The sequence below is a fragment of the Lampris incognitus genome, chromosome 6 (genome assembly GCF_029633865.1).
Source record: "Lampris incognitus isolate fLamInc1 chromosome 6, fLamInc1.hap2, whole genome shotgun sequence".
NCBI lineage: Eukaryota > Metazoa > Chordata > Actinopteri > Lampriformes > Lampridae > Lampris > Lampris incognitus.
The window spans coordinates 65,159,544-65,231,632 of NC_079216.1; the positions used below are offsets into that span (position 1 = coordinate 65,159,544).

Genomic DNA, 72,089 nt, shown 5'->3' on the forward strand with positions numbered 1-72,089 from the left:
GAAGCAAACAGCCTGGGGGTATTAACCAGAATCTGCTCCATCCCTCCTTCCTCGTGTTGCCAGGGAAGGGGAGGCGGCGGGCTCGGCAGAGCAACTCGGTGTTATGACGGGCCCGAGGTGCCGAGGTGGCGTTTCAGCGGACTATCACCGGGACTGAGCAGAATTTCTAAGTGTGCCATTAACTTCCACTCCTCCCAGTTTTAGTGCTGACCTCCTACCCCGCGGAGTGTAAAGGGGAGCAGTAAAACCAACACGGGCGGACGCTGAGTGCTCACTGGCGAGCTGCAAGCGATGAAATCACTTGGCTTTCAGACGTGCATTTTGGAAAGACACAGTTTGCTGTTCTCAGAAGACATTAACGTCGAAGCTGCTGCAGGTCCAATGGACGGTTCCAATCGAAGCTTTTCTGGTCACCTCGCTTTTAACTTGTCACCTATAGATACCATCACCCCGTTAGTCACCTATAGATACCATAACCCCGTTAGTCACCTATAGATACCACAACCCTGTTAGTCACCTATATATACCATAACCCTGTTAGTCACTTATAGATACCATCACCCCGGTAGTCACTTATAAATACCATAACCTCAGTAGTCACTTATAGATACCATCACCCTGTTAGTCACCTATATATACCATAACCCTGTTAGTCACTTATAGATACCATAACCCTGTTAGTCACCTATAGATACCATAACCCTGTTAGTCACCTATATATACCATCACCCCGTTAGTCACCTATAGATACCATCACCCCGTTAGTCACCCATAGATACCATAACCCTGTTAGTCACCTATAGATACCATAACCCTGTTAGTCACCTATATATACCATCACCCCGTTAGTCACCTATAGATACCATAACCCCGTTAGTCACTTATATATACCATAACCCCATTAGTCACCTATAGATACCACAACCCCGTTAGTCACCTATAGATACCGTCACCTATAGATACCATCACCCTGTTAGTCACTTATAGATACCATCACCCTGTTAGTCACCTATAGATACCATAACCCCGGTAGTCACCTATAGATACTATCACCCCGTTAGTCACCTATAGATACCATAACTCTGGTAGTCACCTATAGATACCATCACCCTGTTAGTCACCTATAGATACCATAACCCCATTAGTCACCTATATATACCTTCACCCCGTTAGTCACTTATATATACCATAACCCCGGTAGTCACCTATATATACCATAACCCCGGTAGTCACCTATATATACCATAACCCCATTAGTCACCTATAGATACCATCACCCCGTTAGTCACTTATATATACCATAACCCCGGTAGTCACCTATAGATACAATAACCCCGGTAGTCACTTATATATACCATAACCCCGGTAGTCACCTATATATACCATAACCCGGTAGTCACCTATAGATACCATCACCCCATTAGTCACCTATAGATACCATCACCCCATTAGTCGCCTATAGATACCATCACCCCGTTAGTCGCCTATAGATACCGTAACCCCATTAGTCACCTATAGATACCATCACCCCATTAGTCACCTATAGATACCATCACCCCGTTAGTCACTTATATATACCATAACCCCGGTAGTCACCTATAGATACAATAACCCCGGTAGTCACCTATATATACCATAACCCCATTAGTCACCTATAGATACCATCACCCCGTTAGTCACTTATATATACCATAACCCCGGTAGTCACCTATAGATACAATAACCCCGGTAGTCACTTATATATACCATAACCCCGGTAGTCACCTATATATACCATAACCCGGTAGTCACCTATAGATACCATCACCCCCGTTAGTTACCTATAGATACCATCACCCCGTTAGTCACCTATAGATACCATCACCCCATTAGTCGCCTATAGATACCATCACCCCGTTAGTCGCCTATAGATACCGTAACCCCATTAGTCACCTATAGATACCATCACCCCGTTAGTCACCTATAGATACCATAACCCCGTTAGTCCAGATGTGAGCACAACAGCAGTGAAGTGTTCAGTTGTTTCCTCTAAATTTCCTTTACACCACAAGGTAGTTCGCTAAAAGTTAACAGGAAAGACACTTTGAAAGTAAGTTCTGTGTGTGTGTGTGTGTGTGCGCATGTGTGTGTGGTATTATTGTGTGTGTGTCTCTCCGTGGGTGCGTGTGCACGTGCATGCATGTGTGTGTAGTATTATTTGTGTGTCTCCGTGTGTGCGTGCATGTGTGTGTTATATTATTGTGTGTGTCTCCGTGTGCACAAGCGTGCATGTATGTGTGGTATGGTGTTTGTGTCTCCATGTGTGCGTGTGCACGTGCATGCATGTGTGTGTGGTATTATTGTGTGTGTATGTGTGTGTGTGTGTGTCTCTCAGTGTGTGCATGTGCACGTGTGTGTACATGCATGGATGTGTGTGTGTGGTATTATTGTGTGTGTGCATGTGCACGTGCACATGCGTGCATGGGTGTGTGATATTATTGTGTGTGCGTTTCCATGCGTGCATGTGTGTGATATTATTGTATGTGTGTGGGTGCACGTGCATGTCTGTGTTAGCATTGTGTGTTGTGGTGTGGTCTTGTGCTTGTTAGGCAGAATTAAGTTGAGTGAAGTTGACGTTTTTTTTCTTCTTCTTCGTTTCCCTTTTCGCTCAGTTTGGTTGTACACAACACGTTAGACATTTAAACAGCACCCAGAACCCCTGTGTGTCCGAGACAGCACCAGCTATAGAGAGGGAAGCTGAAACACTAATCCGGAACAGAAAGCCTTCATTAACGATCATTTAAGCTCATGTCTGCATCTCTGTTGTCACGGTAATCAAGCTGAATGGAATTTCCATGATGAAAGCGACAGGGTGCAACTGGACATTGTTCCCCGATAGGGCGACGACGTGAAAAGCGGCAGAACGCTTTGCTTCCCACTATACGGTCTGATTTGGATTGGCAGATCGGGCAACCTGTCCCACTGTGATGGAGGGCAGAGGGCACGGAGCGTAGAGGCCGGACAGAGATGGGCGGGCTGGAGAGGCTGCGATGGTTAGCTGGGTTCTTTTGTTTGTGTTTGTATGCCGTCGGCGGCGTTATCAGATTGTGTCCACGGACAATGGCGAGCGGTCGCCTTAATCTTCACTTACCCGTGATTAACCTCTAACTATATACATCAGTGGGGGCGATGATGCGGCACCCAGACTGAACAACATAGGGCTTGGATGAGAGGGGGAGAAGAGGATGGCGGGATGGTGGTGGTGATGGTGGGGGGGTTGAGGGTGCAAATGGGAGTTGAGGCTTGGTGAGCTGTAACTGTGCAGCGTTTGATGCTGTGCAGCATTTGATGCCTTGGCAGAGACCACTGCCTGACTAATGTGGCGTGACATACTGGGCACCGAGAGCAAGGCAAAGGCTTTCCTGGGCACGGGTTTCTGGGCCGCAACCTCTGCTTAATTAGACAACAGTGCCCCCCCCCCCCCAAATATTCTCACCACAGAGGACGCCATATGCTTCTCGCTCCTCTCCCAAGATTTGTTTGTCTAAGTCCTGCAGAAAACTGCTCCAGTGGAGAGTACTTGTTCTTTTACCCGCACCGCTTCCGTTGTGGGAAGATGGCGGCGCAGACTTGCGTTTGCGGCGGCCTCACCCAGTGCCGATTATGCAGTGTCTTTGTCTACATCTAAGGTCTTGACATGAAGTTTTTATTTTGATCGTCGATTTCGCTTGGCTAGGAGAGCTGGCGCTGGATCGGCTGAGAGAGCTGGGTCTGCTGCGTCCTGGGCTTGAGGAGGAGGCAGGCGGGGAAGGCTAAGCTAACTACTAGCCCATGCGGACCGGCAGTTCTGACAGTCATCCTGGCTGGCGTTGGTTCTCTGGACGGTGGAGTTTTTGGACTGTGTTGTACTGGGTGGACTGCGTTGTTGGCTGTTTTTGATCTGTTCTCTCTGTTTTTGTATGTTTTTGGTGCCGGTGTTTTTGGATATTTCTCTGGTTTTTGGATATGTGTTTTTGTCTTTTGTGATGCACTGCTGTGGGCTGGAGGAAACCAAATGTTGTTTCTTTTGTGTACGTACTAGTACGTAAGATGAAATGACAAATACATTGTTCCTGATTCCTGGCCACGGTTTTGTCTCTACTTCCCTCCGGGTAACGGCTTTCCCTGCTCAGTTACAAAACCAACCAAGGAGTCATTGATACTTTTGCTATGGGGGTGATACAATAATACCCCCCTTCCTGCAGGTCGTAGGGGCTCTCTCTCTCCGCCTAATTTGGAGCTGAAAGTCTCAGTAGTCAGCGAGCGCCCTGTATTAACTTACAGAAACGTCAACTTTCTACCGAGAAGTGAACCTAAACACGAAGTGCTCTCTTTTTACTTTTATTTATTTACGTTTATCATGTGCAGTTATACGGTGCAGTCGCATGTTCAAATATAGATGTCTTACGAAGCAGTCTATGGATTTCAGCATCCTCTCAATGTCCATATATACTGGCTCCCATTCTCGAAAAAGGAAACAGGAATGAGTAGTGATCTTTGTCCATGAACACAGATAACAGGTAAATATATCTTATCCATCCATCCATCCATTTTCTGAACCACTTGGCGGGGATGCTGGAGCCTATCCCAGCAGTCATTGGGCGGCAGGCGGGGAGACACCCTGGACAGGCCGAAAAGACATATAGTGTTCACATTTAAATGAGAAGAATTCTGTCATTATCTCTTATTTCACATCAATTGAGGAAATATGCAGATGATCTTGCCCTTCTCGCTGACAACATTGAGCATGCTACCTCGCTGTTGCACAGTCTTGAAAATGCAGCAAAACAAGTAGACCTCCACATCAACTCTAGGAAAACTGAATTCATCAGCTGCAACCAGGAAGGAATCGTCTTCTCATCAGATGGTCATAACGTCAGATCTGTCTCGGAAATCATTTACTTGGGAAGCAACATCGAATCCATCGAAAGAGATGTGCAGCTTCAAATTGGAAAGGCTTGGGATGCCATTGAGGGATCTGGAAGCCCACTTTACCAGACAAACTGAAGCAGGAATTTTTTTTAGAGCAACAGTTGAGTCTGTTCTCTTTTATGGATCATCCTCTTGGACCCTCACTAAACAGCTTGAATCCAAACTTGACAGGGCTTTCACCAGAATGCTGCATGTTCCACTAAATGTACCTGGAAGAAGCACCCTACAAAGAAGTGTCTCTATGGCAACATAACCACCATTTCAAAAACTATCCGAGAACGAAGGGCCCGATTTGCTGGTCATTGCTGGAGGAGCAAGGAAAAACTTACAAGCGACACTCTGCTCTGGTCACCCAAACGTGGAAGGACACGTGTGGGAAGACCTGCAGGAAATCACATCAATCAACTGGTCGATGACACAGGATGTCCATCTGAGGACCTTCCAGCTGCTATGCAGGATAGAGACGGGTGGCGTGAGAGGGTCAGAGCCATCCGAGGACACTCGACCTGATGATTATGATGAGGACATATGAAATAATTGGGGATCACTTATGTTTTTAACTGTAATGTTGCAGTTATGTTTTCCATGTCATAAACATCCTTAACCTTCTCCCTCCGTTGTGTTACCGTGGGGGCTGTGGCCTCAGCCAGGAGACTGTGATCATCTTCTTAGTAATTAGCAGAAGGACTCTCGGTAGTGATGTCTGATTATTGTCTCAGTAGTCGGCGAGTGCCCTGTATTAACTTCCAGAAACATCAACTTTCTACCGGGAAGTGAAACTAAACAGAGTTCTTTCAAGTAAGCTTGTGTTCATCCGTACACCCGCTCATATTGTTAGATATTACGAGGCATATAATGTGATATCTTTGGGGGGGGGGATTGCGTTGATGAAGTATCACAATACATAAACATTGTAAATGGAAAAAAAAACATGAAATATTTTTTTTATTTCACTGATTGAGGCAATTTATGTGCAGGATGTTGTCAATCCAATAAATTTGGTTTTTACTGCTGCACCTGGCAGAACGCAGCAGTCTGGCAGTTGATGTTTTAATAACCGAGCAGGGAGACGGGGTTAGCACATGTGTGCAGAACGGGGACACACAACGCACTGGATAAGGGGCCTTACGTCTAGCTGTTGGCGAGGCTGATCATTTTTTAAATCATACGAAGCTGACAGGGCTAAAAATATTTTTCTTAGTTCTCATATATGACTTATTTTTGTATTTATTTTTTAATCTCAAACACTTAAGAGGGGGGGGGGGAAATGCCACGGTCAATTTAGAGTCAACACCTGGCCTGGCCCAGGCAAGCATGTCATGGTACAGTTCAGCAACGTGTCGAGTAGTAAATTAAAATGAGGTGTAATTTCCTGCAAGCTAATTAGTGTGGGAATGGTGCTGTCTGTTACATCAGCTTCCCCGAGGCCATGGGAGGTGAGCCTCGTAGATGGCAACGCAAAGCGCTGAAAGATGTCTCGATTCAAAGTGGGCGGACGACTAGACGGATCCAGAAAACTTTGCGAGCACTGAGGGGAAAACCCAAACTCGTTTCCTCGGTTTCGGAAGGATGCCGCTCGGCTTAACTAATGACGAAAGGGAAGAGCATGGATGGACCCCCCCCCCCCAAAGCCATGGGGTTTGCCCAGTTGACCTCTCCCTCCCTGAGAGGCTGTTTGCACGACAGCAGCTTGGACTTGGAACAAGCCTGAGTGATGGTCTGCTCCAGACTCGGATAACGTGACACAACGCAAACATCGAGTAAAAATCCTGTCGTCTGGTGTACCCCCCTGACCGACTGAACTAGATGAGCTTCTAACTCACTCACAAACTGACGTTTCACTGCACCATCTGCATAGATTTGGGGGTTGGGGGGGGGGGGTTGCTACCCTTTCAAAAGATTTTTTGAGAGTGCTGTGTGTTTGTGAACATTACAACTGCCTTTTAAGGAGTGTGGTGTTGTAAGATATTAAATATTTTGCACCTTTTAATCAACACTAATCCTCATTGGTAAGGAAACTGGCGAAATATACATTCTTTTTTGCAACGCCAGTATTCCCCCCCCCCCCTTCCATCCATCATCTAAACCACTTATCCTGCTCTCAGGGTCGCGGGGATGCTGGAGCCGATCCCAGCAGTCATTGGGCGGCAGGTGGGGAGACACCCTGGACAGGCCGCCAGGCCATCACAGGGCCCCCTCCCCTTTTTTTTCTCCCAATTGTACTTGGCCAATTACCCCACTCTTCCAAGCCGTCCCGGTCTCTGCTCCACCCCCTCTGCCAATCCGGGGAGGGCTGCAGACTACCACATGCCTCCTCCCATACATGTGGAGTCACCAGCCGCTGCTTTTCACCTGACAGTGAGGAGTTTCACCAGGGGGGCATAGTGCATGAGAGGATCACACTACCCCCCCCCCCCAGTCCCCCCCCCTCCTGAACAGGCACCCCAACCGACCAGAGGAGGCGCTAGTGCAGCGACCAGGACACATACCCACATCCGGCTTCCCACCCGCAGTCACGGTCAATTGTGTCTGTAGGGACGCTCGACCAAGCCGGAGGTAACACGGGGATTCGAACTGGCGATCCCCGTGTTGGTAGGCAAAGGAATAGACCGCTACACCACCCGGATGCCCCAGCAACACCAGTATTCTGGCTTAGCCTCTCCCTTGTACTCTACTTGGTCTTGCTTATGTGGTTTCATTCGAGGTAGGATTTAACAGAAATGCATTCGATGAAGATACGAGGAAGACGTGTTCTTCATCGTCACCGCGCTCAAACAAAAGTTTCTTAGGGTTTCTGATGCGTCGGCTCGCTTTTCTGGGTTGTTGCTTAGTTAAAAACACCATTCAGAAGATCTTAAGCTCTGCAGAACTGCTGCAAATGCACCCGTTTTACAATGTCGGTGTTAGTCCTCCAATCGGTTTGTGTAAATAATATGCAACACCAGCCATTCAGTTACGTGCAGGGAATACTCGGTTTACACAATTACAAACGCGAGACGACGATCCCTTACCTTTGTGTTCATAACAAAGTCACACAACAGTCGTGTTTGTCCTTGTTTTTTGTTTTCCTCATTTCACGTCCTCTACCTATGTGAGCTCTTTCCTTGGTGGAGCTTTTGGCATTTTTTTTGCAAATTCTTCATCTGCTGTGAACTTCAGTCCATATGGTGATTTTATCCGAGTCAAGGTTCCGATTGAAGGTATAAATCTGGGTCGAGGTTTGCAGGCCCATAGATCCCTTCCATTTGACCTCGTCTTAACACCAGAATCCCTGTTAAAGAGGCAGCCTGGAGCAATCAATCAAACCCTCCCCTCCTCCACAGTCCCCTTTAACCAACAAGGTCACTTAATCTTGAGCGAAAATGTTGGAGCACGTGATTTATGGGTGCAACTGACGGTGCTGATATGCGCGGTGAATGGGTCAATATGGTTATTGGCGAGCACCGTTTTAACAGTAGGATTAAGTTGGTGAGAGATAAATCAACTCCAGACAAAGCATCATCTGCTGTAATTCCCGTCTGATTCCACCCAATGCTTTGCTGACACATTCATGAAAACCTCGTCTGGCCTGCACTGCAGCCCTGCTCATTTCTGCCTCAACTTTTCCAAGTTTCCCCGATATTAATCTCCGTGATATCGATTGACCTACGCTTTAGAGAGCCAGCGGACTTCAGTTACTAATCAGCGCTACGGTGAATAATCAAACGTGACCGGACGGGTGAAGGAGGTGAAGGGCGCTCCTTTGGAGATTTAGGCAGCTTGTGTTGCTCAGTGCGGTGATGACATGGATGACGGGAGAGGGAGCCGGGCAAATACCTGGATATAATATCAACACCATGATGTGAGACGAGATATCGTCTGGGATTCTGAATATCATAATGTTGGGATAGAACTTGTATGAAGTCATTCCCTTGTCTTTTTTTGATGGGGGGCAGGCTTTCTCCCCAGTTGTACTTGGCCAATTGCCCCACTCTTCCGAGCATCGAATAAACGATAAAACAACTTGCCGTATATTAGACTGTTGTAGCTGAGTGACAAGAACAATGACTTCTTCCTTCTTCTCCACATTCCTGATGACCATTTCTCAAACATTTCCCAAGAATAAATACCCTATGAAAGCACCAATAGGCGTTCCCAAATTATTGTTGCATTATCGATACTGATGGATTCGCTCAAGAATATGGTGATAGGCGCCCGGGTAGTGTAGCGGTCTATTCCGTTGCCTACCAACACGGGGATCGCCGGATCAAATCCCGGTGTTACCTCCAGCTTTCTGTGGGCGGGAAGCCAGATGTGGGTATGTGTCCTGGTTGCTGCACTAGCGCCTCCTCTGGTTGGCCCCTGTTCAGGGGGGCGAGGGAATTGTGGGGAATAGCGTGATCCTCCCATGCGCTACGTCCCCCTGGTGAAACTCCTCACTGTCAGGTGAAAAGAAGCGGCTGGCGACTCCACATGTATCGGAGGAGGCATGTGGTAGTCTGCATGCAGCCCTCCCTGGATCGGCAGAGGGGGTGGAGCAGCGACCGGGACGGTTTGGAAGAGTGGGGTAAGCGGCCAAGTACAGCTGGTGAGAAAAAAAGAATATTGTGATAGGCCGGCCCTGATGGTCGGCATTGTTTTCAGAGTAGCAGAGCATGACTTAAGCTGGACAGACACGAGCTCTTAGCTGCAAGACCTCCTTAATACTCATCAAAGACTCAGCGGGGATAACCTCGTCTGTGGCTATTGATTTTTAACGACGTCTAACCTTTGACCTCTGCTAGAAGGCCCCGGCAAACCATGACAATGGTCATTCTGTGTTAATTTCATATGATTGAAAACAAGTTTCAGGCGGCACGGTGGCGCAGTGGTTAGCGCGGTCGCCTCATGGCAAGAAGGTCCTGGGTTCGAGCCCCGGGGTAGTCCAACCTTGGGGGTCGTCCCGGGTCGTCCTCTGTGTGGAGTTTGCATGTTCTGGGTTTCCTCCCACAGTCCAAAGACATGTAGGTCAGGTGACTCGGCCATACTGAATTTTCCCTAGGTGTGTGTGTGGTGGTGGTGGTGGTGGTGGTAGGGGGGGGGGCTGTGATGGTCATTGACAGGTAGAGCATGGGCGTACAGCTGGTTGCATGTTGGTTATTATTTGTGTGTATGAGTTGGAAGGAGACTACAAGGGAACACAGCAGGATATCCCTGTATGGAAAGCAATAAGGAATCGGTAGATGTTTCGGAATACTGTGTTCATGAGGGGGGAGAAACAGTAGGTTCATGAGGGGGGAGAAACAGTCGGCTCATGAGGGGGGAGAAACAGTCGGCTCTGTGTCTCCCCGACTACTTTGCCGTGGGCACTACCCGCAGAACGGGGGGAAATACATTTGACAAAGCCGCATGTTTGTATAGGAGAAGTTATTGTTATGTCTACCTCCAGCAGGTATACCGTTACACACTGCACCCCGGTGGTGTGCTCCATACACCCCCCCCCCACCCTGAACATCCCTCTCTCTCTCTCTCTTACTCGCTCTCTCTCTCTCGAAGTTGTTTAAAATTCAAAATTCTCTCACTCTCACTCGCTGTTTCACTCTCTCTGTTTCACTTTCTCTGTCTGTCTGTTTCACACTATCTATGCCTCTCTCTCTCTCAGTTCAATTCAATTCAGTCCAGTGATGCTTTATTGGCATGACTGCGTTAATTACAATGTTGCCAAAGCAAAACAGGTCAACAGAACTAAACTGTGAAGCCGAGAGAGTGAAAGATAGATAGAGTGAAACCGAGAGCGAGCGACAGATAGATAGAGTGAAACCTGAGAACAAGAGAGACAGAGTGAGAGCGACATAGAGAGAGAGAGAGACAGAGAGTGAAACCGAGAGAGAGAGAGAGAGAGTGAGTGAAACCGAGAGAGAGAGATGGACAAGGTGAAACCGAGAGCGAGCGACAGATGGATAGAGTGAAACCGAGAGCGAGCGACAGATAGAGTGAAACCTGAGAGCAAGAGAGACAGAGTGAGAGCGACATAGAGAGAGAGAGAGAGACAGAGTGAGAGCGACATAGAGAGAGAGAGAGAGACAGAGTGAAACCGAGAGAGAGAGAGAGACAGAGTGAAACCGAGAGAGAGAGAGAGAGAGAGAGAGACAGAGTGAAACCGAGAGAGAGACAGAGACAGAAACCGAGAGCAAGCCACAGATAGATAGAATGAAACCTGAGAGCAAGAGAAACAGAGTGAGAGCGACAGAGAGAGAAAGAGAGAGATTTCAATATTTGCTGGGATAAGCCATTGGCAGCAGACAGGACTCCATGGTGGGTGAATGGCTTCCGGTCGCTTGACACCTGGAATGTAAATGTGTCGCTCTTAAGCTCCCAGGTGACTCTCTCTCTATCTGTCTCTCTCTCTCTCTACGCCCCCCCCCTCTCTCTGTCTGTCTCTCTGTGTTTCACTCTCTTTCTGTCTCTCTTTCTCTGTCTAGTCTCTCTCATGCCCATCCTCTCGTCACAGGTCTGTCTGTAGTGGACATGGTGAGTGAGACGGACAGCCAGAGCGTCAGGTCAGTCGGTTTGTTTTAGCGTGAAGGAAGTGAGGTGTGTGATGTCTAGAGGGCCTGAAGCTGGCGGAGGCCCTGCCCCCTGAGTCAATAAACAGCCCCGGTGATGAGTTTCAGCTTGCCTGTCACCCCCCCCCCCACACACACACACACTGTCATCTCTTCCTTTTTAACCCCACACTATTCCTGAGGTGAAATGGGGCATCTGTTCAGCAATTTTGGGACTATATGAGTATTTATATGGGTATTTAATTCATGGGGCATTTGTTGTGATTTGTTGTTTGTAGTAAATATGCACAACTGGTCAACGTTCAGCAACAGTTTTCAAGTATTCATTTTACATAATGTGCTGTACATATGTTTTTTTGGGGTATTTTTCCCCCTTTTCTCCCCAACTGTACTTTGGCCAACTACCCCACTCTTCCGAGCCGTCCCGGTCTCTGCTCCACCCCCTCTGCTGATCCGGGGAGGGCTGCAGACTACCACATGCCTCCTCCCACACATGTGGAGTCACCAGCCGCTTCTTTTCACCTGACAGTGAGGAGTTTCACCAGGGGGAGGTAGCCTGTGGGAGGATCACGTTATCCCCCCCCCCCCCAGTTCCCCCTCCCCCCCAAAAAGGCACCCCGACTGACCAGAGGAGGCGCTAGTGCAGCGACCAGGACACATACCCACATCCGGCTTCCCACCCGCAGACATGGCCAGTTGTGTCTGTAGAGACGCCCGACCAAGCCAGAGGTAACACGGGGATTCGAACCTGTGATCCCCGTGTTGGTAGGCAATAGAATAGACCGCTACACCACCCGGATGCTGCTGTACAAGGAGGTCTACGTTTTTAGGGTCAGAAAAATCATTCTGAGCAAGACATGCCCCGAAAACTGTACGGGGGGCTCTGTGGTCTCCGAGCTGGTCCCTCATGAATATATGAAAAGGTGGCATGGACACAGAAGGTGTACGACCGTGCTGCCGGCTGTCTGGACTTTCTCTCCCCGCCATTTAAGCTCCGCTGGGACAGTTGCAGTCCAGAACACAAGCTGATTTGTGTTGATAACGGCTTCTCAGGAAGGGATCATCTTCGGCCAGTTATGAAGACACCATATATGGAAAAACCGCCAAGTCAGCTGGTTTTTTGCCGGGCGCTGCACAACATTACCATGACCTTGATAAATTGTGGAAAAAAAATATAATAGTTATCTTGAACTTGGGAATTTAAGGTGGCGGGGACAGCACTTCAGCAGGAGGACCTGCATGTAAGCCCCCGTGTTAGCGGCGACACCTTCTTGAATGCTAATTAAAGATCATCATTAGCGAGATGTTTGTAATGAGCTACCTGACTTAGCGAAGGGTAGTTTAGCGGAACTCCATTCCCTTTTCCACTGCCGGTGTCGGAAGATGGCTGCACGGATTCGCGTTTGCAGCGGCCTCAGCCAGTACCTTCCATGCAGTGTCTTTGTCCACGTCCAAGTTTTGTTTTTCGTTTGATGGCTGGGAGAGCTGGTGCTGGATCGGCTGGGAGAGCTCGGTCTGCTTCGTCCGGTGGGCCCAGGGACCACGGCCCCTGCCTGGAGCTGCGTCCAAGGAGGAAACACCGAGGGCGGTCTGACAGGACGCGGAAGCGGGGCGGGCTAAGCTAACTGCTAGCCCATGCAGACCGGCGGTTCTGACAGTCACCCTGGCTGGTGTTCGTTCTGGACAGTGAGTCTTTGTTTAGTGTGGATATGTGTGTTAGTTTGGGTGTGTGTTCTTGTAGTTTTTGGATGTGTTGTGCTGCTGTGGGCTGGGGATAACGGCATTTCCTTTCATTTCATGTACCCAAGTGCATGAAGTGAAAAGACAAAGTGTTCCTGATTCCTTGCAGAATGACACTTCCAACCACTTACGGAAGACGTGACCCAGACAGTCTCTGCAGGGCAGTCTGCAGATGCCAGTGCTGTCTCGGCCCCTGGCCATGTTCCTGGATGCAAGTCTGATAGAGGCTGCATATTTGTGGTTCCCTGCGGAGGTTTAAAGCAGGTAGCCTGATGGTTGAAATATTGATGGAGGACGATAAATGCTTGTTGCTGGCGAAAGAATGAAGCTTGACTAACAGCAGCATGGCCACACAGAGGGACGTCAACACACACCACCGGACACTAACACCACATCCACTTAGTAGGCTGATGTCCTTCTTTTGTTTTCTTCTTTTCTTTGGATTTCCCCCCTTTTTCAACCCCAATTGTGGCCAATTACCCCACTCTTCCGAGCCGTCCCGGTCTCTGCTCCACCCCCTCTGCCGATCCGGGGAGGGCTGCAGACTACCACATGCCTCCTCCCATACATGTGGAGTCGCCAGCTGCTGCTTTTCACCTGACAGTGAGGAGTTTCCCCAGGGGGGCGTAGCGCGTGGGAGGATCACGCTATTCCCCCCAGTCCCCCCCCCAAATAGGCGCCCCAACCGACCAGAGGAGGCGCTAGTGCAGCGACCGGGGCACATACCCACATCCGGCTTCCCACCCGCAGACACGGCCAATTGTGTCTGTAGAGACGCCCGACCAAGCCGGAGGTAACACAGGGATTCGAACCGGCGATCCCCGTGTTGGTAGGCAACGGAATAGACCGCCACGCCACCTGGACGCCCGGTTGATGTCTTTCCGTGGTTAACATTTACAACTCTGTACAATATATTCACTAAGGAGCTGTGTGTTGTTTTTTTTGTTTTATAAACTTAATGTTCTCTTGCAGAGTGTACAGTATGGACACACACACACACACACACACACACACACACACACACACACACACACACACACACACACACACACACACACACAGATTCCCTTGCCAGTCATACGTAGCGAGCACACTGCACACACACTTAGTCTTGCCAGAGGACTCTCTGACCCCCTGGTTGCCACAAGACGGGTGTGGCCACCCGGATTTGGATGACGGCACGCTGTCGCCAGTAATTTATTCATAGCTGCGAGGCTTCCTCACTGTACACCTCATCCATGTTTCATTAAGAAAGAGTAAATCACCAACCGCGTGCCGCCCATTCAGTCATCAATACTGCATGCCCTACTCCTATTTATGCCATTCTTTCACTGCGCTGCGTAGAACAGCCAGAAGGGGGGAGGGTGGGGTGGGGGTTCTGGGGTTTATTTGATGACAGTGACACAAAAGCAAGGCAGCAGTCTGTGCTAGCTGCATGTTCCTGAACAGCGTGGCGCTAGCTCGCACATCACAACTGTTGGGAAACGAGTGAAGCTCGGTGTTATTTTCGTCTTCTTCTTCCCATCGGTTATTGAACGAGTGACCTCCTCGTCCCCGGGGGGCAGGGGGAGGAGGGGGGGGAGGAGCAGGTCATGTTTTGATCTGGTTCTAGTAGCTCCCAAGGTGAAGAAAGACAGACTCCTTTCCTACCACACTGAGCCGCCGCCGCTCGCACAGCTGTCTTCCATCACCGCCACCGCCGCGTGTGTGTGCGTTTGCTTTCGTAGCTGCGCTTTTGTGATTGCGTCTGCAAATATACGTGTGCATGTGTGTGTGTGTGTGTGTGTGTGTGTGTGTGTGTGTGTGTGTGTGTGTGCGTTTGCAGTATCCCCATAATAACCGGGATGCCAATGCATCTGTCCTGTCATAGGCGGCAATCCAATACCCGTGGCAGCGGGGGAAGCTGCGTCACCGTGTCATATATCTCATACGGCGGTATTTTAATTCCATAATGGTTATTCATTATGCCGACCGGGAGCACGCAGAAACATCCACCTCTCCCTGACGAATCACTCGGACACATCCTAGAATCAGTCTAGATTGGCCCATTTCTTACTTGAACAAATGACATTTCCCTTGATAGATTTATTTCCTGGGCTACGTCTCTTTAATGCTGCACGCTGCCTGTTCCAGTCACTCACTGCTGCCTTGCGTGAGGCTGGTGTTGACTGGGAGGCTGCGGGTGGGCGGGACGAGGAGGTGAGCCGTGCAGACGGGTATTGGAAAGGGTAGGTGGGAGGCAAACGTGGTTAATTTGCCTGTTTTTCAGCCTTGTGGTTAATTTTGCTGAGCCGAATGCTCCCATTTAGGAGATTATGTTCCCAAGCCTGTGGAGATCCACAGGAGGGTAGGCGGAGGTCAAAGAGAGAGAGGGAGGGAGAGAGAGAGAAACAGGGAGATGGAGAGGGAGAGAGAGAGAGAGGGAGGGAGGGAGAGGGAGCAAAATAGAAACAGAGGGAGCTGGATAGAGAAAGAGAGGAAGAGAGAGCAAAAGAGAGAGAGAGGGAGAGAGAAATGGGGAGGTGGAGCGCGGGGTTCGGTGATGGGTACACACGTTAGAGAGGAATGAAGGCTGCAAATGGGAAAGACTTTCAAGCAGAGGGTGAATGGCCGGGGTTGGGGTGTGGGGGTGAGGAGAAGAGAGATGCGGGTGGGGGAAGGGGAGAACCGCTCGTCTGTATTGAGGAGTAGAATAATCTGGAGGGTCCTTGCGTGGGCAGAAGGTGAGCAGATGGGGGGGGGGTGTATTATTTGAAGAGAGCTGAGTAAACACTATTGGAAGGGCTCAAACTTTCAATGGGTTTCAACAATCCCCCCCCCCCTTCTCCACAGACGTAGTCGACCCCACTACCCCACATACCACAGCTCTCGACAGCGTGGGTAGGTTCTGCCCTCTCTGCACACACACTTGCATCCAGATGAGTTGATGAGCTGCGAGATGATCAGGACACTCGAGGCCCATGGTGTGGGTGAATCGAGGCCCATGGTGTGGCCCATGGTGTGGGTGAATCGAGGCCCATGGTGTGGCCCATGGTGTGGGTGAATCGAGGCCCATGGTGTGGCCCATGGTGTGGGTGAATCGAGGCCCATGGTGTGGCCCATGGTGTGGGTGAATCGAGGCCCATGGTGTGGCCCATGGTGTGGGTGAATCGAGGCCCATGGTGTGGGTGAATCGAGGCCCATGGTGTGGCCCATGGTGTGGGTGAATCGAGGCCCATGGTGTGGCCCATGGTGTGGGTGAATCGAGGCCCATGGTGTGGCCCATGGTGTGGGTGAATCGAGGCCCATGGTGTGGGTGAATCGAGGCCCATGGTGGGGGTGAATCGAGGCCCATGGTGTGGGTGAATCGAGGCCCATGGTGTGGGTAAATCGAGGCCCATGGTGTGGGTGAATCGAGGCCCATGGTGTGGGTGAATAGGAAAATGTAGACCAGGAGACTGAAGTGGTGCTTCAGGATGGGTCAGTTTCCTTGAAACTGAGAAGTCCCTTTGGGCTCCGTACGAACCCGCACATACTCAAGGACGTGTCCTCCTTTTTGTTGGACTAATGTTATTCAGTGTATTTTTGAGCCATAGCTGGGCTGAAAGGCGGCGGCGGCGGTGGGGGGGGGGGGGGGCGGGTGAGGATGCTATTCAGAACCGTTACGAGCCGGAGAAGCTAAACCTGAAATGAGAATCGGCAAAATAACGAAAAGAGAAAGTTTGCCTTTAAGGCGGTTTAAAAAAGATGGCAAAGAGACGAGGAAAGAAAGCATGGAGCAGCGGTGAAGGAGGTGAGGAGGACGTCCAGGGTGGAGGACACCAGCGAAGGAAAGAACAAAGAGTGGATGAGTGTGGTGGAGATGTGTATTGAGAGGATTCAATGGAGGGGGAGTGGAGAACTCTTGAGTCTGGAGGCCTGAATGAGTCCCTCATACTGGATGTTCTCACCGCCCTCTCCTCCATTCAAGTAGGGGCCCGATCGGGTGTTTCAAAGACGGGCGATTTCCAAACGGAAAAAAACAAAACAAGCTATTAAACGCTCTCGAGCTTCACACAAATCGGTAACACAAATTGGCCATGACAAACAACTGTACTACAAGTGTAAGAAACTGTGGATTTTTTGTTTTGTTTGATGAAGCAATATACAATTACTGTTATCGCCTGTTGAACATCTCATCACTTTTAAACCACATTGCATTCATCAGGTCACAAAAAATATGGACCGTAGAAATGGGGACTCGCGTTCCCAAATGGGCCGTTCACTCCTAATTCACCTTAAACAACGGTTCTGTCTGGCTCCGGCTGTAGCGGATTGGGTTACATGATCCCTGGAATAATGAACTGGTGCGTCAATGCTGCCAATCCCAAGTAGCAGAGAAAAGAGACTGTCTGTTCCAGCCCTAATCCAGTCAGTTCGGGAAGCAGAGTCGCTGGCGTGACACTTGTTCCCTTTAGTTCTCTGTGTCCCCTCTGGAAATTTCAAGCGCCAGCCGGCATTAGCATAACCGTGAGGCCTATCTGCTCACTACCGGATTAGTGAAGCTCTCCGCCCACTTTCTGATGGCTCTTTATCCAGATGGATAGGGCCTGTTAGAGGTCTTAACCACACCATCCCTACTAAAGTCATTATCATTCACCACGAGGAGGGAACCGCTCACCGAGGGTCTGCCGTTTGGAGAGAGATTGACATCTCATTTGGGACGGTTTAAGAGAAAAGAAAGGAAACACCCCTTTGGACTTTGATGGATTAGTCAGTAAGCATCCAACCAAAACGTCTCCATGCTCATTAAATGATGATTAAATAGGATTATCATGTCGCTTTACAGCAATAGTGTTTGTATTTTGCTCTTTTCATAAGACGATATGGAGAATCGGACTAATCCTGACTCGACTCCTGACTCCCGGTTTTCCCCAAGAAAAGCGTTGAAGCTTCGCAGCTCTTAACTCTTTCAATTTAGCACCCGAGGTGGTAGATCAGTCTACAGTCTCATCCGTGGTACCTTGGTCATGGAGTTGCCAGTTATTTACAAGTGATCTGCCCCGACTAAAAAACTTATTTGTTGCCCACTGGTTCCTGACACATAAGACTTATGTCATAAGAAGAGTAAAGCATAGACAACGCTTCTTTCTGTGTCCTTCCATGTGGGGGTCCAAATTTGAGTGTTACCATCACCAGCAGACCGTTATAGGTCTATATCTGTGTTGGCCAAATAATTCCACAAGCTTCAGTACTGTGGCGCTTTTTGTTGGGGGGGGGGGTTACCCCTTTTTCTCCACAGTTGTATCTGGCCAATTACCCCACTCTTCCAAGCCATCCCTGTCACTGCATGGAGGGCTGCAGACTACCACATGCCTCCTCCCATACATGTGGAATCGCCAGCCGCTTCTTTTCACCTGATAATGATGAGTTTCACCAGGAGGATGTAGGATCACGCTATTTCCCCCCCAGTCCCCCCCCCCCCCGAACAGGCGCCCCGACCGACTAGAGGAAGCGCTAGTGCAGCGACCAGGACACATACCCACATCCGGCTTCCCACCTGCAGACACGGCCAACTGTGTCTGTAGGGACGCCCGACCAAGCCGGAGCCAACACGGGGATTCGAACCGGCGATCCCCATGTTGGTAGGCAACGGAATAGACCACTATGGTACCCAGATGCCCAGTGGCTCTTATGTGAGGTAAACTAATCCATTAGACCCACGTAAGTTAGATGAATGACGTCTAACCTACCTGCTAGCAGCAGGCATGGAAACAAGTCCATGAATACTGGGATGGCAGCCAGCACTTCACCTGTGCCCCCGTCCACAGGGTTAGTGGTTGTGTCAGGAAGGGCATCCGATGTAAAACGTTGCTAAATCAGTATGCGGGCTGACAGGACCATACCGGATCAGTCGAGGCTAACGACGGCCGCCACTGGTGCTGTGCCCTGACAGGGTGCCGACGGAATCCGCTGTGGTGACCCCTGAGCAACAGGAAACGAGCCGAAAGAAGAAGAAGAAGAAGAAGGTTAGATGAATGGCATGCTGCCTTGTGAGGAACCAGCTACGCCACATACCAAAAGCACAGACTCACCGCAATTCTTTTCATCCCTGCAGAGTAAACCGTGTATATCGCCACCGGGGTCACGGTTGTGTCGTACTCCAAACCGGATAGCTAAATGCACACTACAGCCGTTTAGCACATGTGACACACTTGACGTTTTAATGAAGTTAAGTTTTGGCTGTGGGGAGCAAATTTAAAAGTGTGCCGTTTTACTGGGTATGAACGGCGCTACATAGCTAACACATGGCTGACATAAAATAATAGCTTAGCGGCATTGCAACAGCTTTTTTTTTTTTTTTTTTGTATTTTCTCCCCAGTTGTACTTTGCCAATTACCCCACTCTTCTGAGCCGTCCCGGTCTCTGCTCCACCCCCTCTGCCGATCCGGGGAGGGCTGCAGACTACCACATGCCTCCTCCCATACATGTGGAGTCACCAGCCGCTCCTTTTCACCTGACAGTGAGGAGTTTCCCCAGGGGGACATAGGGCGTGGGAGGATCACGCTATTCCCCCCAGTTCCCCCTCCTCCCTGAACAGGTGCCCCGACCGGCCAGAGGAGGCGCTAGTGCAGCGACCAGGACACATACCCATTTCCGGCTTCCCGCCTGTAGGGACGCCCGACCAAGCCGGAGGCAACAGGGGGATTCGAACCGGCGATCCCCTTGTTGGTAGGCAACGGAATAGACCGCTACTTTTAAGCCATGTGTAGATTTCTGCAGTGACAGAAAAAAAACAACCACATGAAAACAAACAAAAGAGCGGAAGAGAGAGAAAAGTTGCGTGAAAGAGAGCGATCTCAAGATTTAAAAAAGGAGGGAGAAAAGAAAGAAGAGCAGAAAGGGGAAAAAGACTGCTGTCGCAGAAGGGTTATTTTTTCATTGCTCGCTAAATATTTACACATTTGTGTTCATCATTTCAACAGTGTTGTGCATCTCCTGTACATGCGTGACTGTCAGTGTTCTCAAAGAGCGTCGGCAATACTGCATCTGATTAGGGCCACGCCAGTTAAGCCCCATGAACTGAACTGAACTGAGACAGACAGACACACACACAGACAGACAGAGAGACTTTCAACAACACTTTAACAAAAATCACAAGAAAATGACAACACAAAGACCAACATGGTCAGTAGCGTCAGACTGACAGAATCTAAATCATGTCAGGACCCCCCCCCCCCCCAAGACCAGCTCACCATATCTTTACAACACCACACACTGCCAGACCATCCATCATTGTGACGTAGCAAACATCCACTTTTAAAGGAGCTCTTAAGATTTTTATAAACACAAAAACAGAGACGGAGAGAGACGGAGTACTAGCGAAAGAACAAATGACGGCAGAAAGGAAGAAAAGAAGGAATGTGTTTCTAGATCAACAGAGGGGGAGAAAAGGCAGGAAGAGAAAGGTGAGGTTAGCCAAAAAAACGCACCATGTACTCTGTTCACAAGTGCAGAGTTAAATTCTGCAAAAAAAGAAGAAAAACAAAGGAAAGGGGGGGGGTCGTATAAATTCAACATGAAAGTATTGCACCATTTTATTTATCGCAGAGCCTTACACATTATGCAGATATAATAAATTCACAAAGTTGAAATCGATCCAAACCGTAGAATAAGATCTCCTAAAACCCTCTCCTCCTCCTCCCCCCGTGCTATCCAGCACCTCCTGCTCTGCTCTTACCTCTCTTCTTCTACCATTTTTCTTTTGCTTTCACAGTTTCTGTAACTCCTGCGCTTTCCATACTCCTGCTCACCCTTTCTCCCGCCTACAATCTCTTCTGCCCCCCCCCCCCACCCTCTCTCTCCCCCCTCTCCTCTCTCTCTCTCTCTCCTCTCTCTCCCTCGCTCTCCCACAGACTACACTGTCTGCCTCAGCTGTTCTCAGTTGCTCTGTGTGCCTTGTGCTGTGTAGATGGGGCAGTGCTACGCTAAGTGGGGCTGGACAAGTCTACAGCACTATTAACTACCGAGAGAGAGAGGGTGGGGGGGGGGAGAGCGAGAGAGAGAGAGAGAGAGCGAGAGTCTCAGTGCAGATTTTGCTTACCAAGCAGACTGGATTAACAGCTGAAACAGACTGGACCAGTTTTCCTTTTTCTAACTTAAAGAAAAAAAGACTGAGAGAAAATGTGGGCGGCTGTCCAGAGGGAGCGCTGCATGCTGGATAACTTGTGACGCTGAGACGTATGACAGTCGGACCTCCACCAGCTGAGTACTGGGAGGGTTTTACTGTGGTGGACGTGCCTTTGCTGTAGTCTTCAGTTCATTTTATTTATTTATTTATCTATTTATTTAACATATATATCTATATATCAGTCGTGCCGGGTCTCACTTGCAGTGACGCTGACCTAAACCCACCACTCCATTTGCAGGTTCTGCCCTCCCTGGAGTCGGACTCTGGGACTAACCTTGGCTTTTGACCCCTGTCACAGGTACTGTATTGATTTAGCGTGGGGGACAAACCTGCCAAGAGCCGGTTCGGACAGAAAGAGCGGCGGAAGTGGCTGGACCACAGGAAGCTCTTTTTCTCTGACAAGAAACCCACACTTGTTCCAAGTCTAACGGCGAGTCTCCCGACGGCTGCACTGGAGGAGGGTATTTCGGGGGCATACCTGGACCGTTTTGTTGCCTGGGACCATGGCCTCTCTGTGGGGCAGCATTGCCTTGCTGTTCGGCGCGGTTCTGCTCAGGACAGACGGCAGCAGAGCCCAGCAGATCAAGACCAACATCCCCCGGCTAAAGCTCTCCTATAAAGGTGAGTTCCCGACACGCTGTGGTGAATTCTGACCCCCGTCCTCGTGAGTACATGACTGACTTGTAAATGAAGCACTGTTTTAAGATATGTACACAATAACCCCTGTCCCCCAAGCCCCACACGCCCCACACACCACACACGCTTTCTGCTAATGAACCGGTTGTTTTAGCTGTTAAAACGGTGACGTCTGTACCACTTCTGCTAACGTCATGGTGACCCCGTCTGGCTTTGACCTCTTGAAACTCTCCTGTGACACGAACAGCTGCACTGCCTTCATTCATTTCATGTTGTGATCCACAGCGAGTCTGTTGGTTTTGTGGAAAAAGCTCTACGCCGTCTCATATCGATCATATTTACCAGGTTGTGTTGCAGAATGACGTGCGCACACACCCACACGCATATGGCATATGGCAATACATCAACAGTAAGATGTGATGACGTGATGAAGGGCGGCCATTTTTGATTTTTGGGGGAAAAGATCTGCTTTCCATGCTGTTGTAGGATCACTAGAAACTTTATTTTGTTGACATACGTGAGTGTGTGTGTGTGTGTGCTCACAAAGCAGAATGGCTGCCCACCTTCAGAAGGGCTTCTCGTTCATGTGGTCCGGTGTTCACCCAGTCTCGCTGAGGTAGGTCTCGGAGGCGTCGCTCGGTGGTCATGTTCGGCCGCGGGGCTTCGTCCCTCCAGCCGACACAGGCTGGAAAACACAAATTTACACAGCGAGGGTTTTATTTTAACAACTCACTGCACATCACAACCATCAGAATCAGAATACTTTATTGATCCCTGAGGGGGGGATTGGGTAATATATATGTAATGAAATACAAACAGGAGAGAAACTCACAAGTTTCTACTTGCCAAATCAAAAGAAGTGATAATGTAGTTTTACTTGAGCATCACGATGAAAGTGCAGACGACAGAAATCGGTCCCTTTGTCTCCTTCTGTCTTGATCAAACTGCTTGTTGTCGGTTTGGTAATGAAAAGCGGTGCCAGACGTGGACTCGCTGGCAGTGAGGCGTCATTCATCCCTCTCTCCTCTCCTCTCCGCTCTCTTTTTTTCCCCTGGATGTCATTTTTCCGCTCTGTCCTTTCCTGCATGGTAATTATGCCGAGGATGAATGGCGCAGGTCTGTTTCAGCAGATGGCTTTACCAAAGAGAGACGTTTCTGTCTGAGCACCGAGAGATCCGTAATTACACGCACACACGCGTGTGCACCAGAACGCACACACACACAAATGCGCGTCGCCATCTGTAGGTAGCTAATGATACCTGTGAGCATCAATCACGTAAAACCACATGCTGTCAGTTGAGTGAAACCGCCCCTGCAGTGATATCTCTATCTGATCACCACAGACACTGTTTAACAGATATGGAAATCAGGAGCTGAAGTTTTAACCCGGCACGGAGGAGCGGCTGCCATCTCATGTTCCACGTTTCCAGTGGGCCCATTTATTATTTGGCGAAGGGCAGCTGAGGGCTTTTTGCCATGGACTAATGGACGAGTGATTTTCTTTTTTTTATGCCCGCATCAAAGATACAAGCCTGATGATTTATATGCAGAAAAGAAATGTCATTTTGATGCTCCGTGTCGCCGACGTATTTCAGACAACATCTGATCCGTGCGTCCGCATCACAAACCCCTCGTACGGCTCACTGACAGACCGACTGACCCCGTCGTGCTGGACGCTTCCACCACAGCAGCAGACGTGTATTGGCTAGGAAGCATATCGCTCCGATCAAGTCGAGGGGAGATCATTACCAGAAATACGACAGGCTCCTCAGCTAATTATGACTTTGTGTTTGCTGGGGTGGAGAAGCTGCTGCCCCAACGGCACCCTGGACTCCATCATTTCGATTGGCTGTGGGGATAAAACCATAAACTGGAGAATCACGGGGATATCGAGAGTTCATATGGATTTTCAACGATAATCCAGGGGCGTCCGGGTAGTGTGCCAGTCTATTTCATTGCCCGCCAACACTGGGATCGGCGGTTCGAATCCCCGTGTTACTTCCGGCTTGGTCAGGCGTCCCTACAGACACAATTGGCCGTGTCTAGGGGTGGGAAGCCGGATGTGGGTATTTGTTCTGGTCGCTGCACTAGCGCCTCCTCTGGTCAGTCGGCGCACCTGTTCAGGATGAGGGGGAACCGGGGGAAATAGCGTGATCCTCCCACGCGCTACGTCCCCTTGGCGAAACTCCTCACTGTCAGGTGAAAAGAGGCGGCTGGTGACTCCACATGTATGGGAGGAGGCATGTGGTAGTCTGCAGCCCTCCCCGGATCAGAAGAGTGGGGTGATTGGCCGGATACAATTCGGAGGAAAAAGGCGGGGGGGGGGGGGGTTAAATGATAATCCATATAATTGTGTAATACCTCAGTGATGACTGAGAAGGATGTAGACTTATAGAATCAGCCTGGATTCTGGGCTGGGACGCGTGAGGCTTCCTCTCCTCCACACTGAAAGTCTGACTGTGACACAAAGCTGTGAAGGAACCCTGACCCCTACAGGTTACTGCTCACACACATGTTTTTGGGCCTACAGAACTGTCCGTGATTTTTTCTTTTGTGTACCCACATGGATCCATGTGCATCCTCTTGCTTTTGCATGTGTGTGTATATTGTATGTGTGTGTATGTGTAACATCTGCATGTGCATATGTGTGAGCCCACACGTGCACATGCAGATGTTCTTGGCTTTACCACATAATTTACTTTACATCAACACAGCAGGAGAATGCTTATTTCTGCAGTGTGAAATGGAACAGGAGCCCCCCCCCCCCCCCGATCACAGCATTCGCCATTCACTTGACACCGACAATGCTCCCCTAAACGCACACACCAGCTTATCCCGTAACCCCACCACCACACCTCAGCACTGAACCCTAGGGGACCCAACTGATCTTCAGAGGGCAGTGGGGGTAAAAAAAAAAGGGGCAGAAGGGCAGTGGAGCAGGGGGAAGGACAACAACGGTACCCCACGGCTACCTAAACACGAGACGAAGTCCAACTGTATCAACAGTTGGACGACTATTGGCGACGGGGGCGGTGGAAGGCGATGGATTTTAAATGCGCTGCTGCGGGTAGCCTCGCAGAGCCTCCACTCTGATAGCTATACTGTACTGCGAGATAGAGTTGCGCCCTCAGGGCAAGGGGAACCTATGGAGGGAGTGAACAGAGCATCCATATGTCCTACATGTGTACCAGCCCGATAAAGTGGAGCACATGTTGTTTACTGCCAAAGGAAGAGAAGGTACTTTGGTTTTATAGGCTGTGGGTGTACCGCCAAAAGTACTCCTTCTCTCCGACCTGTCCACCCCTTTGATGAATAGAGCCAAGAGACCGCGCACACTTGCATGCACGCATACACACACAGTCACACACACAGTCACACAAAACCACCAGCAACAACAGCCAACGTCTTGGCAAATTCTTACACTTGAACACCAGGAGGAAAATAAAGCGAAGAACTGCAACATGTGGGGAAAACGGCCCGTCAAGAATTCTCTTTCAATTCACAGCCAAGTCATTTAACAGGGTCTGTCGTGGGTGTGAAGTGACTTTTAATCAGAGCTGGGGAATGGGTCATTTCTGTCGGAGACCTTTAATCCGCCAGCACGTTAAGAATCCTGGGTGTGGAGTTGGGTTTCTTGTGGTGTGAATAAGCTCAGACCTGAGATGGGAGGGTACCTTACACAGCGCTGCATGTTTAGGGGCCCGGCTGGTTCAGGTTCTGTACAGTCAACTCGCTCACAGATGCCTTATCCCCCCCCCCCCCGACTTACAGATTTTAAACATTTTCATTTTGCATTGGCTTGGATCGTTTTTAAAGTTGCCAAAGCGATCATGGTCTCTCCATTCATCTCCAGCACAACAAGCAGAGTTCCTCTTCTGGAAGGATGCTTTCAATTAATTCATTTGTCTTTGTACCCCATCTCTGCTGACCCCGCTAGAGGGTTAATGCAGAATGTGACCCAGAATTGTCAGTAACGTTGCGTGGGAAACTCATTTATGAGTTGTCCATCTCCAAACTTAAACCCTAAGCCATGCCTTGTGCAGGAGCAGCGCATACTAACCCCTGTGCATTTCAGGGGAAAGGGTTTGAAGTGGGTTTCTCCCCCCCCCCCCATGCATTTCTGCGTTGCATAGAATAAATGACTTGCCTGATGAAAACCCTTGTGGTTTCCCCCAGAGCATGGCAGAATGAGTCACGCAGCGACGCATGTTGTGTTGTCACCGCGCAGTAACACAGTTCACCATATGAAGATTCACCGCCAGGTGAGCTGTCAGACCTGCGGGGGTAATAACACAATAATGCCACGCACAGGGTGTGGTGGTACTCCAATATCAGGCTTTATGCACTCAGACAGAGAGAGAGAGAGAGAGAGAGAGAGAGAGAGAGAGAGAGAGAGAGAGAGAGAGAGAGAGAGAGAGGGGCTGATGGAGGCAGAGAGAGAGCGAGAGAGATTTTGATTTTTAAAAACAGAAAAAAACAACCGTTTTAGAGAGCGAAAGAGGGAGAGCGAGAGAGAGGGGCAGATGGAGGTAGAGAAAGAGAGAGAGGTAGAAAGAAAGGTGTAGATGGAGGTAGAGAAAGGGAGAGAGAGGTAGAAAGAGGGGCAGATGGAGGTAGAGAAAGGGAGAGAGGTAGAAAGAAGGGTAGATGGAGGTAGAGAGAGAGGGAGAGAGGTAGAAAGAAAGGGGGTAGATGGAGGTCGAGAAAGAGGGAGAGAGGTAGAAAGAAAGGGGGTAGATGGAGGTAGAGAAAGAGGGAGAGAGGTAGAAAGAAAGGGGGGTAGATGGAGGTAGAGAAAGAGGGAGAGAGGTAGAACGAAAGAGGGTTAGATGGAGGTCGAGAAAGAGGGAGAGAGGTAGAAAGAAAGGGGGTAGATGGAGGTAGAGAAAGGGAGAGAGGTAGAAAGAAGGGTAGATGGAGGTAGAGAAAGAGGGAGAGAGGTAGAAAGAAAGGGGGTAGATGGAGGTCGAGAAAGAGGGAGAGAGGTAGAAAGAAAGGGGGTAGATGGAGGTAGAGAAAGAGGGAGAGAGGTAGAAAGAAAGGGGGGTAGATGGAGGTAGAGAAAGAGGGAGAGAGGTAGAACGAAAGAGGGTTAGATGGAGGTCGAGAAAGAGGGAGAGAGGTAGAAAGAAAGAGGGGTAGATGGAGGTAGAGAAAGAGGGAGAGAGGTAGATGGAGGTAGAGAAAGAGGGAGAGAGGTAGAAAGAAAGGGTTAGATGGAGGTAGAGAAAGGGAGAGAGGTAGAAAGAAGGGTAGATGGAGGTAGAGAAAGAGGGAGAGAGGTAGAAAGAAAGGGGGTAGATGGAGGTCGAGAAAGAGGGAGAGAGGTAGAAAGAAAGGGGGTAGATGGAGGTAGAGAAAGAGGGAGAGAGGTAGAAAGAAAGGGGGGTAGATGGAGGTAGAGAAAGAGGGAGAGAGGTAGAACGAAAGAGGGTTAGATGGAGGTCGAGAAAGAGGGAGAGAGGTAGAAAGAAAGAGGGGTAGATGGAGGTAGAGAAAGAGGGAGAGAGGTAGATGGAGGTAGAGAAAGAGGGAGAGAGGTAGAAAGAAAGGGTTAGATGGAGGTAGAGAAAGAGGGAGAGAGGTAGAAAGAAAGAGGGGTAGATGGAGGTAGAGAAAGAGGGAGAGAGGGTTAGATGGAGGTAGAGAAAGAGGGAGAGAGGTAGAAAGAAAGAGGGGTAGATGGAGGTCGAGAAAGAGGGAGAGAGGTAGAAAGAAAGGGGGTAGATGGAGGTAGAGAAAGAGGGAGCGAGCAAGAGAGAGAGAGAGAGAGAATGTGGGGTAAAAGAGTTTATTTTTATCAATCTCACATGGGACTGTTGATTCTTTGCATCCATTCCATCTGCTCCTCGCTACTCCTCTCTCCCTCTCTCTCTCTCCTCTCTCCCTCGCTCCTAGTCGCTGCTAGGGTCTCGCCATCGATCAGAAATATGTTGACGTGTGAGACACGGAGCTTAAGACCACCATGCAAAGACATAAGTGATGGACAGAGATGAGGGTGAAGTCTGGAAATGTCTCTTTTTTTATTGGATAGAACAGAGAAGAAAGAGTGGAGGGGGCAAAAAATGAAAGCGTGGGGCAGAAAGAGTGGAGGGGGCAGAAAATGAAAGCATGGGGCAGAAAGAGTGGAGGGGGCAGAAAGCGTGAGGCAGAAAGAGCGGAGGGGGCAGAGAGTGGAAGGGGCAGAAAATGAAAGCGTGGGGCAGAAAGAGTGGAGGGGGCAGAAAATGAAAGTGTGGGGCAGAAAGAGTGGAGGGGGCAGAAAATGAAAGCGTGGGGCAGAAAGAGTGGAGGGGGCAGAAAATGAAAGCGTGAGGCATAAAGAGTGGAGGGGGCAGAAAGCGTGAGGCAGAAACAGTGGAGGGGGCAGAAAGCGTGAAGGGGGCAGAAAATGAAAGCGTGGGGCAGCGGTGGTGGATAGCAGCTGGCAGAGTGGCGTTTGCAGAAGGCTGGGCAGGTTTGTTATAGAGAATCGGGGGGAGAGAAAGGAAACATGACAGGCTAGCAGCTGACACCTGGTGCAGGCTGCACACCTGCCGGCCCATGTGTCCATGTGTCTGTCTTCCTGTCTTCCCGTCTGTCTGCTTGTGTGAGAAAGTCTCTTTCTGTATCTCTGGCCAAACGTGTTCTTCATTGTATAATGCAATCGCCGCTCTTACAACCGTATGAATAACGCATAAAAAGAAAAAGTTAGTCATGAAATATACTGAAACTTTCTTTCGAGGGAAAAGAATGTGATTTGGAATTTAATAGTAACCACATCCATCCATCCATCCGTTATCCAAAGCGCTACTCCTTACCCAGGGTCGCGGGGATGCTGGAGCCTATCCCAGCAGCCACTGGGTGGCAGGCGGGGAGACACCCTGGACCTGGACAGGCCGCCAGGCCATCACAGGGCTTATTTAAAAATAACCACTAAGATTTATAACGCCATAGCTACAGACACGTAGCACCCTCCATAAAAAACTAAAAGGAAAGGGTGCACGGCGAGTTTTGGGCTAATAAACAATCCAAATCAGGCCCCAAATATCGGCTATCGGCCTCCATAACGTACCAATAATCAGTATTGGCCCTGAACCAAATACATATGAGTGACTACTGCCCCTTTCCACTGCATGGTACTGGCTCTACTCTACTCTGCTCTACTCGCTTTACTTTTTGGGATGTGGTTTTCCACTGCAGGTATTACCCCCCCCCCCTCACGGTGAAGCCCCGCTGGTCATCTGTGGGCGTGTTGACTGGTTTTCCCTCCCTTGTCTACCAGCGTCCCACACCAGTGTTTTATTTTCAAAAACCCAACAAGACCAACGTGTGCTTCACATGAACAATATTACTGTAACTGAGAGACTCACTGACAACACACAACGTTTTACATGGACAGACCATCAGCTGGAGTACAAGTCTCATAAGACCCACCTTGGCTTTCCCTGGTTATAAACACAGCTGTTCAGTTTCTCTCTGACCAACCACTGGTCCGATTTTATTTATATCTAAAGAAATATAAATGAATTTTACTTATATTTAAATATTTTTATTTTATAAGATTGTATTTAATTTAAACAAATATAAATAAATATACATATATTTATATTTTATTTATGTATTGATAGAGGTATTTTCATGTCACCTTTTGGTATCAGCTCAGCTCACCTGGAACCTCGACAGAGGTGGTACCAAAAAAAGTACCTGGTACCAGGTACTATCCCTAACTTCTGCCCAATGGAGAACCAAACAAAGCGAGTAGAGTCGAGTAGAGCAGAGTAGTCGAGCAGAGCAGAGTAGGGTAGAGTCGAGCAGAGTAGGGTAGAGTAGAGCAGAGTCGAGCAGAGTAGGGTAGAGTAGAGTCGAGCAGAGTAGGGTACAGTCGAGCAGAGTAGGGTAGAGTAGAGTAGAGTCGAGCAGAGTAGGGTAAAGTCGAGCAGAGTAGGGTAGGGTAGAGTAGAGCCGAGCAGAGTAGAGTAGAGCAGAGTCGAGCAGAGTAGGGTAGAGTAGAGCCGAGTCGAGCAGAGTAGGGTAGAGTCGAGCAGAGTAGGGTAGAGTCGAGCAGAGTAGAGTAGAGTCGAGCAGAGTAGAGTCGAGCAGAGTAGGGTAGGGTAGTCGAGCAGAGTAGGGTAGTCGAGTCGAGTAGGGTAGAGTAGAGTAGAGCCGAGCAGAGTAGGGTAGAGTAGAGCAGAGCAGAGTAGAGTAGAGTCGAGCAGAGCAGGGTCGAGTCGAGCAGAGTAGGGTAGAGTCGAGTAGAGTAGGGTAGAGTCGAGCAGAGTAGAGTCGAGCAGAGTAGAGTCGAGCAGAGTAGAGTCGAGCAGAGTAGGGTAGGGTAGTCGAGCAGAGTAGGGTAGAGTTGAGCAGAGTAGGGTAGAGTCGAGCAGAGTGGGGTAGAGTAGAGTCGAGCAGAGTAGAGTCGAGCAGAGTAGGGTAGTCGAGTCGAGCAGAGTAGAGTCGGGTAGGGTAGGGTAGAGTAGAGCCGAGCCGGTGCCCTGCAGTGGCAGAGGGGCATAACTGGGAGGGCAGAAGCATGAGGGCTTTTGGTCGTGAGCGGGTTGTGCAGCTGCTGACGTCCCTGTGGCAGCAGCCCTGAGGACCGGCCGGTCCTGACACGCACCTTATTGTCACCTGGGTCGAGTGGCTCACAAATATCCTGCGGGCTTCCACTTCGCTGCAGAAACACTCGTCTGCTCACTGCTCCTTACACCACAGACACACACAGACACACACAGACACACACACCCGTTGTCTTGAGGGTGTGAGTCTCTAGGTGATTAGCTTTTATTAACACAGCTAAAGTCTCTGTTGAATGGTCTGTTTCCATGGCCACCAGTCTCACAAACTTGTTTCACAAACCAGCCGTGTGTGTGTGTGTGTGTGTGTTTGCAGGGTTGACCCGGTGATGCTGCTCCCCCGTTTCACACGGTGTGAGATGTTTTTTAAGCGAGACGTGCTGTCATCGTGTGTGTGTGTGTGTGTGTTCTATAGTTCCTCAACACCTCCATGTTGATGAAAATATTTGTTTTTTACTTGAGACGGACTTGAGAAAAAAACAGATTTCTATCTCACACACACAACACACGCAACACAACACGTTCACAAACTGGACTTGTGCACATGTCTGTTGGTGATGTTGTCTCTGCGCTTTGCTTCCCCAGGTGACTCAGAGTTGTGTTATGTGTGTTGTGTGTTGTGTGTGTGTGTCGAAGCCCCTGTGCTATGTGTTGCAATGTATGTTCACTGATTGAAGTGACTGACAAGGCTGCCTCATATTACCATTTAAAAGTTAAAAGAATATCTTTATCTATCTCTCTCTATCTATCTCTTGCTCTATATCTCTTCAATTCAATGTGTGCTTTCTTGGCATGACATACGTTTTTGTACATATTGCCAAAGCAGGTAAAACAACAACACAACGCAACAATGATTGTAGCGGTTGTGCTGTTGTTTTACCTGCTTTGGCAATAAAAAGATAGATAGAGATTTATATCTCTATCTATCTATCTATTTCTCGCTCCCTCTCCCCTCTCTCTCTCTACATGTATATATACTATATATATATATCTTTATCTAGCTATCTATCTATCCACTTCTCTTTCTTTTGCTCTCACTTTCTTGCTCACACACACTGTAATCATGCACGTAGTGTATACATCCACACACACATGAAAAGACAGAATTTCTACAGGTGAAGTAGTGGGGAGGTGGGCGGGTGGTGGCTGTGCTGGTGAGGGATGACCACAGGGGGCAGCATACATCTGGGGCAAACAGGAGACACTCTGGAAACATGGTTTGTGTAAGAGAAAGGAAGAAAGACTTCGTATTGTGTCACTGTACAGGTTACAGTGAACGTGTTCTCTGCATGTAACTCATCCTGTTGTGTAGGAGCAGTGGGCCGCTGCAGCACCCGCGGACCAAGTCCACTTCTTCTTTCCGTTGCCTTGCTCAGGGGCACAGGCAGGAGCATTAACCCTAACATGCATCTGTCATTTTATGTCTTCTCAATCAGTCACTCATATGTATTTGGTTCAGGGCTGATATTGGTAAGTTATGGAGGCCGACAGCCGATATTTGGGGCTGATTTGGATTGTTTATCAGCTTAGTGGTTATTCTTCAATAAGCCCTGTGACAGCATGGCGGCCTGTCCAGGGTGTCTCCCCGCCTGCCGCCCAATGACCGCTGGATAGGCCCCAGCATCCCCGCGACCCTGAGAGCAGGATAAGCGGTTTGGATAATGGATGGATGTCTTTCTTTTAGTTTCTTCCGTTATTTCTTTCGATGTTGACGTTGTTCACATGCAGCCTAACAATTGAATTCGTGTCCCAAATGAACCTGCCGGATTTATCTGCAACTAGACGAGCAAGTGGGGTGACCTGATTAGTCCCGCTGAGTGAATCTTGTGTTTTTGCAGTATGTACAGACACTCAAATCCGTCATCAACTTTTCAGACGTGCTGACATCTTGACAGACAGGAGGGTAGCTGGAAGACACTCAAAGCACATTGTTCCCATTGTAATACAATCGTTTCATAAATCATCGTTTAAATTCCAGTATTTATTAACGGCGACTCGGTTTTAGCTCGGCCAGCCTGGTCTCCGACAGGATTTGAGGTGGAACCAGTTTCACTGTGCACACTGACTGAGAGACCGGCGTCGGTTCGTTCTGAAGTTTGAATAAATCCCATTTTTAGATCTTTCTGGACTTATTAAGTGCGTAAGTAATGAGGAGGACTTGGAAGGCTTTGGCGTGGGGAGTCTGTGTGCCCAACGGCTGGTTCACTATGTGCAGGGAATTTATATTTAGAAGACTGTCTAAATCTCTCCTCATCAGAATGCTACGAGCACTGAGCCACACAGGAAACCAGTAGGACTGCCGAGACAATAACAATAAGATAGGGTGTCGCCCATTGTGTCTTTCTGCATTATGTGTGTGCATGCATGCATGCATGCATATGAGCATGGCATGCACAATAACATTCAAATCAGTGTCACCTAAAATGGATTGATTGTCAAAAAAGTGATGATGAGCAACTCAAAGAGAATCTGGTTTCAACGAGTGCAGCGAGTCGCTGTCTCACTGCTCTCTCTTCACCTCTTAACCCATATCGTCAATATCACTCCTTTTTAATCACTTCATCTCCTCTCTGTTTCTACCTTTCACTCATTAAAAAAGCCCCATGTCTCTGCACATGATGCTGCCAGAGCTGCAACGAGGAATATATATATATATATATACTTTTCTCCCAAATTGTACCTGGCGAATTACCCCACTCTTCCGAGCCCTCCCGGTCGCTGCTCCACCCCCTCTGCTGATCCTGGGAGGGCTGCAGACTACCACATGCCTCCTCCGATACATGTGAAGTTGCCAGCTGCTTCTTTTCACCTGACAGTGAGGAGTTTTGCCAGGGGGGGACGTAGCACGTGGGAGGATCACGCTATTCCCCCCCCCCCCTCCGAACAGGCACTCCGACCAACCAGAGGAGGCACTAGTGCAGCGACCAGGACACATACCCACATCCAGCTTCCCACCTGCAGACACGGTCAGTTGTGTCTGTAGGGACACCCACCCAAGCCGGTGGTAGCACGGGTATTTGAACCAGCGACCCACGTGTTGGTAGGCAACGGAATAGACCGCCACGCCACCCGGACGCCCTCCAACAGGAATATTAGTGGACTCATTTGTCTGTATGTTTTGTTGTCTTACAGCTGCATTACATAACAGAATAATGAGTGAATACACATGCAGGCAGTAATTCAATTCATTCGTTGTCTAAGCTGACGTTCTAGAAGTACTGCTCTCATTTTCAGCATTGCAACATTCGACTCCCTTCCCTTTTGTTCCCATGTTCTTCCCACTAGGACGACCAAGGCCGTCATTTTGACGGTTTTGGATTTTCAAAGTTTAATAACTTTGCAAAGAAAAAAAAAGATACAGCCCTGCCGCTCTGTGAGTGCTCCTAAAATTGCATATATTTGCATTAAAATGAGTATTAGATCAATTGCAAAAAAAAAAGTTATGATCGACCTAAAACGACCATGACCATCGTGCGCGTCATGTCAGTATTTATGACGTGTGTTGGTCACGTCATTTCCTTCATGAAGTTCGTTGCTCTGTCCTAGAAACACACTAGCGCCCTCCAGTGCAGAGAAATAGTCTGAACTTGATTTGATTATGTCCTACACGTCTGGTTACAGACGCGCCAAGGCGGTGCAGCATTTACAGGCGCTGGACAGTGGCCATTTTAAATTGTGTGAAAAATAGTATTACAGTTGTTAAAATGTTAACTTTGGTGTCAGTTAGTTTCATAACAGACACACTAACATATGTAATGCATTAATATCTCATCTGGGTGTTTATCTTGGCAGAACATAGAGTTTAAAAGCCGTGGCGGTCATTTTGACGGCCCATGGTCGTTTTAAATCCCGGTGGTTCCAGTGTTAAGTTGCATGTTCTTTACTTTTCTTTTTCCTCAAAGTTTAATCTGCTGCCGAGGTTTATGAAGCCTGTAGGACGACGTCATCAGGCAAGATGGAAACGATTCTCGAAAGTATTGTATCGACAAAACCACGTAACGATGCTCTGTTTGTATTAATGTGGGTACAAAACTGTGATAATGATGTCTCCGAATGATAAATCCAGACCGCCGTGTTTTCATGACTCCAATTTTAGTCTGGTAATGCTCATTTAGGATGGAGGAATTAAGTGTGTGTAAAAGCAATTGGTGTGGTCACCCCCCCCCTTTTTTTTTTGGCTCTCGTGTTTCTCTTTTACCAGTTTTGCTCTCCTTCATCTCTGCTTCCTCTTTCAAGCACTGACACACTTCAGGGGGGGGATGGGGGGCATGCTCCCTACTAAAACATTCATAAGTGTTTTTGTTATTTATTTCCTGAGAGAGAGAGAGACAGAGAGAGAGAGTGATGGATTATTACAGAGAGAGAAACACAGAGAGAGAGAAGAAAAGGATAAAACATCCATTTCCCCCTAACTTTTCTACCTCTCCACCCTTTGTGTGGGTGGTCAAGGAGAGGGGGTCATTCTGTGGGTAAACAGTCTGGATGAGAGAAATATGTGAGGGAGACCGAGAGAGAGAGAGAGTGTTATCTTTTAGAAAGGTGTGCGAAATGTGAGAAGGGAAAAGTCTTCAAGGATAACGCACAATTTAACGTTTATGAGACACCATGGTAAGAAACCTCTAAAAACACTCCTTGTATAGCAAACGAGGTTTCAAATGGTGAGCGAAAATTTTACTACTAGGCCAGACTTGGCACACCCATGTGCTGCACTGTAAAGCGTGACCTGGCTCTTTCTAAATGTAGTATATATAAAGAATGACCTAATGGTTGTTGTGGTTTATGGAAAACCTCCAGTTTGGACTGTGGAATATTAGTAGAGCCACATGACATTATGTATTCCTCCCAGTTTTCCACCACAAGTTCCCCAAGTTCTGCCTGGCTGCTCCAGTCAAGGTCACTTACCCCCAGGCAGACAGTTTGATCACTGGCTCCTAATGCCGGCACTACCTGCCCAGTCCATGATGGTTTGGCACCGGCTCTCCAATGCCTCCTCATCTGCCCTCCTTGGCCACGTTACACCACCTCTACTAGTCCTGGGAATAGACTCAGTTTGTGTACAGAATATGTGGGTGGTGCAATTCTGAGAAACAACAAAGAGAAAGACAGACGGGGGGGGGGGGCTGCAAAAAAGAGGAAGAGTGAGGCAAAGTCTACTGGGGCACTAGCCCAGACAAGGCAATATAACGTTCCTTGGTCTATCCCTAACCCCTAAAGGCAGGTAGCGATGCCCATACTCTCGCTGTGCTGCAGAGCACTACCAGGAAGTAACACTAATGAACTGAGAGGTGAATTTCTGGCCAAAGAGATTTTTAGAGCTCCTACAAAATTCTGAAAGCTGTTTTCAAATCCAGGTTGGTCTTTGTTTTCTGGGGGGAGGGGGGAGGGATAACCAAAGAAAACAAGAGCAGCAAACTTTCTTAGGTAAAAATGATTTTTAAAAAACCAAAAAAAATGTTTTTTTTTGATAATGACTGCTTGAGGGCATCCGAGTGGCGTAGTGGTCTATTCCATTGCCTGCCAATACAGGGATCACCGGTTCGAATCCCCGCATCACCTCTGGCTTGGTCGGGTGTCCCTACAGACACAATGGGCCGTGTCTGCGGATGGGAAGCCGGATGTGTCCTGGTCGCTGCACTAGCGCCCCCTCTGATCGATCGGGCACCTGTTCGGGGTGGAGGGGGAACTGGGGGGGAATAACGTGATCCTCCCACGCGCTACGTCCCCCTGGCAAAACGCCTCACTGTCAGGTGAAAAGAAGCGGCTGGCGACTCCACATGTGGCATGTGGTAGTCTGCAGCCCTCCCTGGATTGGCAGAGGGGGTGGATCAGCAACCGGGACAGCTCGGAAGAGTGGGGTAATTGGACAAGTACAATTGGGGGAAAAAGGGGGGGGGAGACTGCTTGCATCCTAGCTGCAAAAGTTGAGCATCGTGGTAGAGGTCATTCTTTTCCGAAACATCCTCGGAATACCTCTGGATTTGAATTACTTTAGTCTGGAAAGACTTCAAGGCTACTTTTATTTTGTGAAATACTATGACATTCATCTTGTATTACATTTGACCAATCACCGCTTTTCTCTCTCCCTCAATCTTCACAGACATGTTGGAGACAAACAACCTGGTGACATTTGAAGGCCTGGCCAACAGCTCTGCCTACCACACTTTCCTGTTGGACGAGGAGAAAGGCAGGCTCGTGGTGGGAGCCAAGGACCACATTTTCTCCTTCAACCTTCTTAACATCAGTAAAGACTATGTCCAGGTAGCATTGATCATCAAAAACACGTCAGGGCTGAATCCTTTTTAGTCCATCTGTCTTCCCATCTGACCATCTGTGCACTTGTCCATCTACCAAACTATTTCCACCCATCTGTCCATCCATCCATCCACTGCTCTATGTTTGCTTCGAACAGACCTGACATGTAGCTCTGAGCGGGTACATCTCCGTACAGAGTGCCAGTCAAGGGCTCAGTTATTCGGGGATTCTGTTTCTACAGAAAAGTGCCTTATGAATCTTTCAGGCTGGAGCTGTCGCACAGGATCACACGCTGCACCAGGCATGTTAGCTGCTCCCCGCACCTGGATGAATAATGGAGTAAACGGAAACAAAGTGGAGAACAAATCGCATTGTGACCCCCAAACCCCCCACCATTATATGCACATGCATGCACTCATGCCCCCGTCACTCAAGCTTTTCACATTTGACGGGCTCACTTTTCCCCTTTCTTCTGTTTTCCATGATTTCTGTTTAATGCGCTATGAATCTTGATTTTTTTTTCCCCAAGATTTAACTGTGTCCTCTTTGCAGATCCCTTGGCCAGCTTCTTCCGTCAGAAGAGATGAATGCAAATGGGCAGGGAAAGACCTCTCGGTAAGAATTACAGTGTGGCCATCTATCATGCATGTGGGTGTCAATGCATGGCCCCACCTCTGCAACAGCTGCATTACTTTTCGTTCACCAAAGTCATGTTGTATTGGATAACAGGCTTCTAACTTGTGCTCTGCAGCCTCGTCTCTGCCGGCACACATAATCTGTCACATGAGCGAAGCACTCAGTCACTGTCCCATAAATCTGATCTCTTAGCCAAGATGGAGATCATCATTTGACCTTAATCACTTGTCAACAATATCAAACCTCTGAACATTCTGGACTAATGGGCTCAAACAGGAAATCACTGGCCTACAGTCAGAGCAGGGTAGCAGGGTCAGGTATGGATATGGCTTGTTGTCAAACAGTTAGTGACCATGTATACTATATCAGCTGTTAAGGTTAGCAGTTACATTGCAGGGTAAACCATTTTGAGTAGCTCAGTTGGTAAGAACGTCAGCTTTCCATGCCGGAGATTGGGGGTTCAAACCCTGGTTGGGACAAGTATCCAGTGAGAGTCCGTGGCTTAGACTCCTCATGCTATACAAGCCAGCTACCTCGGATATGAGTGAGAGTAAGATGAGGGGTTAGAGAGCACAACACTGTTTGGCCATCCTGGAAATGATATAAGATATATTGTTCTGTTTAGGATAATTGGTGAATTTGATGAACTGAGGCTAAGCTGCATCTGAAAACCTCCCATGGTTCATTGCTGTGACATTAGGAACTATGTGGCTCGTTAAGACGACCTTTCCATACCATCTACAGGCCAGTGGCCACTCCTTCAAGGATGAGGATGTGCACATCCTTGAGAGGGAGGAACGCTAGTTTGAACGGGTAGTCAAAGAGGCCATCTATGTGAAGAGGGAATGACCATCCCTGAACGGGGGCAGGGGCTAAGAGTACATCTGCCGCTGTCTTACAATGCTGTGATTGCAACCAATCCCAAATCCTCTGTGAACAGTACGCATGGCGTATTTAACTCTAATTAATGCTCATGGCAATTTGCATATGAAACTGATCGCTGGTTTTGGTTGAGATGCAGCTGTGACTGCGTTTACATGCACAGTTAAGTGGAGCTACGGTTGTAGCTCCATTAGGCCATGTAATTGGACTACTGTCATTGTCCCAGTATACAAGAACAAGGGGAGAATGGATTAACTGATGGAAGTATGTCCAACCCCGGTACAGTAGGTGGCGACATGCCCCCTTTCAGCTGGTTGCTATTGGACCTTCTTCTGGTTGACCCATTGCATCACACACCAAACAAGCAACAAACAAGTTAGCAGGCCTGTAGTAGTAGGCCTGTTTGAGGTGCTTCCACCGAACACGGATTTGTTCGGGGGTTCTTTTAAATCCCGCTTCGTCCAACTTTTCCACCACTTTCTTAAATAGTTCACCATTCCGTGTCCTTCTTCCAGCCATGTACTTTAGGATGTTCACCTCCTTTAGCCGACACAACACAAAAGTTTGTCTCCTCGTCTGTCCAGAAATGCATGGTTCTCGCTCTAGCACTCGCCATGTTGACACTACGCTGTTCCACTTCCGGGTGAAAGACCGCCGCGGGAACTATGGATCACGCTCAGAACGCCGAGGCCAGTTTTGGGCCGGTTGAAGCGTATACATGCCAGAGTAAATCCATCCCCAACCGCATTATCTAGGTGTGTTAGTCCGACTTCTGGAAATTTGATTTAGTACAATTTCAGTCAGAGTAACACGTTTACCTGTATTTTAAAAGTCCAGTTTTAGTCGGACTAACCCAATAAATCGACTTTTTCTAACATCATGTAACCGTAGTGTGTGCTGTTTAAAAGGGTGGGGATACCTGCAGTCAGCTGAGACTAACAAAGTCACTTAGATGAGTGATGAAGCGTTTCTGCCGATGAACTTTCAGTCCAGATGAACAGATTCAACTTCCTGGACTTGCTGTACCGTATCATCCTCAGATGACTTCACGTTAGATGACAAGCATCACCACTCCGAGTGCAGGTTAGGAGCAGCTTGTGTTGGGTGGTGCAACTCTGTGTAAACACACTAAACGACAGTGTTCCCGCATCCAGCCCCAAAGCTGCCTTATGAATTCAATTTCCATTGGGCCCGAGGCAACGAGCTGGAATGAGCAGTCACTGCTGTGCTGTTTTGTTTTGTTTTTTGCCTCACTTCACAGCCAGGGTTGTGACCATGGCCAGGACGGGGCGAATGCTCCCGTGACTCTATAAGGGCTGATTTAAAGGGCCATATAGTCCCGTGCTTGTTTTCTGTAAGCACTCTGGTATTGATGAATGGGGAGCCCTGAAGGCTGGTCTTTGTCGGAAGGGGGTTGGAGGAGAGCGAGGATTAGATATAGATGGTGGGAGATAGAGAGCTGCTGACGTCCCCTGATGTGCTGAAAAAAAAACTCTTCTTGGGTGTCCAGGTGGCATGGCAGTCTATTCTGTTGCCTACCAACACGGGGATCACTGGTTCGAATACCCGTTACCTCTGGCTTGGTCGGGCGTCCCTACAGACACAATTGGCCGAGTCTGCGGTTGGGAAGCTGGATGTGGGTATGTGTCCTTGTCGCTGCACTCGCGCCTCCTCTGGTCGGTCGGAGTGCCTGTTCGGAGGGGAGCGGGAACTGGGGCGGGGGGAATAGCGTGATCCTCCCACGAGCTACGTCCCCCTGGTGAAACTCCTCACTGTCAGGTGAAAAGAAGAGGCTGGTGACTCCACATGTATGGGAGGAGGCATGTGGTAGTCTGCAGCCCTCTCCGGGTAAGCAGAGGGGGTGGAGCAGAGACCGGGACGGCTCGGAAGAGCGGGGTAATTGGTCGGGTACAATTTGGGAGAAAACTGTGGGGGGGGGGGAAATAAAAAAAACTTCTTCTCAAGCTGAAGCGGACGGAAAAGATAAGTGTTTAAGCTGTGAAATTTCATCTGCAGAGACGAGAAGTATGACTCACAATGTGCACACAGTCACCAGCAGGCGCAGAAATCCTGAAAGCATTTGTTCACTTCTGCATTCTGTTAAGCAGCTCATGCAGACAGAGAGGACATACAACTGTGTAGGCCTGTTATTCTTCCCCTTTGCACCACACACACACACACACACACACACACACACTCTCTCTTACATACATATTCTCTCTCGCACTCCCTCTCACACACACACACTCTCTCATTCTCACTCTCACACACACACACTCACTCTCACACTCTCTCTCACACACACACTCTCTCTCTCTCTCTCACACACACACACACACTCACTCACTCACGCTCTCCATCTCTCTCTCTCACACACACACACACACATATATGCACATCCCATTTCATTCACTCTTTCATTTTCCTGCATCATGAAATACAATTTATAAAAACAACAAATACAACATTATCCACACAGTAATCATTTTCTTGCACAACATCATCACATGTCTCAGTGCTACTGATAACATAACATTCATTTTCCATCAGAAAGTGAATTAGTACTGCAACACCCCTGACAGGTGTGATGCATATGACCTGCATGACATGTGTGATGCATGTGACCTGCATGGCAGGTGTGATGCATGTGACCTGTATGACAGGTGTGATGCATGTGTCCTGTATGACAGGTGTGATGCATGTGTCCTGCATGGCAGGTGTGATGCATATGACCTGCATGGCAGGTGTGATGCATGTGACCTGCATGGCAGGTGTGATGCATGTGACCTGTATGACAGGTGTGATGCATGTGACCTGTATGACAGGTGTGATGCATGTGACCTGTATGACAGGTGTGATGCATGTGACCTGTATGACAGGTGTGATGCATGTGTCCTGCATGGCAGGTGTGATGCACATGACCTGCATGGCAGGTGTGATGCACGTGACCTGTATGACAGGTGTGATGCACGTGACCTGCATGATATGTGTGATGCATGTGACCTGCATGGCATGTTTGATGCATGTGTGCTGCATGTGTCCTGCATGGCAGGTGTGCTGCATGTGTCCTGTGTGACAGGTGGGCTGCATGTGTCCTGCATGACAGGTGTGATACGTGTGACCTGCATGGCAGGTGGGCTGCATGTGTCCTGCATGCTTGTTGCTGTGTGCCACTTCTCAGACAGATGAGGTGATGCAGACCCAGAGTTTCCTATGTGTCGGGTTTGTGCATCCCTGCAGTCCAGGCAGTTCATTACTCACATCGAGCCACACTGACGCAGCCTGTAAACCCAGAGAAAGACAGATGTGGAGATGAAAACAAAAGCTTGCACAACTGAGAATGCTTTCCACTGCTGACCCAGTAAAGCCAGATAAACTTAGTCATGCATAATTTGTGGCTCTATTTTTTCTGTATTTCTTTCCATGTGTGATGACATATACGTTTTCATCTGAGGTCAGCTCTGTTCAGGCACGTGCCGGCAGAACACGAGGAAACTGATCACACAGCACTTTCTACACAACAGATGTATACTGTACTGTAGGGGTACCTTAAACCACACACACACACACACTCTCTCTCTCTCACGCACACACTCTCTCTCTCACACACACACACACACTCGCTCGCACTCTCTCTCTCACACACACAGCTATACTTAAGACAATTTTAGACTGCAGTTGAAGGGCCTTAACTTCCTACACCCTCCACATCACTGGTATCTGAAAATATGGGTGTAAACTGAAAATAAACACACTACATGTGTCCCCAGAACGATCAGAAAAGAAAAGATGTTGTGTGAAAGCAAGAGAAGTGCCACTGAGAAAAGGTGTGTGTGGAGGGGGGGGGGTTAAATGTTTTATGCTGGGAGATGTGGCATTAGAGTGCTACCTTGGAAGTGACAGCGAGCCAGTGTGGCCTGGATTATGCTGATTGCTCTGAGGTTGCTGCTAATTTTCTTCACACTCTGACTGAATCTCATGATATCTGGCAGATATGATACGACTTCCATCTCTGTAACGCCGGCGTTCAACACTGAGAGATAAGTTCAGACAGCGAGATGACGAGAGACAGGGAGATTTAACATGAACAGTTCCATGGATTATTAATCTTAATCTGATGAAGAAGTCATTTGTAGAATTATTACGCGGCACAATGCTGCAGTCTAATCTGGAGGTCCAGGAGGCCGTTCTGTGGTGAGTTACAGAGGATTCCAGCGAGTCGAGCTTCCTGCTATCAAAAAAATGTCCAGACCTCTTTGGTTTCGTATACGTTGTCGACCTGATCGTATGGAGAGGAGATAAACAGCATAATGCCCCTTTTCCACTACGTGGTACCGGCTCAACCCGACTCGCCCCTTTTTCCTTTTCCATAACTGGAAAATACCGGCGTTTTGGTAGCTGTTACCACTTTTCTGGTACCACCTTTGTCGAGGTTCCAACATAACTGGAGCGGGTACCAAAATCAATGCAGCCCTCTGATTGGCCAGAGAAACACGTCACTGCATCATTTTGCGTCATCAGTGCATGCATGGGATATCACCTGGCATTTTGAAATACCGAAGCGGACTTATCTTAAAAGTACATTTTGAAATTGAAAACCAGGCGTCGCTATGACGACCAGCTGCACTGAGGGGGTACTGTTACGGCACAGAAGCAACTCGAGTCGAGCCGGAACCATGTAGTGGAAAAGGGGCATTAGAATGGCCTTACTTACCGCCATGCTCCACTGAATAGAAGCCGATGGTGACCACAGGCACGGTCGTGACGCTGGTGACCAGCATTTGCTTTTTAAAACGCGATATGTTGTTGCTGTCCGACAAAGACAAAAAAAAGTTGGGAATCAGTCTGTCTCACTCTAATCTGCTCTTTGGTCTGTTCAACAGCGGGAGTGCTCTAACTTCATCAAGGTGCTGCAGCCGTACAACCAGACCCACCTGTATGTGTGTGGGACAGGAGCCTTCCATCCTGTGTGTGCCTTCCTGGAGGTGGGCAGGAGACTAGAGGTACTGATACACAAGCCATCTTGTTTCTCCCTCTTTTCTTTTGCCCCCCCCCCTTTTTCTCCCCAGTTGTACTTGGCCAATTACCCCACTCTTCCGAGCAGTCCCGGCCTCTGCTCCACCCCCTCTGCTGATCCGGGGAGGGCTTCAGACTACCACATGCCTCCTCCCATACATGTGGAGTCACCAGCCGCTTCTTTTCACCTGACAGTGAGGAGTTTCGCCAGGGGGGATGTAGCGCATGGGAGGATAACGCTATTCCCCCCCAGTCCCCCCTCCCCCCTCAAACAGGCGCCCCGACTGACCAGAGGAGGCGCTAGTGCAGCGACCAGGACACATACCCACATCCGGCTTCCCATTCGCAGACAGAGCCAATTGTGTCTGTAGGGATGCCTGACCAAGCCGGAGGTAACACGGGGATTCGAACCGGCGATCCCCCCCGTGTTGGTAGACAATGGAATAGACCGCTACCTTACCCAGACTACCGATTCTTTCTTTTTTGATCCCAAATGAATGCATATTTGCCAGGGATCTATAAGGTATATCAAAAACTTGACTGTTTATTTGGACTTGTGCAGGGTCAGTGTGCGAGCCTTCTCGTCTCCTGTCTGCTAAGCACTTAAAGATGGTTTCAGTCACTCAGCAAAATGAGCTGGAAAATTAACGAAATTATCACTGGGTCCCATAGTCCAGAGGATTTCCAATTCATCACTCTCATATAGGACTGCTGTGCTGGTGTGTGTGTGCTGTGTACTTGTATGTGCACACATGCATTTTTCAGTGTATGTATGCATAAATACACACGTGTGTGAGTGTGCATGTATGTGTTTGTGTGTGTGTATTTGTATGTGCACACATGCATTTTCTGTGTATGTTTGCATAAATACATGCGTGTGTGTATGTGTGTGTGTGTGTGTGTGTGTGTGTCTGTTCACTCGAGAGTGAGAGAAGAGAACTGTGCTCTCCAGACATCACTGAGTCAGACTATAAATGTATGTGTTCCCATTCATTAGAGGGTCATTTTAGACAATTAAAGAGGGGCAGTAACTCTGAAAAAAGAATCTACGTAGACTGCAACCTAGCACAGCCATTCACATGCCGGGATATGTAGTTTACAAAGACGCAGAATGCAATGAGACTCACGGAACAGAAGTCGGAGAGGGACAGTATACGACATGAGAAAATACTTTTAGTACATTGCACAATCCCACTGAACTCGTTGACTGCTTCATTTTAGCATCTTCATTAGACACTGTAATGATTACGGCATGTCTCTGTCCCTGTATTTGCAGGACAACGTATTCAGACTGGAGTCGTACACAGAGAATGGTCGGGGGAAGAGCCCTTATGATCCCAAACTACTCACTGCATCCATGCTCATTGGTGAGTCTTATAACGTTTACGACAGCAAAAGGTTTTACTGTGCCGGGCCTTTGCAGGTTTTAGTCCACCTGTGCAAAAATACAGGGCCAGCACCAACACCCAAGGTCATGCTCATTCATTTTAACAGATGCATATCCTGTAAAGTAAGTGTGAAGAACAGGATTTGTGCTAGTATGTTACTCATTTTAAGTGGATCCGCTCTGTACTTTCTGTTTGCACACGAGCCAAACCATCACTGGCAGCTCTGTAAACTATTTTGATCTGAGACTACCTTGCTTATAATCCTGGGTGTGCTTGGCGGATGACACGCATGTTTATTTGTGGCGAATTCTCTTTACTTTGTTGAGTCTCCTTCATTTGGCAAGTGAGTGAAGGACGTAAACAGGCGCATCATTGTTCTCTCCCCTAGTAATGGCGAGTCACACTGTGTTAGATCACACCATTTAACCCGGCAGATGGACTTTTTCCAGCCTATCACTCCTCATCATCCCTCCTCCTCTTTCTATCTCCTTTCTCTTCCCGACATTATTATGTACTCCCCCTGTCTCACACCTCCCTTCTGTCCCTCCTCATCTGCCCCCCCCCCTTCACGTCTCCTCTCAGCCCTGTCCGCCATGTTAATATTGATTTCACACTCCTGATGTTCATCACGTCAGTCAGTGTCTGTGACAGCTGGTGTTCAGTCGGGACGCCACGTCTACCTGTACTGCTAAGCCCCCCAGTAATACCTTATCTGCACTTGCCCCACCCAAGCATAGTCACTCCTCCGCGCTCTCTCGCCAGGTGGAAGTTAATTCACCTACTTCCTCTCTTACAGACGGCGAGCTCTACTCTGGGACATCGGCGGACTTCATGGGGCGGGACTTTGCCATCTTCCGCACTCTGGGCAAACATCACCCCATCAGAACAGAGCAGCACGACTCCCGCTGGTTGAATGGTAAGGACAAGGAATATCAAAACAAAAGATCCAACTGATTTATTACATCCAAAATATAGTATATGTGTTTGGTGTGCTGGATTTCACTTGTTATCAAATTTGTCTGTGTGCATGTACTTGTATGTGTGTGTGTGTTCCAGACCCCAAGTTTGTGAGTGTGCATCTGATTCCTGAAAGTGACAACCCAGAAGATGACAAGGTTTACCTGTTCTTCAGAGAAAGCGCTATGGACGGAGAGCATGCTGGGAAGGCTACGCATGCTCGCGTCGGACAGCTCTGCAAAGTAAGAATCAGAAATTCTTTCGTGCCATGTGCACTACATACAGAGAATAGAATAAAATAAAACATCTGGATAGCATAGCGGTCTATTCTGTTGCCTACCAACATGGGGATCACTGGTTCGAATCCCTGTGTTATCTCCGGCTTGGTTGGGAATCCCTACAGACACAATTGGCCATGTCTGCGGGTGGGAAGCCGGATATGTGTCTTGGTGGCTGCACTAGTACCTCCTCTGGTCGGTCAGGGCGCCTGTTAAGGGGGGAGGGGGAACTGGGGGGAACAGCGTGATCCTCCCACGTGCTACGTCCCCCTGGTGAAACTCCTCACTGTCAGGTGAAAAGAAGCGGCTGGCGACTCCACATGTATGGGAGGAGGCATGTGGTAGTCTGCAGCCCTCCCCGGAGCGCCTCCTCTGGTCGGTCAGGGCGCCTGTTCAGGGGGGAGGGGGAACAGCGTGATCCTCCCACGCGCTACGTCCCCCTGGCGAAACTCCTCACTTTCAGGAGAAAGGAAGCGGCTGGCGACTCCACATGTATGGGAGGAGGCATGTGGTAGTCTGCAGCCCTCCCCAGATCAGCAGAGGGGGTGTAGCAGCAGCAACCAGGATGGTTCAGAAGAGTGGGGTAATTGGCCGGATACAATTGGGGAGAAAAAGGGAAAGTTAAAAAAAAAAAAATAGAAAATATAAACACACACACACACACACACTGACAGTCATTATTGTGTGAAATGGCTCCCATTTCTGGAAAAACACTTGATGGGTGTCTGAGTGGCTCTCATAATGGCAGCTTTCATAAGCTGTTATCTCTGGTTATTTTTAGCCGCGAGATGAGTGGGCTTTGTTGTGTTTGGTATGGTGACGCCTGAAGACAGAAACCTGAGAGAGACGTTTTAAATGTCACCAGAGCCTGAGAGGCGGAGGGAATGTCAATGGCAGCACTGTTATCCTAATGCCAGGCTTTGGCACTGGCTGGTGTCTGCTGTGCCACCCAGTTTGACGGGTTTTCTCAAAGCGCTGGCCCAGTATCTGTTTTCACTCTGCAAATGCCATCCTCATTCATTGAGAGGCGTCGCACAAAGCAGGTAGCAGATCAGTGAATGGGGGCTCAGCGTCACACTAAGCAGTATATCATGCTTCCTACTAGCGGCCTAATTTATCAGAATGTCAGCAATGTGCTCTGCCCAACACAAAACAATCCATCCATTCATTATGCAAGATGCCATATTAATTTAGGGCTGCACATATTTGGAACACGTCTTAATAGGCTCTCATAAATCAGCCCGTAGTGGGATAGGTTTATTCTATCATCTGAGCCAGCATTCTGCATCGTCCTGTGTGTGTGTGGGAGGGGGGTTGCACTAAAACAATACACAGTAAAGCACACAGGCGCAAATATAATGGGGTGTTTTGGAAAGGCAGGGGTGTGAATGATTGGCTTGTTTGTTTAATAATCAAGAAAAATACCTCATGTTCCTCTCCCATCATAGATTGCAACATATCTTTATTTATGTTTTAAATATGTTTCATATGTTTCACACCAGGCGGCACGGGGGCGCAGTGGCTAGCACAGTCGCCCACAGCAAGAAGGGCCTGGGTTCGAACTCCCGGGTAGTCCAACCTTGGGGGGTCGTCCCGGGTCGCCCTCTGAGTGGAGTTTGCATGTTCTCCCCGTGTCTGCGTGGGTTTCCTCCCACAGTCAAAAGACATGGAGGTCAGGCGACTCGGTCGTACTAAACTGCCCCTAGATATGAACGTGTGTGTGTGTGTGTGTGTGTGTGTGTGTGGGCCCTGTGTGATGGCCTGGTGGTCTGCATCCCCGCGACCCTGAGCAGGATAAGCGGTTTGGATAATGGGTGGATGGATGTTTTACACCAGAATATATACCTTTTTTTTTCCTTCAAAGTAAACAATGAGGGGGCGTCCGGGTAGCGTAGCAGTCTATTCTATTGCTTACCAACACAGGGATCACCGGTTCGAATCCCCGTGTTACCTCTGGCTTGGTTGGGCGTCCCTACAGACACAATTGGCCAGTGTTTGTGAGTAGGAAGCTGGATGTGGGTATGTGTCCTGGTCACTGCAATAGCGCCTTCACTGGTTGGTCGGGGTAACTGGGGGGAATAGCATGATCCTCCCACGTGCTACATCCCCCCTGGTGAAACTCCTCACTGTCAGGTGAAACGCGACTGGTGACTCCACATGTATGGGAGGAGGCATGTGGTAGTCTGCAGCCCTCCCCGGATCGGCAGAGGGGGTGGAGCAGCGACCGGCACGGCTCAGAAGAGTGGGGTAATTGGACGGGTACAATTGGGGAGAAAAAAAGGGGGGGGAACAAGTAAACAACCAGAAAGCAATGTTGTATTGGATGTGTTTGTGATTCCCCCTCCAGAATGACCTTGGAGGCCACAGGAGTCTGGTAAATAAATGGACCACCTTCCTGAAGGCTCGACTCGTTTGCTCCGTGCCGGGCCTCAACGGAATAGACACACACTTTGACGAACTACGTGAGTGATCTGCTTTTCATTTTACGCAACACCAAACACATTGTCCCATGAAGATTACTTGCTGTCTTGTCAATGTCAAGTGATTTTCATAAACACTGCCGTCTTCTTCGTTGGTTTGCAGAGGATGTTTTTCTCATGAGCACAAAGGATCCCAAGAATCCAATCGTCTATGCAATATTTACCACTTCCAGGTGCAGTAGTTGACTTGGTAATGTTCTCTTGACTGAACAACTCGTTTCTTGTGTACGACCATTCTCTTACCTCCTCTACTCGTTTTCGTTCTCCCCACCAGTAACATCTTCAGAGGTTCAGCGGTGTGTCTGTACAGCATGGCGGACATCAGAAGGGTGTTCCTGGGTCCTTATGCCCATAGAGATGGACCTAACTATCAGTGGGTGCCCTTCCAGGGACGCGTGCCCTACCCACGACCTGGGACGGTGAGCATGTGCATCTGGGTTTTGTTAGTTTATCGATGTCAGATGTAGGATCTTTACAGTCACTTTCCTGTGCCGTTACGATCGACCGTGATGTTTTTATAGCAGCGACAGATAATCATCTTCTTTACAGTGCCCCAGCAAGACCTTCGGAGGATTTGATACAACCAAAGAGCTTCCTGATGAGGTCATAACTTTTGCGAGAGGCCATCCAGCCATGTTCAACCCTGTCTACCCCATCAATAATCGACCTATCATTGTCAAGACCGATGTGGACTATCAGTTCACCCAGATAGTGGTGGACAAAGTGGAGGCAGAGGATGGCCAGTATGACGTCATGTTCATAGGCACAGGTACTCATATAAATGTAAACCCATAGTACAGCTGTGGTGTTCAGTGTCTGCTGTCTGTCCCTAGCCTTGTATCTACTGACAGGAAAAAAAATGAACAGGGGCGTCCGGGTGGCGTAGCAGTCTATTCTGTTGCCTACCAACACGGGGATCGCCGGTTTGAATCCCCATGTTATCTCCGGCTTGGTCGGGTGTCCCTACAGACATGATTGGCTGCGTCTGCGAGTGGGAAGCTGGAAGTGGGTATGTGTCCTGGTCGCTGCACTAGCGCCACCTCAGGAGGGAGGGGGAACTGGGGGGAATAGTGTGATCCCTCCACGCGCTACGTCCCCCTGGTGAAACTCCTTACTGTGAGGTGAAAGAAGCAGCTGGCGACTCCACATGTATGGGAGGAAGCATGTGGTAGTCTGCAGCCCTCCCTGGATCGGCAGAGCGGGTGGAGCAGAGACCGGGACGGCCTGGAGAGCAGGGTAATTGGCCAAATGCAATGGGGGGGGGGGGGGGATTCAAAAGAAAAAAGAAATGAACAGTACGAGGCCCAAAGTTGCTCATATTGAGTATATGAATAAACTAGAAGAACCCCGCTACAATGTAGCACTTTGGTTATCCACCTGTCTAAATCTCCCTCCTCTTCATCCTGCCAGCTAACCTCCTTCCCCCTGCCCCTAAACCCCCCCACTCCAACTCCCTCTCCCCAAATGCTCAGAATCATCTGAAATGCCGAGAAAAGTGGTTTTTAGCCATTTTTAGAAAAATTCATATTTTGCATATTTATGCATAATCATCAATTATGCATAATTTTAATTTTCTGCTATTTTTATAGGTGCCCCTGATCATCCCCAATAACCTCCAATAAGAATCAAGGCCCCAAGTGCTTTAGTTTGGCCGTTTATAGACTCTCACACAGACACACACCACACACATTGTGAAAATACAGGAGTAGATATGTATATGGTTTATATGTAATATCATCATTATCTCAACCTACAAATTATGATCCCCAATTTTTTAACACTAAAGCAGAAATAATAAATCAGTTACTATAAGGTGACTTTTTAGAGGAGGTATTGATTGACAGGGATGTTTGTGTGCTTCTGTTATTGCAGATATGGGGACAGTGCTGAAGGTGGTGTCGATCCCCAGAGGCTCCTGGCACGACCTGGAGGAGGTGCTCCTGGAGGAGATGACTGTCTTTAGAGTTAGTTATTCTTTCACGTCACCTGCGTTTTATTCCCTCTGTGTGGAATGGCTCCATTCCAATATCAACAAATGCCGAGTAATTATGTTGTTGACACGACTCGTCTTCATTTCTTACAGGAGCCAACAGCCATAACTGCTATGGAGCTTTCCACAAAACAGGTAGTTACGATGAGTCCTCATCTGCATGAACAAGCAACCTTTCAGGATTTTAAAAATAATGGAAATATACGTGACTGACGCACAGAGAACAATGCACTGTAAATGAAGGGTATCAAGTTTACAAGAAAGAGGGTAACTGTAATGCCGTAGGTTTTCTCAGTAGTGAGCGCAGCCAGGTAAATAATGACTTGCTGATGCCAACGCATCGCCAGAGGGAAACACAGGTGAAGATATACGAGTGCATCGTATCTGGGAAAATCTTGAAAGCGACTGCCGTTTCCTGCATTTGTGCGACTGGAAGAACAGCCTGTGTATCACTGAGAGAGTGAGGGCTGTCATTCGAGGTCGCACACCTTGCCACAGGGCTGGAAGACAAAACAAAGACGTATTTGTCAGCACACTCGGCTAATACGACTTGAAAAGAACCAATCCGTCGTTTCGTAACGATCCCAGTTGTTGACCTGTCAGCCTAGAAGATAGTTTCATCACCGAAGTAAAACGGAGGGGCGAGGCAATACCGATGCACTCACTTAGCAGAAAGGGGGGGGCGAGCACGTGATCCAAATTATCTGGGCACATTCTTGACTCTTTTTTTTTTTAATCATACCACTAATTACAAACATTTCTGTGACCCGAGTTGAAAGCAGGCCTATTGCTCAAAATGTGCAAGTAGCTAAAACACGGAAACACAGTTAAAGGCCATATTGTAGTTGTTAGGAGAGATGGTTGTTAGGTAAAACACCTAGAACACAGTGAGAAATCAATTAACTCTAGTTTGGATCTAACTTTATTTTGAGACTTCTTTTCTTCTGCTTCCACAGCAACAGCTATATCTGGGCTCAGCCATCGGCGTCTCCCAGATGCCTTTGCATCGCTGTGAGGTGTATGGGAAGGCATGTGCTGAATGCTGCTTGGCCAGAGACCCTTACTGTGCGTGGGATGGTACTGAGTGCTCCAGATACTTCCCTATGGCCAAAAGGTACATAAGCCCAGTGTTCACACATTTACATTTCTGTCTTTATCATTCATCTTAGTTTTAAGCAGTGGCGGCTGGTGTTAAACAACTTTTTTTTGGGGGGGGGGGGCGCAATTTACCTTGGCGCAGCACACCTGACAGCTGCTTTAATGACCACACAGTCAGAGTTATTAAGAAGGGCAATGTAGCCTATAGAGTTTATCAGGGTTGGTAGACGGTGGATGATTAACAGTCGAGACGAGGTGTGGTGGTGGGTGTGAACATGATTGACAGCCACAAGAATTGTCCAATCACATTAGATCAAAAACATTACAACAATACCGATTCACTGCCAATAAAATAATAGTATGGGTGTCTGAGGGGCCTAGAACTGCATCCCCTGGAAAACCTGAAGAAACAGCAGCCTCAGGTCACCTGCTCGCCACAAGTTTGAGGGCTTACATAAGGTATGGTTTGGCCGGCGTCCCTCACCCAGGAAGTATATGTATTCAGACAGGAACCAACCAAATACCATTTGAACCAATATTTAATACTGCTGACACGCGCTCACAGACTGAACACACTTTTATTTCATCATTATTTGCATTATACAACTAAATTATATTTAACATGTTTAAGTAGATTTTCATCTCTTCATGTTTGAAGGGGGCGGCGCCCTTTACTGGCCAGCCGCCACTGGTTTTAAGTATGGACAATCCCCCCCCCCTTTCCCCCTCAATTGTACCTTGGCAAATTACCCCACTCTTCCGAGCCGTCCAGGTCACTGCTCCACTCCCTCTGCCGATCCAGGGAGGGCTGCAGACTACCACATGCCTCCTCTGATACATGTGGAGTCACCAGCCGCTTCTTTTCACCTGACAGTGAGGAGTTTCACCAGGGGGACGCAGTGCATGGGAACATCACGCTATTCCCCCCAGTTCCCCCTCCCCCCTTGAACAGGTGCCCTGACCAACCAGAGGAGACGCTAGTGCAGCGACCAGGACACATACCCACATCCGGCTTCCCACCCGCAGACACAACCAATTATATCTTTAGGGATGCCCGACCAAGACGGAGGTAACACGGGGATTCGAACCAGCGATTCCCGTGTTGTTAGGCAGCTGAATAGACCACTATACTACCCGGACGCCAAGTATGAACAATCTTAGTCTAATGCACAATGCAGCCTTGATTTTAATATGCCAAATGTGCAGCACATACTTAATCAGTGTTTTTATATTAGATCAGAACAGAAAAGCAAGAGTTTACATAACCACAGATTGAGGACATATGCAGTGTGTCAGATTTTCAAAACGGGAGGTGGAGTCCATGGATAGAGCAGCCTTTGTACGTCTGGGATTAACCCCTAAAGGTGGTGGAGTCATATTTCTACCAGATAGCTTGAAATATAACCTGCTGCATGTGTTTACTGTAAATGAAAGAGTAAGTGATGTCTGGAGGCTAGGTCCATGTGGGTGAACCTAGGGAGAAGTTCAGTAGTGTGCTAGTGGTTGTGGACTTGTCTTTTGGTTTACTCTTGTGTATATATATACACACGTGTGTACGTGTGAGAGAGAGAGAGAAAGCGACCGAGAGAGAGCATTTGGTGTTTGTGTACATAGAGCCTCCCACTCAAAAAGCTCCGTGGGGCTTATTGATTTGAGCGCTAGCTGTTCAGCATCCTGTTTCTTCTGCTAGTTGGACTCCAGGGTACCAAACTCAGAGAGTTGGACTTCTAAACATGGCAGCAAGAGCAGCCCCACACTTCCTATTACCACTCAACCTCGACATGGGGTCGGAAAGATGGAAAGGAGAGGGTGGAAATGGGACCTCTGCTGCTTCTTCACTGTAAATAAATCCGCCTCGCTCACTCCGGCTTCTCTATTGTTCCATGTATTGTTTACAGAAAACGACCTCCGTTCATAATTGCTGTATGCATTTGGAATTCAATTCCTCATTCATCTTGAGCGCAGTGGCTCAGTCACAGAGGAAGACAGGCTGTGGTGATTGATTAGGTCCGAATTCCTGTGTTGTACACACCCTGTAATTACGGCTTCTTCTCTCCAGGTTTTACAATGCTGTGACTCAGAGTTGTTAGTTTATCTTTCATCTTGGCCAACACTATTGCTGCAGAGCCCTACCACACTTGCACATGCACCCACACACCCAGGTGCACTCTCTCTCACACACACACGTGCTCATGCTAACGCACACACTAGTGACGCATAACTCTGTTTGTATATGTGTTTCTGCAGGAGAACAAGAAGGCAGGACATCAGGAATGGAGATCCACTCACACAGTGCTCAGATCTTCAGCATCATGGTACCTCGACAGAAGCAAAGATGTTTGTGTGTGTGTGTGTGGGGGGGATTAGCCACTAAAATGACAACAGAACTAGCATGCAGAGATTAGTATATGATGCTGGCCCCATTTAATTATTTTAAACTTTGTTCATATTCATTAGGGGTGTAAGAAAATATCGATACACTCGAATATCACGACATTATCTTTTGTGATACTGTATCGATTCTCAAAATCACTATATCAATTTTTAACTGTTAACATGTAAAGGTTCGCGATGAACATTTTGTGTTGTATGTAACCCCACGACCGCTAGATAACAGTGTTGTAATCCATCTTCAGCCATCTGACTCTTCCACTCCAACCCAACAACGTAAACTGAGACAGGAAGTAGCATAAGCACAAAGAACAGAGGCCTATGAAACCAATATATCGCCTCTCTTACAGTATCGTGATACGTATCGTGTCGCCAGATTCTCGCCAGTACACAGCCCTAATATTCATACTGTACGTAAATCGTTAATGTCATGACATGAGGCAGCACAGTGGTTAGCACGGTCGCCTCACAGCAAGAAGGTCCTGGGTTCGAGCCCCGGGGTAGTCCAACCTCGGTGGATCATCCCGGGCCGTCCTCTGTGTGGAGTTTGCATGTTCTCTGGGGGCTCCGGTTTCCTCCCACACTCCAAAGACATGTAAGATAGGTGAATCAGCAGTACTAAATTGTCCCTTAGTGTGTGTGGGCCCTGTGATGGCCTGGCGGCCTGTCCAGGGTGTCTCCCCGCCTGCCGCCCAGTGACTGCTGGAATAGGCTCCAGCATCCCCACGACCCTGAGAGCAGGATAAGCGGTTCAGATAATGGATGGATGGATCATGACATTATAGTGAGTGAGCATTATATAATTTGCAAACGTCATATTTGAGCTAGTAGCATTCTGCACATTTCCCTTCTTCATTTTAAAAACAAAATCAATCTAATTTCTGCACAGCTTTGAACACAAAATGTTCCCGAAGCAGCTGTTGGCTTTTCCTGTAGCGATCAAGAGAGTAGCGAAAAAAACTGAACGTACGTTTGGTGTGGCATTCGTGTTTTTAATGTGTCTCTGGTGGTGTGAAGATTAGAGTCGGTCCATATGAAGCTTGTAATTAACATGGTCAGGATTCCTCCAAGCCTCCTTTCTGTCGCCAAGCCCTCCGCTACACTGCCCCGTTAGTGGGCTGAGTCCAAAAACAGGGCTCAGACTGTGGTCAAACAAAATCTCACACTATTTTCTCATGACATTTCTCTTTTTTTTCCTAGTCAGAAACAAAGAAGCCTGCTGTCTAAGCTGCACTATTTGAAGAGGGAGAGTTCATATATGGAGAAAGTTCTATATGTACAGTTTGTGTCCTGTAGCCACCCACATAGTAGGAGCCGCACATTGGTTTCTCATCTTAGAGAGGTGGTGGAGTGGGATGGCATGGGGTGCCCCGCTTCCTTTTCACAGCCAAAACCCACAAGAGTTCCAAAGTCCAAAAACCGCGAGCTTAAAGGAAGAGGGGGAAAGCATGACCGTGGAGGGGCATGACGAAATGACAACTTCACAGACTGCTTAAATGCTGAACTGTCAAATCTAAAACAGGCTTTGGAGGACAGACGGAAACAACACTGACCTTAGGGTGCAGGAACGTGCCTAGATTTGATTGAACCGCATCTCGCGTACTTCGCTGTATAAAACCCAGGTTTCGGTTACAGGCCATTTCCTCTGGAAACAGACTGGCTGACTGGCTGTGTGGTGGGAACTGCCTATTTTGCACATGATTGAGTGTGATAAGAAAAGAAACAGACAAATAATGTGAAACGCAGTCACTAAATAGCACAAAAAAAATACACAGATTCAGCCGCCAAACATTGGCACAACTGAGAGAGGGAAACGTTAACGACCAAGAAAAAGCTAAAAAAGAATAACACGAGTCTGGCTTTAGAGGACTGTTTCCTATTTATCTGTCGGTAAAAAAAATTTAAAAAAATTTGCATTCAGTCATGCAGTCTCAATTATAGCTAAAGAAATCTTATCAGCATCTAACTACGGGGATCTTATTACAGAGGCGCTCATGTTGTGATTTATGTATGTCCTGTGTGATGGTCTAGATGAGCTGACTGGGCAGAGCACCCTGATGGATAAGACAGTGTATGGCGTGGAGAACAGCAGCACCTTCCTGGAATGCAGCCCCAAGTCCCAGAGAGCCCTCACCTACTGGCAATTTCAACGACCGACTGAAAACCAAAAACAAGAGGTATGCACTACACCATAAAACCCGCTTCTTATGAGCTATCCTGTTAAGATGCACATCTTAATGCAGAGTTAATAAATAATTCTGAGACTGTAAATCTCATTACAATATTAAATTATCTCAATTCAACTCAAGTAGATGGTGTATGAGTCAGTGGAGCAGTAAAGTGGCACAGCAGATTATGTTTTTAGGCCACATAAACCCAAAATTGCTGCACTGGAAATTTTGATCATACAGTATAATCTGTCTCTGTCTCAATGTGTCACCGTCATTATTTTCTCTATTTCTTTCTTTCTCTCTCTCACACTGATGTGTTTCGCTGTAGATCAAATCAGACGAGCGTTTCATACGTACAGACCAGGGCTTGCTGATTCGCAATCTAAACAAGACGGACTCGGGGATGTATCTGTGCCAGGCAGTGGAGCATGGTTTCATGCAGACCCTACTCAAGGTCTCCCTAGAGGTCATTGACACCGAGCGCCTGGAGGACCTGCTGCACCGCGACGAAGAGGCTCCGAGCCACTCCCCCGCCCAGGACATTTCTTTAGCTCGAGAATCACCTAATCAAAAGCTGTGGTACAGAGACTTCCTGTCTCTGGTCAATCATCCGACCCTGAACAGCGTGGACGAGTTCTGTGAGCAAGTTTGGAAGAGGGAGCGGAAACACAGGAGACAGAAAGCTCACCTGGTACAGCAGGTACAATTACACCAGCAGCAACAGCAGCAACAGAAGGCCTTTGTGCACCCTCACAGCCATGTGCATGCTCACGGGCTGGCGGCCAAGTGGAAACACCTGCAGGAGAGGCAGAAGGGACGCAACCGCAGGACCCATGAACTGGAGAGGGCCCCCCGCAGCGTCTGACCTATGAACCTTGACATCCAACACCCCAACTCTGAATCTGAATGCAGTCGTCCTCCTGTGGCCCTGCTATCCCACCCCCTACTTTCCTCTACATACTGAAATACAAGACTTCTTCCACAATGACTTTGAATCGAAAAAGCTAAACCTTGAAAAAAGGCAATACCCTGATGTGCTATGTGCGTGGGCAGCCATGTTTACAGTGAGCCAATACAGAGGACTGCAGGAGACAGGATGTCTTATCATGCTAAACTATAGGGGCATATTATCTCAGCTGGCCTCTGTGGCCCCAGCATCACAGAGGGACAGTATCAACTAGCACAAGGACTGGGTATCATCCTCATTCTATACACATGACTGACTCTGTAGTGAAATGGCTTTGTCAATGGCACTGCGCCATGGCATGCTAGCTAGGTGTCTTTCTCAATGTACAATTAGATAGGTAGCGATACCTTGAGAATGGATAAAACAATGGTATTGTATCAAAAATATTTGTGGAATAAAAAGACTGACAGCGGAATTGCTAGCACAAAAGAAAAAAGAAAGGGTATACAGTTCATGTAAAGCACAAAGGTGGAACGTTTGGTAGATTGCGGGAGGAAAACCGGTCCACGTGAAAGAGGAAAAAGCCCAAGTACTGCAAGAAACTCCACTGAGAAAGACCGTCAACGTAACCTGTCAACAAATAATCCTAATTATGTAGCTAAAACGTGTAAATATGCCATGACATCTCCCGATACTCCAGGGGATGGTTCGTTTATTTTCTTTTTCTCTTTACATTATGTTGACTCCCAAAAAAACTTATTTAAGGCAATGCCATTTCTGTTGAGCGCAGTTGGGCAAAAGAGGGACGTTTTACGTGTCGGCGCCCTAGATAAGCTCCCCCGAGGAAGAGACGCTTAAATATTCTATTTTCTTCCATCTTTTCATGCCGTCAAATTCCTTTCAGTGTCAGCAGTCACGACGTTGACTGGTACTTGTTGCGGATGCCAACGGCGTCGTCCTGGTTCAGCTCGACACGTCTGCAGTAAAATCTTCCACGCTGATTTAATTATGCAATTTCCAAACGTGTCTCTACTAAACCTATATTTATTGACATACGGTAATGTACATTGTGAAAATATTATTTGATATGCAGTCTATTTTTTCAGTATGACCCGCTTACTATTTTTCACGTGATTTGATTAGTTTTATTTACAGGACCAAGCTCTTAAAAGAACTGTATTATCACATATACTGTAGTTAGACTACAGATGTCTGCGAGGTGTTTCTCGATTCTGTCAGTTCTGTCAGTTAGTACGGAGACAAGAATTACATGCCAAACACATTGTGCAATAAGTCAGTTTGCAGATAATGTTATTCTTCATTCTCATACCGTCCACGAGCAGTGGAGTTCAACAATTATATTTCACTGCATGGAGCATCAGAAATATTCTCAGCTGGACTTAATTACACAGCAGCAACAAAAGTACACGCACACACACACACAAAACCTGGAATGTAGCTGTGAACATTATGTAAATATAATTACTATCAAAAGTATGACACTGTGTACTAGTGCATGCGAATGCCATTGTAGTGTACCTATAATAGTGATACACTTGTCTAATATTGTCAACGACTATTCTGTTGTTAGCTTAGAGCGGCACACTATGTTAATGGTTTTTAGAGATGTAAATACTACTTCAGATCCAATTTGTAATTCCAGAGGTAGGTATTCAGAAGAGAAAAAAAACAGTGCATTCAGATATCCACAAGTAATCTGAACAGTCTTACTCTGGAGCTACATAAGCATCCACGTACTAGCTAACAACTATCAGCTGTGGTAACGGTGAACCGTAACGAAACATGACAATGCAACACATCAGTACACAGTATAGACAGAGGAAGAAGAAGACTAGAGGGATATCAGAGCGAGCTTGAGGATAAACTAGACAAGTTAGACACCGTAGATCTGGAACTTATAGTGGATATGGGCCGTCAATTAAATATTGTCAAAACGATATTTACTGTAGGCTGTATTAGTACGTCTGTCTTGTCTGTGCAATGTAAATGAGGGACTAAAGTGCTGCTGCTTCCGTTGCTGCTGCTCTAAGGACTATTTGGCATGATGATGGTGGTAATAATGTATTCTACTGGTCGAATAAATGTGTCTTCTTAAAGTCCTGGCTTCAATGACTCAGCTTCATATACCTTTTTTTTTTTTGGATCCCCCCCCCCCCCTTTTTTTCTCCCCAGTTGTATCCGGCCAATTACCCCACTCTTCTGAGCCGTCCCAGTCGCTGATCCGGGGAGGGCTGCCGACTACCACATGTCTCCTCCAATACATGTGGAGTCGCCACCTGCCTCTTTTCACCTGACAGTGAGGGGTTTCGCCAGGGGGACGTAACGCATGGGAGGATCACACTATTCCCCTCAGTTCACCCTCCCCCCGAACAGGCGCCCAAACCGACCAGGGGAGGCGCTAGTGCAGCGACCAGGACACATACCCACATCCGGCCTCCCACCTGCAGACACAGCCAATTGTGTCTGTAGGGACGCCCGACCGGCTGAGCCGGAGGTAACACGGGGATTCGAACCGGCAATCCCCGTGTCGGTAGGCAACAGAATAGACCGCCACGCTACTAGGACGTGATATTGTACTCTCCACATGCATAACTGGATGCCTATGAAATAAAGACTAGAGGAGTTGAGCTGTTAATATGTACTTTATAGATGGTGTGTAGGTCTACATGTTCTGAGACAATGAGCAGTAAGATGAAATACAAATTCCTTCGCTGAGACCTTATACCATCGAGATAAACGATTCCATGTGACAGAGAGAGAACAAGAATCAAGCAATCTTTAATATTTCCAATGCTCAACTGTTGATGCGTGTTAGTTCACCAAGGTTTGTCATTTTTTACTTCAGTACACCTTTTGAAACAATCGTATCTGTAACTTGGGCCATAATGGAGCATAAAGTAGTGTGGCACTATGGCTCTGTGGTGACAAAACTGTTCTCTTACTAATTGTTTGAGACAAAAGGCTTGAGCGGTGCTACTGCTACTTCTACAGTAAAATCTTTTTTTCACCACGTTCTTACTAATCCATATTTATCATCAAGCGAGCTCTTAAATCTAAAATACGAGACGGTTTAACCAAAGGGAAAGACAAGTAAGGAAGGGAAAGTGTAGGGAATAGTGTGATTTGTGTTTTCCATATGTGAAAACAAGACCAGGGATACTTCCCAATGAATCTTTTAAAACAGAGACAGGAACGCATTTTTTCGTCAGAAAGTCCAAGGCCTTATTCTACTTTGACATAAGAACTGCGGCTTGAAACAGACCTGATTCTGCAGGTCACAACAGAGTTTCTCTTCAGATCCTTTGACCCAAGGTCAAAGGTCATGCAGTGCATGTCTCCTCTGGGTTGTGACCTTAACCTCTGCAGTTGACTCAGATACATCTGGGGATGCTTATGAGGTATGTTCCACACTGCCTCATGTGCTGCAAAGGGGACATCATTGGTTATTTTCACACTTGGATGTCATCTGCTGGGTGGACATCCAATCATACGGCAAGAGATGGATGCATTCAGACAGAAGTGAGAAGGACACCTGTGGGAGTGCGTGTCAATAGTAACGTGAACTATATATGACCATAAAGAGATGAAAATGGATCATATGTGGTTTTAAATGCTCTCTTGACAACACTTGAAATGGGCTGCTGCCACCATAGGAAACTCCTTCCACATACTCTGTGTGTGTGTGTGTGTGTGTGTGTGTTTGCATTTTTGTATAAGTGGGAAAAGGGGTCTGTGTGTGTAAAGTTAATTTTGTTTCAGTGTGTCAAAACTACCTAAGTGTGAGGAGTTACATACAGCATTTGTCCTGGTCATTGTCTTCCATTCCCAATTAACAAACTCATGCAGCTGCAATGGTACACACAATGCTGAATGTTGCCTCAAAGTAAATCCACAGATTTGAACAAGACAGCTAAATAACTGTAGTGTTATGTTCAAAACTGAAAAGACAGCACTCATTTCAGCCAACTGCAATAAAGTGGGGATGACCCCGAACACTATTTCATCATTATTATCCAATTATTACTGTAAATATCCAAAATTATTAATCAACTTATTAAATATCACTGCTGGGCTAGGCTCCAGCATCCCCGCGACCCTGAGAGCAGGCTAAGCGGTTTGGATAATGGATGGTGTCAAAACCGAAATATGCAACTGAAGTAAGTAATTATAGGATCAAAATCCCCACATACAAAGATTAATAATCTCACCAGAGTGTACATGGACATACACACTTCCCTTTACTTTCCTTCCTTTGTTCCTGAATATAGACAATAATACCCGCCTGCATCTGTCAAGGCTCTTTAATATGAGTCTTCTTTTGCGTCACCGTCCTATCTGTACAAAAGAGCATGACTGCCCTCTGGTGGCTGAGGGCAATCCGTAGCAACATAAATCAGTTCTGACATCCCAGTCAGTGTAATGGAAAACAGCCCAATGCCCTTCCTCCCTGCCAAGGCAACAGATGACTGAGCAGGACCGCCCTGACACTTAAACAAAAGAATCATGCACACGATGGAAAAAATGATTTTTCCTTTTAGAGACAGAGTGGGGAGAGAAATGAGAAAATACGGGTTAAAATTATGTTGGCGACATTTTATTTCACTAAAATGACTCAAAAATGTAGATGCAAATTGGGTTCACAATAACTGACAAATCAACAAGCTACCGTGTTTGGTTTTCTACCAGAAGCCTCGCTAGATACGTTTATTAAAAACACAGCCGTAGCTCTCAAATATTAATTTCAAAGCCAGCTTTAACTTTGCAAATACCAGGACTAGAAGGACAGCCAAAGAACTGCAACTATCAGCAGTTATCTGGCTCGCCAGCTTTGGCTCTACTGGAAACATTCTTTGTAAAGGTGCAGACGTTTGGTCAATCGCTGCGCAGGAGTCATCTGGGAAACAGCTGAGTGGACATGTGATATATTTGTATTCAGACAGAGCATCAAACTCCTTTCCTGAGGCAATCCTCGTGTTCAGAGTGCAAATTACACAGTGACAATCGGGGAGGTCAACTTTTTCTCCAGGGCGTAAAGGGATGACTCCAGTACAGTGCAGGCGTGTGCTTCGGTGAACTGAAGTCTTACAACCCTTACAGGACCTTGCTTGTTTAACATAATGTCTGCAGTCTGCAGATGAGGATGAAGCAAATCCATTACACCAGCTCATGGGGCACGCACCACGCAACTTTTGTAGTCAGGGGTCACCGACAAAGTATTCTAGAGCAAAACTGACAGCAAGTCAGATCCCCCCCCCCCCCACACACACACAAAAGTAGACCATCATTTCTGCTCAAACACAGACCCACACAATGCTGCACCAGAACTTTCTTTATTGTGTCCGGGTGGCATAGCAGTCTATTCAGTTGCCTACCAACACAGGGATCGTCATTTCGAATCCCCGTGTTACCTCCAGCTTGGTCAGGCGTCCCTACAGACAACTGGCCGTGTCTGCGGGTGGGAAGCTGGATGTGGGTATGTGTCCTAGTCGCGGCACTAGCGCCTCCTCTGGTCAGTCAGGACGCCTGTTCGGGGGGGGGGGGGGGTGACAGCATGTTCCTCCCATGCACTACGTCCCCCTGGTGAAACTCCTCACTGTCAGGTGAAAAGAAGCTGCTGGTGACTCCACATGTATCGGAAGAGGCATGTGGTCGTCTGCAGCCCTCCCCAGATTGGTAGAGGGAAGTGGAGTAGCGACCGGGACGGCTCAGAAGAGTGGGGTAATAGGCCAAGTACAATTGGGGAGAAAAAGGGGGAACCCCCCCCCCCAAAAAGAACGTTCTTTACTATCAGTAGCCAATACCTTGTTAAAAGTCCTAGCATATTAGTTGAGAACCCCAGGGTATGATTGTGGTGCATCCCATCAGTTTTTCTGAAAGTACTATTTGCCTAAATATCTGATATAATGGCATAAATCTTTAAGTGCAGTCTCCTTTGTAACTCACCTCTTTGCTACTAGGTCCTTCCTGCTCACTGTCCTCCTGCCTAATGTCATTCTGACCTCCCTTTGCTTCCTTAATACAACAGCACATAAATGTAAAACTCACCATCACCCAAACTATCCTGCTCAGCATTAAGCCTGCAAGACAATCACAGAAAACACAGACTGCATTATTATCTCCAAGTCCTAATTCTTACAAGTTTCACCTTTTTTTTAAGCACAAAAAAGTGCCGGATATCTCCTCTCCTCTTGCTCATGTTGACACTAAATGAAATCTAATCTGAGTTCAATAAAGTAGTGACACATTTTAAACAATACTATTAATCAGCCTTCAGCACACACGGAGTTATCCAACCAGGTAAAACTCCTGCATTCCTGAGCGACAACAACGGGGTGCCTATTACAAAATACCAAAAAGGCAAAAGACTAACTAAACCACCACAGCCACACTAAAGACTTCAAATTAAATACTAAACTCTATATTGATGTCAAAACATATCTCTACACACACTAATCCTCCACTGTATCACTGCTCACGACTGAGCACCAGTGTTAGCTAACATTAGCTAATATATGACATTTTATATTGGTAATGAAATGCCAAGCCACAGGCACAGCTAGCTAACTACTTAGCCAACATTGGAAAATGAAAGGGCGCGCTATCAGCTAGCTAACATTAGTTAGCTAATGTTAGGTAAGGCAAATGTTAGCTTTAGCTAGCTAATGACAACTAGCTAAACTGTAACTTAAGGCAACAGTTAGAAACAATCTAAGGTTTGCGTTCATCCGTAGACAATCCCATTCAGAAACCGTGACGGTAAGAAAGTAAAGTGTATTTAACTAGCTAGATGGCTAGCTACTTACATTAACCTACAGCGTCTCCATTGGCTTGTGTGACACAAGCGGGCATAGACTTTAATGAGGATGCAAGCCACTGCAATGACGGGTGTGAGGACGCAGGCAGACAAGACGTTCAACTAACGTCAAGGTTAAGAAATGGTATGGTCCACTTCAGGCATGTCTGAAATCATCTAAGATTCTTCTAAGGATTAATATGGGAAATAAAATTATAATATTTACAATAACAGGTAAGAAGGATGTATAAATGGTTTGGACCCCCCCCCCCGACCTGTTGTTTTTACCTCTTTTGGAGGGTCCAAGTCTTAACTACGGGGGTCATGGGGTCACATCCCCCCCCCCAGTAATTTGAACTGTGCTTGTGTTCGTGTCTCTGACCGCAGTTTAAAGGTAATGAAATAAATCAGAAGAACAAAGTCATCTACATAACTTGGGGGGGGGGGTTGTTCTGGGTTTGAACCCACTGTGACAAGAGGTTTAACGCTGGTATTGCAGCAAGAGGTACTGAACCGGCTCCATTTGGCAGATTTCTCTATAGACCGCCCTTTTTTTTTTTTCTAAAAGTTTCTTTTCAAATAATTCCAACTTGGCCTCCTGGCAACAGGCATGGGCACAAGTCCATGAATACTGGGATGGCATCCAGCGCATTACCTGTGCCCCCGTCTGCAGGGTTAGTGGTTGTGTCAGGAAGGGCATCCGATGTAAAACTCTGCCAAATCATTATGCAGATTGACAAGACTATACCACATCGGTCAAGGCTCCATGCCGGATCGGTCGAGGCCTGGGTTAACAACGACCGCCATTGGTGTGCCCTCCTGATGGGAACTATCAAATCTGCTGTGGAGACCCCTGAGAAACATGGAACAAGCCAAAAGAAGAAGAGGAATTCCAACTTGCCACGATTGTTCATTTGATGATTATGATCCAACCCGCTTATCCTGCTCTCAGGGTCACGGGGATGCTGGAGTCTGATATCCGTTTTGTTTTGGGTTTTTTTTTACTGTTTATAGTCAGGCAAATCATGGTTACCTTTTTTATGTGTGAGTGCAGTTCGAGGAATGGTGAGGTTAACCTATCTGACTTCAATTGCTGGATGTCTACCAAGATCATTCGCAGCTCCTCTCAAAAGAAGGGAAATACACTTCTGAAGCCGATAAAGTTAATATGTTATACTTGTTGGTCTTCCATTATCCATTTTTATTTTTTTCGACCCCCCCCCTTTTCTCCCCAATTGTACCTAGCCAATTACCTCACTCTTCCGAGCCGTCCCGGTCGCTGTCCCACCTCCTCTGCTGATCCAGGGAGGGCTGCAGACTACCACATGCCTCCTCCAATACATGTGGAGTCGCCAGCCGCTTCTTTTCACCTGACAATGAGGAGTTTCACCAGGGAGACGCAGCGCGTGGGAGGATCACACTGTTCCCCCCAGTTCCCCCCTCCCCCCCGAACAGCCACCCCGACCGACCAGAGGAGGCGCTAGTGCAGCGACCAGGACACATACCCACATCTGGCTTCCCACCCAGAGACACGTCCAATTGTGTCTGTAGGGGCGCCCGACCAAGCTGGAGGTAACATAGGGATTCGAACCGGGATCCCCGCGTTGGTAGGAAACGGAATAGACCGCTACGCTACCTGGACGCCCCCCATCTTTATTTTATTTTATTCAGTAAGCAGCGGTATTCAAATAAAAAACAAGCGAGAATGTTTTTCCTTCTTCTTTCTGGCCAGGTATTGCTCTAAAAATTGCTATTTCTGCACATGGTATTGTTTCAAGATGTAGAGCCTCTGAAAGACGTTTTAAAAAAGCTGTCGAGTAAGCTGAGGGCATGACCAGAAAATGTGGGTCATGTTCGCTAGAGACATGTGGCATCCGTTACAAGCATCTGCAACATTGGTGTAAATTTTGGAATGCCTTGCGTTTGTATAATAATTCGGTGAACTACCTTAAATTGTACGAGATTGAGCCTGACAGTTTTGTGTAGGTGTAGTTCGGTCTAAGAAAATAGTTTCTACATGAAACTGCTCACGACAAGATCTGTGGATTATCTCGAGTAACCGGGTCACGGTTTCTGGAAAGACACATCGCTGTTGAGTTTTTCAAATGTATTTCTTTGGCGCTTTGAGCAACACAAGTCGAGTGCCGTCCAGTTCCACTGTATTCGAGAGGCCGACATCTGAGAAATCAGGAACACTTTGTCATTTCACTTCATGCGCTTGTGTACCTGAAACGAAATGAAATGCCGTTCCCCCCAGCCCACAGCAGCACAACACAAAGACAAAAACACACCCAAAAACTACAAGAACACATATCCAAACTAAACAAGAAATCACGTTCCAGAACGAACACCAGCCAGGATGACTGTCAGAACCGCCGGTCTGCATGGGCTAGCAGTTAGCTTAGCCCGCCCCGCTTCTGCGCCCTGTCAGACCGTCCTCGGCGTTTCCTTGTCGGGCGCAGCGCCAGGCAAGGGCTGTGGTCCCTGGGCCCACCGGACAAAGCAGACCAAGCTCTCCCAGCCGATCCAGCGACAGCTCCCCCAGCCAGACACCCTCGACACACCTCCCTGCACTCCTCACGACGACATCAAAAACGCCACAGTCAACGCCAAGTGAGGCCGCTGCCAGACCGCCCTCGGTGTTACCGGAACTGCCGGTCTGCATGGGCTAGCAGTTAGCTTAGCCTGCCCTGCTCTCCCAGCCGGTCCAGCACCAGCTCTCCCAGCCATCAAACAAAGACAAAACAGACACAGACATGGACAAAGACACTGCATGGGCGGTACTAGGTGAGGCCACCGCAAATGTGAATTCGCGCCACCATCTTCTGACACCGGCACTGGGTGAGGCCACTGCAAATGTGAATTTTGTGCAGCCATCTTCCCACCTTCCCACATCGGGAGAAGGCTGGGAAGATGGCGGCGCGAATTAACATTTGCGGCGGATCTCTACGGCCAATATCTCCAAAATTCGGCAACTCACACCAAAACGATCTAGATGGATAAATAGCACTATACGTAAGAGGAAAAACATGTATTTTTGATTTTGGGGTGAACTACCCCTATAAGTCTACTGCTACACTAGTTAAGGGCAAATAAGCATACATGGGAGTGCTGTTTTAGGCATGTTACGATGTATTACGTCTTTATGCATCCTCAATAAATCCAGGTAAGAAAACCAGTTCATCTGGATACAACATTCACAGCCACGGAATCGGTGATCTGTAAAAACATGTTGTTTTTAACTGATTCAGCCAGCTTTGATATGACGTATTACGAAAAATAAACCACAATTAAGTTGCTTTGGTTGACCGGAAATTACTCAAACTCTGGAAAAAGCGTTTGCATCATTGCTTGTCTGGTTTTATTCATTTATTTTTGTGAAGCACTTTGTAACATTTTTTTTTGGAAAAGTGCTATATAAATAAAATTATTATTATTATCGATGGATGGATATCAGACCATCCCTTAGAGGCAGCAATGCCACTTAGATATGACTCAACCTCTGCTGATTCTGATTATACTCATGCAGATATACAATTATTTTTTTTACAATTCATTACATTTATCTATTTATTTTATATTGTATTGTACATTGCTGTATATATCCTGAAAAGCCTGTGACTACATAACTATGTTAATACGGTTAGTAATCGTTTTTTGATAATTGGATGAGTAAATGAAGATTCTTCTCCGGTAGGAATGCAACCAGTCCACCAGTCTTTAAACTTCCACTTTTCCTTACTTTTGGCACCGGTGGTCTCGCTGGTGCTATGAAGCAGTTATATGAAGTTTGCCACATTTGTTGAAACCATTACGTGCCGAGCACCAATGTGATCCCTGAAACACAGGAATCATGGGAAGAGAGATTCGTACAACACCATCAGCACACATCAAGGCCTACGAGTTCTGGGACTGGTTATATATCAGGAATCCGGAATTCTGTGATTGGTTATATATCAGGAATCTGGAACACTTTGTCCTTTCACCACATGTACTTGCGCACATGAAACGAAACAAAATTACGTTTCCCCCAGCACACATCAGTACAACATACAGACAAAAACACATTCAAAAACTCCAAGAACACACATATTCAAACTAACACATGTATCCAAACCAAAAATCACTGTCCAAGGGAACAAACGCCAGCCAGGATGACTGTCGGAACCACCGGTCTGCATGGGCTAGCAGTTAGCCTAGCCTGCCCCGATTACGCATCCTGTCAGACTGCCCTCCATGTTTCCTCATCGGGCGTAGCTCCAGGCAGGGGCCGTGATCCCTGTGGCAACCAGACGAAGCAGACCAAACCCTCCCAGCCGACCCAGCGCCAGATCTCCCTGCCAGACACCCTTGACATATCTCCCCGCACTCTACACGATGACATAAAAAACACTACAGTCAACGCCAGGTGAGGCCGCCGCCAGCCTGCCCTCGGGGTTATCGGAACTGCCGGTCTGCATGGGCTACCAGTTAGCTTAGCCCGCCCCGCTTCCGCGTCCTGTCAGGCCGCCCTCGGTGTTACCTCCTCGGGTGCAGCTCCGGGCAAGACTGGGGTCCCTGGGCCCACAGGACGCAGCAGACAAAGCTCGTGCAGCCGATCCAGCGCCAGCTCTCCCAGCCAACAAACGAAGACAAAAACTTAGACGCAGACGTGGACAAAGACACTGCATCGTCGGTACTGGGTGAGGCCGCCACAAATGTGAATTTGCGCCGCCATCTTCCCACACTGGTACTGGGTGAGGCTGCTGCAAACATGAATTTGCTTCGCCAGCTTCCCACATCGGAAGTGGTTTATCTATATATTTATTTATATAGGGCCCTCTTCTGGTTAGTTGATATGAATGCTTTTGCATGCTCAAGTTAGAGTCAGTTATTTGTATGAATTAAGTTCAAAGACGTTGCTCAGTAAATGGGTTTCCATGTAACGGCTGACCATATCAGTGGTAGTATCAGGGTTTGGGACTATTTGACAGATGAAAATGCATGGCTTTTGCAACCCTGCAGCACTGGATTCCTACCACTAAAACAAAATGTCTTCAGATTAACTGTCCGACACCCACGACTTAGCTTTTTCTTCCTCTGATGGTGTGTTAGCTTTGTGTTAGAAAGAGGACACTGCATGCAGTGTTAGCACCTCCACAGCAACCGTGACCTCAGAAAACACTCTACACTTTCCATACTGTGAGTAACAGAATGGCACTAGACATTTAGACCGGCGGTATAACAACACCTTTAGCTCATTTCCCACGTAGGAACTGCCAAGTCCAATGTTATTTTTTTGTGTTTTTGTTAAACAGAAAAATGCACACACTTATTCACATGCATATACCACCAAAATCCTCCCTTCTCTGTCTCATTTCACCATGCAACAGTCTTTCTCTGTTCAATAACAAATTAGATGTTTGCCTATCCCATTTAGATTGTAACTGTCACTATTATCGTAGCTTGCGGCATAAACTGACTCTTTCCACACAACCTGCACAATTTATTCGTCCAGACACTTGGATGAATGAATATGTGTTGAAACAGTATACAACAGCGACAGACTGTTTTTTTTCTTGTTTTGCCTTCAGTTACATGGTTTTTATCGTGTGTACTACTTACACAGTCAGTCAAACACAACAACACTTATGTGTGCAGTTTTAAGGTATATGGGAGACACCCTGTGATGGCCTGGTGGCCTGTCTAGGGTGTCTCCCCGCCTGCTGCCCAGTGACTGCTGGGATAGGCTCCAGCGTCCCCGCGACCCTGAGAGCAGGATAAGCGGTTTGGATGATGGATGGATGGTTCAACAGCAAGTTTAGCCTGGTTTAGCTTAATATTTCTTACATAACACAACTTCTTCTATGGCAGAAGACGACGGATGTGCATATTTCGGAACAATAGTTCAAAACAATAATTTAGTTTTTTGCATGTTCTTGTTAAAACGATGTTTAGAAACTCTGTTAACGCTAGGCTAACTAATAAGAAGTATTAACGGACGAGCGGCTTCAGTAAAAGTGTATTTCCCCTCATTTTGAGAGGGGCCACTAATGATTCCAATGGACATCCAGCAACTGAGCTAAGCTAGACTAAACTGACCCATCAACGTACCTTCAAACTGAGGGGCATCCAGGTAGCATAGCGTCTACTCTGTTGCCTACCAACACGGGGATTGCTGGTTCGAATCCCTGCACTACCTCTGGCTTAATCGGGCGTCCCTACAGACACAACTGGCCATGTCTGCGGATGGGAAGCTGGATTGTGGGTATGTGTCCTGACTGCTGCACTAGCGCCTCCTCTGGTCTGTTGGGGCGCCTGTTCAGGGGGGAGGGGGAGCTGGGGGGGAATAGTGTGATCCTACCATGTGCTACATCCCCCTGGCGAAATTCCTCACTGCCAGGTGAAAAAAAGTGACTGGCGACTCCAAATGTATGGGAGGAGGCATGTGGTAGTCTGCAGCCCTCCCCAGATCGGCAGGGGGTGGAGCAGAGACCGGGACAGCTCGGAAAATAGGGTAATTGGCCAAGTACAATTGGGGAGAAAAGGGGGGGAGGGAGCCAAAAATAAAATACCGCGTGTAGACATAAAACAAAGGAATTGATCAATTTATCTGGTGTAAGTAGTACACAGGGTAAAAACCTCAAAACCGAACTATCCCTTTAAGTCAATCGTTCATCAAGTGGAACCTGCATTTAACCGGGAGGAGATTTCAACATGAGTAGTCCGAAACTCATATCCTCCAACATTTCTGTTGGTAATCTTGTTGATAGCTTTATCCAAAGGCACTGACATGCAAACACAGACGAGCCGGGTATGCACTGTGCGGCATGTTGTCCATGTCATGTCTTTGAACTGTTGACTATTGGCTCTTCAATGCCAGAGAATGTGCTGTTGAGTCTCCCACATCATGACTCTCCCCGCCAGAGCTGGCAGTCACGAGCCCTGTCTCTATCCAAGTGTTGAGCAAAGTTGAAAAGATAATTTCTTTTGAAGAGTTAACAGAAGACAATGTAAACCATTGTGTTTCTCTCATCTGGCGTAATACAAATGAACAGCCACCCTGCGTGCACATGGCGAGACTATGTGAGCAGGGTTCCCCTTTGCACAACAGCCAACGCGTTAACGCCCAAGGGAGACAAGTGGTGTGTTTACAAGATGTACTTTCCACTGGAGGCGTTAACGTCCCAAGTTTATGTCACCTGCACCTGGTCATGTTCAAAGCTGCCCGAAGACCAAGACGAGGAAAAGCAATGGAAAGTATTATATTGGCTGAAGCAATCTGTCCCTCACTTATTCAAAAATGCCACATGTCCTTATTTCCAAAGTCAGAGATATTGTCACATCAATATTTGCTATGTTAACCTGAGGGCAATTTTTTTTTTGGGCGGGGGGGACCCCCCCCCCTCTTCTCCCCAAGTGTACCCGGCCAATTACACCACTCTCCCAAGCCGTCCCAGTCGCTGCTCCACCCCCTCCGCCGATCCGGGGAGGGCTGCAGACTAACACATGCCTCCTCCGATACATGTGGCGTCGCCAGCCACTTCTTTTCACCGGACAGTGAGGAGTTTCGCCAGGGGGACGTAGCGCGTGGGAGGATCACGCTATTGCCCCCAGTCCCCCCCCCCCCTCGAACAGGCGCCCCGACCAGAGGAGACGCTAATGCAGCGACCAGGACACATACCCACCTTCTGCTTCACGCTCGCAGACACGGCCAATTGTGTCTGTAGGGATGCTCGACCAAGCCGGAGGGGTAACACGGGGATTCGAACCAGTGATCCCCATGTTGGTAGGTAATGGAACAGACCGCCACGCTACCCGGATGCCCCTGAGGCTAACTTTACCCCTAACCCTCACCTTATTTTGATGAATGACGTGATGGCAAATGGTAGAAAAAAATGCATATTATACACACACACACACACACACACACACACACACATATACATATATATATATATAAACCGAGAGACATAACATCAGGAAAACTACCTGCTGGCTATTATACATTTTAGCCTGTCTCAGTTTATGAAATGAAAGAAATTGCTGGGAAGAAGTTCATGAAGTACACAAAAGATAGGATGACAGATTTTATTTGTTTCCCCGTTCTCCTCAAGAGTTTAGCACAAGCTTCAAACGAAGCACATCAGCAGGGATCGGCAGAACGGTCCATTTGGCCCAGCTTGGCCTCACTGTCAAACTGGGCCATTCGTGATTCTCTGTAAATCCTTTCTAGTTCTCTCCACACATCAATTGTTGGAAATTGTCACTTGCACATTTTCTCTGATGCAAACGG

At 47.8% G+C, this 72,089-nt stretch overlaps 1 protein-coding gene across 1 annotated transcript; it reads left to right on the forward strand.

Moving 5' to 3' along the window:
* The first annotated feature begins 21,469 nt into the window (after window positions 1–21,469).
* Window positions 21,470–57,475, forward strand: sema3ab (sema domain, immunoglobulin domain (Ig), short basic domain, secreted, (semaphorin) 3Ab). Its single transcript, XM_056282048.1, has 17 exons — window positions 21,470–21,984; window positions 36,652–36,812; window positions 37,359–37,421; window positions 43,208–43,327; window positions 44,617–44,707; window positions 45,525–45,644; window positions 45,785–45,927; window positions 48,311–48,425; window positions 48,547–48,616; window positions 48,718–48,862; window positions 48,993–49,212; window positions 50,316–50,407; window positions 50,527–50,568; window positions 51,390–51,547; window positions 53,779–53,846; window positions 55,954–56,099; window positions 56,422–57,475. Exons 1-17 carry the CDS (start codon window positions 21,867–21,869, stop codon window positions 56,956–56,958), a joined length of 2,409 nt encoding a protein of 802 aa, XP_056138023.1. The 5' UTR covers window positions 21,470–21,866; the 3' UTR covers window positions 56,959–57,475.
* The last annotated feature ends 14,614 nt before the right edge of the window (window positions 57,476–72,089 follow it).

Bases quoted from the DNA above. Each gene is read 5' to 3' on its own strand.
- sema3ab (XM_056282048.1), top strand. From the start codon at position 21,867: ATGGCCTCTCTGTGGGGCAGCATTGCCTTGCTGTTCGGCGCGGTTCTG. The intron at 48,426-48,546 runs GTGAGTGATCTG...GTTGGTTTGCAG, and splicing joins CACACACTTTGACGAACTAC to AGGATGTTTTTCTCATGAGC. The intron at 48,863-48,992 runs GTGAGCATGTGC...TCTTCTTTACAG, and splicing joins CCTACCCACGACCTGGGACG to TGCCCCAGCAAGACCTTCGG.